Consider the following 72,089-nt stretch of genomic DNA (forward strand, 5'->3'; position numbering starts at 1 on the left):
CACAACCTTCACCGTGACTAAAATTTATGGTATGAGGATTCAAGGATCTCCAATAGTCGCAAACATACATCTTCAAATAATAAAGCAAAGACTGTAAAGAAACTTCAAGAGGAATTCCATGTGCTTTGTAGTACATAACTAAAAAACAACTTGAGAGAGGCCTACTTAACCTGGAAAAAAAAATGAAGGTTCACAAAAGCAAATGAACTAAAAACAAACAGTTCATTCTATCATATGAACATCATGTTCTTAGGAAAAAAGAGTTCATTCTAACATATGCACACCTAGTTATTTACAAAAAACAAGAAGATCATTTTAACATATGAACACCTAATTCTTAACAAAAAAGACTTCGTCCTAATAGATGAACACCTTATTTTTTAACAAACGTAACTTCATTCTTTCAGATGAACACCAAATCTTAGAAAAATTAATAACTCTATTCTTTCTAGATGAACACAAGTTCTTAATAAAACAGTTCACTTTTTCAAATGAACACATTATTCTTAAAAAAAAAAAAGTAATCAAAATCAAAACTAATCAAAATAGCATAGATTGCAAAAAGTTGATCTAAAAATGAAAAATCTGAACAAGATTCATAGCACATAGATCTAATCATAAAACGTTAAACAACTATTTACAAGAATTCAAAAGCCGATTGAAGTAGAAAACATGATGAGAGAACCAGATATCATAGAGAAATACTATGAAAACTCACCAAAAACAAGAAGAATTCCAAAAAAATCTTCCAATTAAACTCTGTAAACCGAATCAATCTTCGTAATCAAAATCAAATCTCGCTACATGCTCTTAGTCTCTGTAAAATCAAATCAATCTCCGAAAATATCAAATCTCTGCAACTCGAATCAATCTTCATAATCAAACTGAATCTTCATAGGATCTAAATCAATCTTCGACTCATCAAATCTTCGTAACCAAAAATCAAATCAATCTCTGAAAATTAGAATTAATCTTCGAATTCAAAATAAATAAATTAGTCTTTATAAATTGAGAATCAATCTTCGTAATCCCAGCAGCTAAGCAGAGAAAATTCGACGGCGGAAGCAGCACAGATAGAACATAGAAAATAAATATGAAACCGATCTCCTTCTCTCTTTAAGAATCAGTATATATATCGTCCTAAAAGAGTATTTTAGTAATCAAAAAAGCAGATTCCGTGTGGGTATCGTCCACCTTAGGACCAAACAACAATATTTAAGACCAAACAGCAATATATATCTACTAAAAGAACCAACCAGACATTTGACCAAAGTCAACAGGACTAAACTCGCTTTATTACTATATATTAGTTTTTACAATTTCAATTTCATCCTATTTTAGGTGGTCCAGTTAATTTTCCTCGTTTAACTGGGGCCCAAAAGACAATTAGGGGCCTCACACTACAGGACAAAAAGGGTCATGAAATAGCAATCGGTGGTTATCCCTTGTCCCTTTTTTTAAATCCCTAACTACCCCTAAATCATTAGTGTTAATTAAATTGTTAATTAGTTTAGTTAGATTGAGATCAGATTTTGGGATAAATTTTTGACAAAAGTAAAATTGTGTTTTTGTGTTGTGGAGAAGGTAAAGTTGAGTTTTTGAGGGAAAACTTGGGGTTATTTGAAATGAGTGATTTTAGTGGAGGAAATGATATTGGTGAAGCTTCAAATAACAAACATGATTGTGTTGATAGTGAGATTATCTTGCATTCCCATTTGGATTGGATGTATGATGAGGAGATGTTGATATAGGAAGCCATGAATAATGGTGCAAATGAAGATCCCATTGCTCAAAATGAAGGAACCAACCCTCAAAATGAGGAACCTGAAGCTCAAAACAATCAGGTAAACATCTTATATCCTTCAATTTGTCTATTTGTTGATCCAAGTGGTCGAGTCATCCCCACTATGGAACAACTCAGTGTAAGAGTCGTTATTGTCGGGGATGTATACCCAAAGACTTTATAGAGTCGTTATTTTATTAAAACCACCAATGACGACGCAAATCTGCAACTTTTCCAGGTTATGAAAAATCGTCAGGGTGGTGTGATAAACAATGACGACTCCGGATATCTAGGTCACACAGAGTCGTTCATTTGGTTAGTTTATACCCGAACGACTCTAAGACCAAAAACTGTCTGTAAATATAACTCTTAGGGTCGTCATTTGTGTATTTATATTCAATGAAGACCCTAACCAACCATTTTAAATATACCTTAGAGTTATCATATATGTAGTCATCCTCAATGACGACCCTATCACATTTTTTTTTTTATAATTTTTCATTTCATAAAATCGTAAAAGGTATACATCTTGCATAGTGTTGCACTGAAGGAAATGAAAAACAATAGATAATAACGGTGCACTTAAACACTTAACCATATATGTTGTAATTAAAGGTAGTGCCTTCCAATATACAGTAGCATTCGTCGAACTCAAACTGAAAACGCAAACATAAATAAGTTAGTAAGTTAGTATCATTCAAAACTTGGGATTAGTTTACCTCTTGTTCAAATACTTACTCTTATAGCACCCAACATATTGGGCATGGATTCCCTTACGACTTTCAACTCTTTTTTGAAAGCTTCACATTCTATGAATATCTCCTCGAACCGTTCCTTGACGAGTTTCAAAGACCTAGAGTTACAATTTCCGTCTAACGCCACAAAAAAGATGAATACACGGTTCTACCAAGCATCGGATGTTTGATCAATGTCTTTTCCTAGATCTTCAAAATGGTTTGTGACTGTCAACCAAGATCTCACAATGGCGCAATTCTCTTCTTCCGTGTTGGGAGTAGCCATGGTGTTTCCTTTTCTTTTTGCTCTTGGATGATAAATCAATGAGAATGAATGTGAAGGTTGAGAATTATGGTTTGGGTGAAGAAAGGGTGAGATATGGGTCTCTATTTATAGAAATTAATGACACCACATTCATTTTTTTGAATTTTTAATCGTTGCTCGACTCAACCACATTGAGTGAATTCAAAATTCACATTAACTGCTAAGTGGGTCGTTATCGGACATATTAACAAAGTGACGACTCTTGCAGATCAAATGAGTCATCATGTGTTATGTTTATTGGCTGACGACTCTACTTTCAAAAAGTCTCTGTGCTAAGTAACGCTTAAAGTCGTTAATATGGCTTTCTCCAAAAGTGACGACTCATACCAAATATTTTAAATAATCTCACTTGTATATTTACAAACCCTGACGACATGTTTCGGGAATGTTTAGTGAATAAATATTTGAACTCATTTTATTGAATCCGAAAAAACATACATGTACTATGAAATGAAATAGAAGGAAAAGACAAAATAGTTCAATACATTGCGCTTGAAAACCTAAACGAGTTTAATCATATCCGACGAATTGCCATTCACTTTCCCCCAAGAGACGATAGCAGTCCTCGTGCAAAAACTCCTTGCCGTACTTTAATTCGTATTGGCTGCGACCCAAAGAGTACTGGAAAAACAATTTTTTTTATAAGTTAGCGTTGTTGAATAAAAATACCAAATAAATATTTTTTTTACGAACGAACTATTGATTCACAAACTTACTCTATCCATTCGAGGTTCGTTGGGAAGAGCGTCAGCCCGAGCTTTCAATTCGTCTCTCAGCACTACACATTCATTGTATAAATAATTGTATCTTTCCCTTATCTGCTGGAGCGTCCTTCTATAACAATTTCCGTTTAGTTCTTTAAAAATTGTAAATACACGTTTCCACCAAGCATTGGATGTTTGATCCATGTTAAGGTACGAATCTCTTGTTTGGTCATGGTTACTGGCGACCCAGTGCGTTCTTTCAAATTCGTGCTTCGTGAATGTGGTGTGTGCTCTAAAAATATCAACATCTTCTTGATTATTGAACGAAGTTTGAGCCATTTTAGTGTTTGAAAGTGATGGGTGACTGATTTGGGAAGATTGAAAGTGATGAGTGAATAACTTTGAAAGGGATAGGTCTCCTTTTATAGGAAAAAAAAACCCAACGGCTAGTTTATTTTGAAAAAAAAAACAATAACTGCTCCTAGGAATCAAACGTAAATTTGATTTTCAAATTCTGCAATAACTGCATGTAGAGTCGTCATTTTGATATATATGACCTAACGACCCTTTAAGAAAACTGAACAGAATGGTGTGTGTTTGTATATAAAGAGTCGTTAGCAATCTTTTAGGGTCGTCATTATTTACCAAAAAAAGTCGTTCGCCTGCTATAATACCCATGACGACCTTATCTCTGGTATACGGAAAATAGTAATTATTTGTTCGTCAATCTGCTAAAATAGTAATTGACGACCCTAGTAAAGGTAAGAATGACCAGAATTTCTAGGCTATTGAGTCGTCAATCTGCAAGTTCCATGGGTGATGACTCTATCCTTGGCAAGGTTAATTAACAGAACAGTCGTCATTTTTATATTTTAAATGGTGACAACCCTCTAATGGAGGTTTTGTGTTATGTTGTAGTTGGTGGTGCAACCAAGCTATCAACCATAACCAGTCTCTACGATAGGCCCGGATACCTCCCAGCACTATATGACTGATTTGGTATGTTTCCCTTAACCATTTAGTTATATTTAATTTTAAATTATTTTATTAGTGATCTCATGGATGTGTAATTTCTTTACTGAATGTGGACATGGAAAAGCAAGGTTGAGGCCAAGGAATGGCTTATCTCAAAGACAAAAGAGAAAATGTGCGTGGTTGTTCAAAGCAGACACGTCGATTCTAAGAAGATGGATATGGTATGCGAGAGAGCGGGGAAAAAGGGAGAAAGTCACAAAGGTAAGAATTACAAATATGAGAAGAAGACGACTAGGGTCTAAAAAACTGCGTCGAAGAAGTGTGAATGCCCGTTGAGGATTGTTTTCAAAAGGCATCACGAAACTGATCTATTCCGATTGTATAGTATTTTGGACGGTCGTCACAACCATCCTCTACCTAAAAGTTTATATGGACACCCTGCATATGCCCGGTTGAAACCGCATCAAACGGAGAAGGTTAGGCAGATGAAGGGATGTAGGCCTCTTAAGATCCTAAATTCAATAAAGGCGGAAGATAAGGATAACTTGTGTACCATTTTCACAATCTACGCTGCCAAAGCAACAATCAAGAAAACCGAATGGATGGTAGATTAATTATGCAACAATCTGAGTGGTTAGCAGAAAAACTTAACTACGCCATGCAAACAAAAGTTGATCAGGGAGAGAAAGTGACTCATATTTTTCTTGCGCACCCAAAGATGGTGGATTTGGCTTAGTGTTTTTACCAGGTTCTGTTCATAGATTACACCTACAAGACAAACAGGTATAACATGCCGATGTTGAACGTGGTCAGTCATACTTTGGATAAACAACCATTCTAGGTGTGAGCTAGCACTAAAGAAAATAAGAATTGTAATGTCACATGTCAACATGAACCATTACATAGGCTTGAAGATAACTGAGGAATGTCCTTTGCCACGGATGGGCTATGGTGATTGGGGAGAGTTCACTACGTAGTTGAAAAACCAGTACGAGTACGACATGAACTTGTGGAATGCTTTGGACCCAATGTCGGATTACGTTGACATGGGTGATGAAATGAAAGAATAAAGGAGTGTTTCATGGTTTGAACATGTTTATTTTGAGCTTTGTATTTTGAAACATACTCTTGGAAGATGGTTGTATCTAGAACATGGATATTTTTATTTTGAAGAATTCTTAGTGAATACCATGTGTTTTATCTTTCCGCACAAATGTTTTTTACTGTTATTTTTATCTATTTTGAACAACTGTCGTTAATGTTTAACAGCTAATGCTTAACGACCCAAACCTGCCATTATTTTCTCACTTAGATACCCATATACCTGTATGACTCTAACCAACCATATTAGTTGAGTTCCTGGATGTTTTTGTCATATGGTGTCGTCAACTTTATATTCACACAAACAACGACCCAAACCACCAATTATTTTCTTACTTAGGGTCGTTAATGTCGAGACCCATATACCTGTACGACTCTAATTATCCATAGTTTTTGATCTCCTTGATGTTTTTGTCGCTTAGAGTCATTATTGGCATAAAATATAGTTAACGACTCTACTATGTCCTTAAGAGTCGTCAGTTGGGGTACTCTAATACCTACCTACTCATCTATAACAAAAATTGTTGATCTCCTGGATGTTTTTCCCGTTTAGAGTCGTTATTGGTAGAAAATAACGATTAACGACTCTTTGATTGTTTTGTCTTCAACGGCTATTTCTGAATACACTTATCCCCAAAAAATGAGCCGTTGTGATATTTCCTATATAAAGATTCCATCATCAACTAGCAAATACAACCAATAACAATCAAAGTAAATATTTTTTTTCAATGTCAAGTCCATCATCAAATAACAATTCAATTGAAAACATACTTAGAAGATGCAAGCGACCAACCAAATCAATATTGGAAATGGAAGAAGAAATATGCAAAAGAAGCATGTGACCTACTAAAAAACCATTCACTATATCATCATATCCTACAAAGGAAGAAGAAGAGATGCGCGAGGCCAAAAAACGAGGCGAAGAACAATCCCATCTCCGGGAAGTATTCAAGCAAGTCGAGGAAGATACCGAATGGGTTAAAAATTATTACACCGTTAAAGATCTTCCCGAAGAACATAAACATGAGAGTATATTGGAGTCAAGTTGGTTGGAGTCCTTTCGTTAATTACAACAAGAAACTACGCTATGATTATGAACCGTCCCACATTCGTGATAGGACGATTCACGTTATGAAATTGTGCACCAAGTACAACGAGTTTCTCGCGAGGCATAAATGGGATAGGCGTGCGGCTTAGGCTGCATATACCAAATGGAGAGGAGATTTGTTTTATCACATCGAAGCCGCAGTGGTAATTCAATCTCGCACCAGGAAAATGAATAACATGTAATTTGTAGTTTCAACTAAATGGAGTTTATATTTATTCTGAATAAATGGAGTTTCTTTTTATTCTGAATAAGGGCCGTTATCCACCTAGAAGAAGAAAATTGATGACTCCACAGTCGTCAATATGTTTATTTCTAAAATAACGACCCTTGTTATGGATTTCAAAAAATCTGACCGTTGGGGTTTCCTTCTATAAAATACAACCACTCCTCTTGAGAAAATGACCCAAAACATTCCATTTTCTAACAAAATACTTAAACTTTTAGTGGCAATGGCGGAATGGGAACCGTATGAAGATTTATGTCTCATTAAATCGTTTGCTAATACGTTTCGTGAACGTCCGAATGAAATATATTCCATATTTTGGAAGAGAGTTACAGCGTTCTTTAATGGGCGAACCGGGAATCCAAATAACCGCAAGTGGAGAGACTTGTCTTTTCGATTCAACTACATAATAAGTTCAATGCGAGAGTATGTTAAAGTTAGAATATGTTGTACGAAAATCATCCACAAGCTCCTCTTAGGAAAAAAGAAATTAATCCGATAATATTCATCGTTAAAAGTTCGCATACTAAAGTTTAAGAATTCATTGAATTTCAGCTGGAACGTTTCAATGGGCTATGAAGAATTCGTAATGGGGAAACTAAGTTCATTCACCACAAAGAATATACCACGTTGTACCGACGTGCTAAGAGGTTCATCGATGAACATTTGATGTGTCAGATTCTAGAATACCCATATTAACTCTTATGTAATACAAGATTGATGTAATGTTATTTTCTTAATGAAATCAAAGTCCATTCTCGTTCCAATTTAAAGTTTTAAAACTGGGTCGTCCACTTATAGAATATACATAATAACGACTCTATCATAACTTTCATTATAGCCCTTATTTTCTAAAGGGTCGTTAATCCACCAGATTAACGAATGACGATTATCCCTTAAAGGGTCGTCATTTGGACAAGAAAAATATTGACGAATCTAAGAGGGCATTTTCTTGTTGATCTCCTGGATGTTTTGGTTCCAAATAGTCGTTAGTTTAAAATTTTAACCCAATCACGACTGTTTCTATACACTTAGAGTCGTTAATCTTCAAAATATTACATTGGCGACTCTATATATCCACCAAGTTATATCAATTTGTAAGTATTAGGGTTTTATACTGAGGACGAGTCCAACACATTGATAATGATTAACAACTTTTCAATGTGAAGCTCGTCATCATTTCTACAATCATTTAAAAACAAAAACTTCTAAATATCCTTCTAAATACTTAAGAAAGCAAATGTGTTTTAACAAACCGTACAAACCAAACACATAGTACATACCACAAAAAATATTTGTATCTAAGAAACACGAGTTCAAGTCGACACTCCTAAAAGAAAAAAAAAACGAAGTTCATCCATTAATACTATAAAACATCTCATTACACACGACTACCACCTCGATCTTTGCCTCGACCTCCACCTCGACCTCTCTGACTTTCCTGATTTGATGATGACTTGCTTATATTAGAAGAACCCTGTGTTGTGCTTCCCCTTGGAGAACCACCTTTTTCTCCCATAACTTGTTCATCATCATCTTCGCTTCCTTCACCCCGTTCAACACGTTCTTTTATTAGCTGGCTAGCTGTTTTCCTGGTCCTCTTACTTTGATTAGCCAGATCAGCAAACATTTTCTTTGCTTGTGGATTTTCAATGTGTTTGCAGTAATCAACGTACTTACGATGTCACTCAGGTTCTATCATTTCTCATTTGTCGGTCGAGCAACAAAATGCCTAGATAAGAATCTTCATTCGTTCCTTCTATTTGCATTCAAATTCCAATTCATATTAACAAGCTTATATTTGAGGGTATATGAATAACAAAATCACAAAGCAAAATACTTACCACAAGCTTAAGATTGGTAGAATCATCTCTACTGTCGGATGTATATACCGAGGAGGATACTTTGTTGCTCCTCTTACCGGTAGTAGTATCCATCTTTATCACCCGGGGGTGAGAGAAGCCTTCGTACCATGGCATGTAATCTTCACTTACCTCGTGAACTTCAGTCACATGCTCCAAAAAAGATATGTCTACCCTTCTCTTACCCTTATGACTATTATTCCAATGCTTGGCCTCAGGCTTAGGTTCATAAACTACATTCATCGTTTTTCCGTCCGCCTTTCATTTGTCTAATCTATGTTTGAACAGTGGTACATAATCGTAATCTGGTGAATCTTGAATATACCCAAGCTGACGCATTATTCTATTTGGATTATACATTAAATATCTGTGAGGGTAAAACAAAGGGCCATGGTAATATATGAGATTTTGGATTCCTCCGTCTCTATATTCCTTATACGGATCAAAGTTTACCTCGTCGGTTGTCATGTTGTCTAATTTATGGCGCATGGATATCAAGTCTTCCTTTTGCGATTCCTCCTTATCCTGAGACCCACTAAACTTGTATCGGGTTCCTCTTGGTTTAGTATTGTCCCATGTTCCAATTCGACGTCTTCGTCGTCTTTGATCAATGAAGGGAGATGCTCGTAAATCCACACCTAAAATAACACCAAAACAATAAAAAAATAAAACAAATCTAAAAATACGGGGCAAAAAATAATACACACCAAACAATTTTAATCACTCCAATTACCTGAAATAGAGCTAAATTCCCGTTAATTTGAGAAGTTCGTTCTCGGGATGCCTTTGCTAGCTGTGCATTCAAATGTGCCACTATGGCAGTGCCCCACGGGTACCTACTCACCTAGTCCAATGGATCCAAAAGCTGAAGAAGGTTGACACTGACTCTGTTTCCTTTGCTATCGGGAAATATAACAGGACCAAGGACGTACAACAAATATGCGGCCGTCGTAGCACGAACTTCCAAATCAGAGAGGAGATTATTGTCTCCGTCTTTCTTAAGTGAACCAACATACATCTTTCTAAGGGACTTAAGCTTGAATTCTTTCTTTGGGTACTTCTTTCCCGGGACGAAATGCGCTTTCGTCGTCGCTTCATCCCAACCAAACAACTTCAAGGTGAGTGCATAAATTTCATTCCAATGTAGGTTTTTCTTGAACTTGTCACGGGTGGATTTTCCTTCAACTTGCAACCCTAAAATATGTTCTGCATCCTCTGGAGTCACTGCCATCTCGCCAAAAGGTAATAGGAATGTATCGCTTTCACCATAAAACCTCTCACAAAAACAGGATACTGCGACCTTTTCATACGTAATGACAGAGTTCTCAACCGCAACATACAAACCCGACTTTTCAACAATCTCTCTCGCTCTTGCACATTCACCTTCTAGTGGCCATTTTGACATTTTAACATATGAATATTGGCGTCTAAAAATACGTGTGACATTCTTATGATCCTACAAAAGAGAAATGAATAAAAATCATAAATAAGAAACTTAATATCAACAAATCATATGAAAATAAAAGTTTCGATTGTTACGATTGTCTCGTAGATGGTACGATCCCAGGTGCTCTTATATCCAAATAGAACTTTGCAGCCATCTTTAGGTTCTCCTCTAGCTTTCCCACCACGAAACATTCCAGCTGCAAATGTTGGGAGGGAATGTGTCTCCAACTGGGTGCTTTTGGACCTACTTCTTCTTCTTAGCCTGTACAGCCGGCTGCTGCTGCAGCTTCTCCTCCTCCTCCTCCTCATCATCATCACTGCCACCATCACCTTTACCATCATTACCATCATCCTCATCATCACCACCACCATCACCTTTACCATCATTACCATCATCACCATAATCATCCTTCTCCTCACCACTACCACCACCATTTCCATCATCCTCCTCATCACCATCCTCCTCCTTCTCATCATCATCATCATTACCTTCATCCTCCTCCTCCTCAATCTCCAAATCCTCTTTACCATCACCATGACCAGAACCACAGTTACCATCATTAACATCATCATCATCAACGACATATTCACCTCTCATAAGAATTTCTTCTTATTCTTCTTCCTCATCGCTTCCAGAAGCAGACATAACAGGAGAGGATGAAGTCGACGAATCCGAAGACTCATTACCTTTATCTCTGGGTTCACGGATAGATAAGGCTACCTCACTCGGCCGTTTTCCGTGTAATGGACCGGCATTTAAGTATTTATCATGGCGGGGAGGTCTGGAAGAAGGAGTTACCATGAGATTCTTATCTTTCGTCTTACTACAATAGTCAAAGGACAAAAAAAAGGTACCAATGAGACATCATTTTTATTGTCTAAAAACTAGAGTCTTCAATAAAAAATGATAAACATAAACGACCCTTCTACAGAATTGACGAGTCCAAATTAGACCAAGACGTTTCTCAAATATATAATGACGACTCTACTATTTCACAATGACGACCCTTCTAATTTTTTGGACAAAATAGTAGTTATTCATCATACAGAGTCATTAGGGTTTATAAGAGGGTCATCACAAAAGAATCGTTATTGGTTTGGAGGTTGTAATCGACGACTATTGGAACCCCCTATAATTTTTGGTATGGGTATAAATTTGGTGAGGCCCCTAATTAAACGAGGTTAATTTGGTCCACCAACAAAAGGGGAGTTTAGTTTGGTCCTTATTTATTTAAATTAAAAATACGAAGATATCTAAAGTACCATTTTGTCTCTCTTATTTTCTCTAACTTCATGTGATATATAGTTGTACTACCCACTTCTTTATTATTTCTTTTTACTAATTTATTTTCCATTCCAATATAAACAAAACAAAAAGAAAACTTAAAATTGAGCATTTCTCAAAATATAAGTAGAAAAGAGTCGTGTTGTAACAACGTCACCCTTGTGATAGCTCTTATAAGGTCTCACTTTATAACTATTGGATATAACATCTTAGATATGCACAAACCCCTAACCAAAAATTACATATATTTACTCTTGTCTTTATAAGTTTTTATATCCTTATATTTAGTTTTATTTGTTATCAGATCCCACTAAATAACTAAACTAATTCTCTTCGACCCGTGAGAAGCCACAAAATTAGATGATATTAATCTCAATTTTCTCGTTAAAGCTTTACCAATTCTTATTAAGAAGAATTGGTTGTAAATTCAATTTTGTTAAAGTGATTTTTTATGCAAGATCGACAAATCTTCGGTCTTTCAATCCGGATTGATTAATTTGATGTAGTAAAGGGGAGGTGATTGGTGTATTTATTAGAACCGTGTCTGATGATAAGGTATATGAAATAGAATTAATAAAAGAAAAATAGCATTTTAAATATGTTTGTTGGGTAAGTTTTGATTAGTGTGAGATAGAAAAAGATACTTGACTGTCTTTCGATCGAAAAACTAGCAATGTATTGGCGTACAGTAAAGACCCATAAGTGATCGAACCTGTCCTAATAGCTTTTTCCCCTAAGATTTATTACAAAATAGGAAATGTAATATTTAAGGTGAACCTTATTCTCTATCCCTACTAGTTCTATTTTTTTTTCATTATCCAGTTTTATGCATACTGTTAACAATCGATTTAACCAATTCTTTTCTGCTTAGAATTTCTCTTCACAGGGAAAGGTTCTGATTTTGTAGCATATGGGACTTTATCGGGGGTAATCAAAACATGGGTTTTTAACATCTAATAGTAACATTGATGTGCGCTTCTTCCACATGATCAATAACTTCAAAGCTACAAGATCAAAATGACCGATCTCCTTCCACATTTTAAAACCAAAAAACCCACGGCTGTATTCTAGGTTTTTAGGCAACATGAAAAGGAAAAAAAAAAAGCTTCATCTCACGGTCTAATAACTAAATCTGCGATTTGGTAGAGGGACTAAAAAACAAATAAAATAAAATATAAATATATAAAAGCAAGGGAAAATAATAGTAAATTTATTTTAATTATCTAGTTTTTGCCAAGGGATATGTGCATATCTAAGATGTCTTATCCAATGGTGAAGGTGAGCCCTTATAGGAGATATCACGAGAGTGACCCCGTCACAGCAGGACTCAAGTAGAAATTTTATACATTCAGGTAGGCCTAGACGAGATCCACACAATGAGTACCCATTGTACTATGTTTCGATTTTCTTTTTTTGGTATAATGGTAGTTCATATCCAAGAATGAACACTATTCAAGAGGATGGTAGTTCATTCCATTTCTAACAGTTCATTTTGTAGAATGGACTCATATATGAATGGTGTTCATATTTGTAGGAATGGTAATTTATTTCGTAAAATGAACTCGTAATGATAGTTAATTACGGTAGTTCATACTGTAGAATGAACTCGTAATATGTGTTAGTTATGGTAGTTCATATTGTAAAATGTGCTTGTAAATGGTAGTCCATGTTGTAGAATGAACTCGTGATAGGTGTTCATATTGTAGAATGAACTCATAATGGTATTTTATATGGTAGAATGAACTCGTAATAGTAGTTCATTGCGTTAGTTTATCCTCGGAGTTCATTTTGTAGATGAACTACTATGATCGTTTAGAGCTTTTATTTCTGGCAGCGGGTTTTAGAATTATGTCATAGAAGATTAGAAGATTAGGGGATGATGCTAAAGTTACTACTGTTAAAAATTCTATTCGAGAGAACAATATTTATATTTGCTAAATTCTGGATTTAAGGAGATTGATTCTCTTGTTAGAGCTATGTGTGGAAATAATGGTTGTGACCATATTTATTTGCCTTCTGAAGGAGCTTCGGGTGGAAATGTTGTTATGTAGGATATTCATGTGGTGGAGTTAAAGGATCACTTTTTTGAAAGAAAAAACAAAATCATGGAGATTTTCGGTCCTTGAAAAGGTGACAAAGAAATTATCAAAGTTTCATGGTGAATATATATAATTTTGTACTTCATAATTATTTGGTTTGATCTTAAAGATGTACATCCATTCTGGGTATTTTTTGTGTTTTCCATAGATGGAGTTTGGAGGTACAGAGATTACCTCATTTCTCTAGCACATGAAAGAAAAAGTTCTAAATATAATGATTTAGGGATAGAGAAAGATCCCTCACTTCTCCATGCAAGTGGGTCTTTATACCTTTAGTCAGTTACGAAATAATAATTAAATTACAATTATGCCATTGACATTCTATTTCAGACTTCAGCTTCCTCGTTCGGGTTCCAGGTCTTGAAATAAGTTCCTCGCTTGGTTCACCTGACTCAGGTTCTCACTTGGTCACCTGAACTCAGGTTCTGAGTTGTCAGTTGGTAGATGCCATATTTTGTTATCTACACATTAGCTCGCAAATTTGTATAAACTATTGTAGACTTTTTATATGAAATTTCTTTGAGTTTTACCCTTTTCGGGATTTATTATTGGTAGATGCATATTTTTTCATCTGCACATGGGCATATGCGCTACAACATCCCAATTACAAATTAAAGTTGATAAACATGAACCAGAAAACACTCCAATATTCAAACCCCAATTATAAAGTTAACACTTCACCATTATAATGATTTGTTTAGTGCTTCTCAAAATATTATTGTGTAGCTTTACATTTCTCTCCATCCATAAATTCCACCGAATAGAAAATGACAAGAGTGGCCAAAATATAGAGAATCAATTGTTGGGGGCATTTTTTGTTTCATTAAATTTTTGAAACTTAAATGATAATTTTACTTGGATATTTATGTCAATTTACGGTGCTTCAAACTAAAATGTGTATGCTCAATTCTGGTAGGAATTAAAGGATATTAGATTGGTATCTGAGGATCCTTGGTTAATAGGAGGTGATTGGAATGCAACCTTGGATCGAAGTGAAATTAGTTTCGGTGGTAGGTGTGCTGCTAATAGATTTTTTTTTAATAGATTCTTAAAAATTTTCAACTTGATGAATTTTCAAATGTCAGGTGTAAAAATTCCCATAACCTTCCAATTTTGAGTAAATTATACAAGTTTTTGTTTGCTCGGCTGAATGGGAAGAGAAGTTTCAGAAACTGGTGCAGTTTAGAATAAAGAGACTTATACCGGTCCATGTTCCAATCATGCTAAGAAGTAACACTGGATCCTTTTCTAAACCTCCTTTCTGGTTCGACTATATATTAGGCCATCCTCAATTGCTTGATAACTTAAAAATTTGGTGGTCTAATCTCACTTTTGTTGGGAAACCAAAGAACGAAACTACAAAGCTTAAATTATTTATTAAAAAAGTGGGGCAGAGAGGTTTATGGGTCCTTACAGGCTAAAGTAGATAGACTTGAGAATCTAATTTATGTCTTTGATTGCCTTGAAGAGATTTTTTCCTTATGCGAGGATGATTTTGTTGAGATTAGAGAGGTTACAAAAAATATTCATAGGGGTGCTTCTTTTAAATTAGCTAGGAAGTGACATGCTAGAGCAAAAGGTTAATGGCTAGTTGATGGCGAGATAAATTCCAAATTCTTTCATAGGAATGCTTCTTATAATCAGGGATTGATAGTATCAATTCTCTTGTTAATAGTGGTGAAATGTATCATGATGGAAAAATTATTAATGTTGAAGCAATGTCATTTTATTATAATCTGGCTTTCGAGCATATGCCTAACAGATGCAAGTTTGGCATTTTGGAGATGCCTACTCTCAGTAAACATTAATGCAGTATGCTATTAGAAAGACCTTTTCAAGAAGAGGAAGTGGAGAAGTCATTTGGGGTTTTGGAAATAATAAATCCCCTGATCCCAATGAATTCATCATGGAGTTTTTCAAAGGGGCATGAGAAATTATCAAACCCGAGCTCTTGGTTGTCATAAAAGAATTTGAATTATACGGTAATTTAGACCGGAGGTTGAACTGCACGAACATTATTTTAATACTAATGTGTGATGGAGATTTTGGCATCAACAACTTTAGACCCACTATCCTTATTGGTGGTATCTATAAGATTATTTCAAAGTTAATAACTGAGAGATTGAAAACGGTTTTTCCCTATATTATATCCAAGTTTCAAGGCGCATTTAGGATGAAAGGCAGATTACATATGGAATTCTCACAACTTCTGAATTAATAGATTCAAGAGAAATATCAAATGTTCCTGGCTTAGTGGTGAAATTCAACTTAGAAAGGTCGAAAATATCAATTAGAACTGTTTGGATTTATATAATGGATAAATTTGGTTTCGAAAATGTTTGGAGAAACTGGATTAGATGGTGTCTGCTGTGAAGTTTTCGATGGCTATCAATGAACGTGCTTATAAGTTATTTAAAAGTGGTAAAGGGGTTGGCATGGGGATACAACTTCTCCTTTTATGTGTATCATGGTGGTTGAGGTTCTATTAATCGTCTGCAATTTGCAGATGATCTGATAACTTTCATTTGTTACTGCATTGAGCAGATTGTTAATTTTAAAAATATTTTTCTCGCGTTTAAACTTGTTTACGGACTTAAAGTTAACTTCAAGAAGAGTGCGATGGTAGTAGTGGGTTATCCTAAAATACAGTGGATTGTGCTGATATATTTGGTTCTGAAATGACGATGGTACCAAGTACACCACAACATTTTCGATATCAACCTATAAGTCATATACCTTGCATGATCTAATATAGACAGAGACTGTCAAGAAGATTGCAAACCACAAGGTATACACTTGGTATATAATGTAGGTTCGAAACTGCACCACTATAGGGATCAACCCAAGTGTTGGATTAACATACAATGTGTTTACTTTAAATTATAATAAAATAATAATTATCATAATTGCGTAAAGTAAAAGTAAAGACACGACAAGATTTTGTTAACGAGGAAACCGCAATTGCAGAAAAACCCTGGGACCTAGTCCGGTTTTGAATACTCTCATAATTAAGTTGACCAACTTGGTATAGTTGAGACCAAATAAACTACTCCTAGTTACCTAGTTTCCTCAATATTCCTGTGACTACAACCAATCTGACTAACACACCTGAATCTAAGATAGAGTCCACTATCTTAAGTTGCTTCAGCCTCTCTGAAAACTTTAAGAACTCAACCCTTTAGATCGTCTTCCAAACAGTAAATGACTAATATGTTTGGTAACCACTATTCTAATCTCAAGAAGTTAATAAGAGATATAAAGTTGAGTTTGACAAAGGATTTTCTGTTTAAATAAATTAAACTCCTTTGTCGGGTTAGAACTTCCAAGATTTTGATTAACAGGTTAATCAGATCAAGTCAAACATCACAATCAGATTCAGATACTGAAAAGTACCACCAAATGATAGCTTGTTGATCTAAATACGATTAAAAATAACAAGTCTATCAAAAGATAAACCAGATCTAATTGGATCTGTTAGAGTATTGCTCGGTTGAACCCACCAAGCGTTGGTATGTCAAGTTTGGTTGTCATAAGTGAATCAAAACTCATGTTAAGAGTCACTTGATTATGTACTAGAGTCAACTTCGTATAGGTTAGCTTGAAAGTATTAGAATATGAGACATTACAAGTATTGCGAAGTCTTGAAGATGTGAAGAATCAAGGAGCTACAACGACGACAATCATCCTTCTAATTGAGATTAGTGATATTTGACTTGAACTGTTTCATTCCGTAACGTATCTTTCAAGTCGTGCATATTGAAAACATAACTACGAAGCATATTTGAACTCTATATAGACATAGTATTAAGGAATACAATACGAGGTTTATTGCTTAACCATTAAACTTTGTAGATAAGACATCGCCATAATCATTTGAATGTTATTGTGATTATGTATGGGTATGAGGTGAGGATTTCATCCCAGGGAACAATGTTTACATGTGTTCTAAGGAAGTAAGTTCATAAACTTGTTTGTGGACCGAAAAGGAAATTGCCAGGTGTTATTGGTTTTGTTATTCATTGCATATCTTATGAATAACCAATATGTGTGATAAAGTATAACCGCTCACAACTTGTTGTGTTCTTGGTAGAACTATTTGATGTGTTTTATAGATAGTGGTAAAAAGTGTTTCGATTCTCGAACTTGTGAAGGATAACTTTAGACTTAAATTCAAAACTAAATAGAAAACTCACTAATAATTATAACAAACACTGATAAAGTTGGTATCAATATTAAAAGAACACTGAGGCTAAGATTCCACTATTTTCCAAGTTTAAGGTGATTTAATCCAATCTTTGTATTCATGCAATTGTCTTGTTCAATTGGATTCTTACTATTGCAACAAGTAGATTTTCAAAAGCAATAATTGTAAATACCAAGCATGAAACATCAAGAGTCTATAAACTAAGCATACTCCATCAAAATAGATCACAATCACTCAAATAAAAATCATATTCAGTAATAGTTCAACGCAGCTAATCATAATAATAATTGCAATAAATTAAATAAAATAGATTGTACCGCTTTTTGTTGGAAAAATAGCTTCCTCTATCGCCTCAGCAACGGGGTTTAGCTCCTCATATCAAAAACAGGTTCAAAATAATAAATCATGGCTCAAAAGGTGTTTTTATTGAAGAGAATACATAAAACAGCAGATCTGCAACGGTGTATAGATGTTACAGAAGTCACAGTTGCAATTGGTGTTGCAATACTGAAGATATACGTTACTAATCAACTGTTACAGGATCAGAAATTTAAGACCCTAGAATACGACTGTTCTGCACAACTTAATGTTCTTCAGCTTAGGGTTCTTGAGAACGACACTTTCTATATGCCGTCTGCAACTCTTCTTCTTCCTATTCTCTGCCTCTAAACCTACCCCAAACTCTCTACACCTATTCTATATAACCCAAGACATCTATTTATATCAAAAATACCGATTAAATCTCTCCCAAATCTTCCAAAATCTCTTTCCTTCTCTTCACGGCCAAGTTGCGACCATTTCTTGTTTTAGAATTTCTACGCGTTTCTGAGCTTTCCTTTTTATTCTAAACTTTTCCTTAGATAGATACAAATCTTTGGGAAGGTTTACAGCACTTTAATCTCTCTAAAATTCCCTAAAACAGGTCACGCACGTGACTTTTCATATTTTCTGTTGTGAGAAAAATCCGTCGATTGAGCCCAGTCTAATCGATTTAAACCCCCATATCAGATTCCTATACCCATAAGGAGTCTATCCTATGAAAATCAGAGGTTTAATCGACCTCAAACTCCTCCAAATCACGATTTCCAAAACTGTTCTTCACTGCACCTATTTTCCAGCCAAAAACCTGGTTTTTGAATGTTGAAGATGGTTGCCCCTTATCCAGAGTAGGGGTGCGATTAACAACTGCCTGGAAATGGGATGTCCCTTAGTAATTAGGTTACCTCTTATCCAAAGTGAGAGTCCGAATAGCAAATGTCCTCCGGGTGCTTTCCGACAACTTTTCGAGACAATTTTTTTCCAAAAATGTTTATTGGCCAAAAATACCTACAAATAAATAAAACACCATAATAAGTACAAAAATGAGCCCTAACAATATATAGAATCGAGACAAATCGGACACAAAAATGTGTCTATCAAATACCCACAAACCTATTATTTGCTAGTCCTCGAGCAAAAATAAAATAGAAATAAAATCCTAACTTTCGCAGGCATCGTCGATTGCATTTAGCGTATGCAATAAGCTTTTAAACCCCTAGGTGTCCCTAGTGGCGGAGTGTTGTCTCCGGAGGGCTTACCAGAGGTATACCCACAAAACCTTTATACTCCAGACCCTAGCTATCTACACAGAACCTTGGAAGGCACTAAAGAATCTCCTTGGTTGGCATACTTATTGACTACAGTAGGAAGAACCCTGATATGAAATTCCAATTGTTGTACACGAGTTTGCACTCAAGCATACTAAAATTCATATGAAGTGACAGAGCTCTACTCAGATAGTCGCACTATGGACATCAATATCCGGAGTCAAAACTAATCACATGGGTAGATCAAGAAGATGGATATAGAAAAACATAGATGGTTTTCATGTTTACTAGGTGAACGGTGTTTCTCATATCTGTCTGAAGGCCTCCGCCAAAATGAACCTATCCTAATGGAATGAGATACCGGTCTGACTAATATCAGCACACTGGCATATACAAGGGTACCAGTGGTCGATAATCCTAACTCTAGGTCAACAAAACTGGCATATACAAGGGTTCAAGTGGTCGACTTTATTAAATTTATTCCAGTTGGTCTGATGGTCTGGTCTCTTTTTCTTTTTCTTTTTTTTTGTATCTCAATCACTCTAATTCACCCTAGCATTGGTAACAACTTGAATCGTGAGCCCCACCTAATCACTTAGAGAAACATAGTTTAAAAACCAAAAAACAAAATAAAAACAGAGAAAAGGACTCAACGAGATATGGTGAAACTATCATGTTATTTCTAACACCTGAGCTTTGTGTTTTTATGAATAGACTCTTTAGATGTTGCCATCTAGTCAGATTGGTTCCTCAACTCCTACAACCAAAATGCTTCCATCCACTTAGATTGGTTAGTGCCATCCTTAATAGGGATAAATTTCTAGGCTCTGGAGTTTATTTATTGCAACGAAAAGGTAACAAAAAGTTCTACCCCACCCCCAAACTTAAATCTAACATTGTCTTCAATGTTTCTAATCAAAGAACAGTACCAAAAATATAAGTAACATGAGTAAATAGTAAAGAGAGAAGTCGGAAAGATAGTACCTGGGTGAAGTGTAACCAAAATCCTACAAAAATATTATACAACATACAAAATCGCCTCGATGGTCAATCAAGGTAAACAGGGTCCTCCAGAGGGACCTCCTCAATATCACCTGTAGGAAAAGGCTCTAAAAAGGGCTTCAATCACTGACCGTTAACCTTCGAAGAACTACTACCATCTGATGTCTCAATGTCAACAGCGCCATGAGGAAAAACAGTACGGACCACAAAAGGACCCGTCTACCGAGAGCGCAACTTCCCGGGGAATAGATGCAAACGAGTGTCATACAGAAGAACTTTTTGACCTGGAGAAAATGACTTTCGTAAAATAATCCTATCATGCACAAGTTTCATTTTGTTCTTATACTCCTTAGCACTATCGTATGCATCTCTACGAATCTCGTCCAACTCATTGAGCTGGAGCTTTCTTAGAGCTCCTGCCTTGTCAATTGAAAAGTTTAAGTTCTTAATAGCCCAATAGGCTCGATGCTCTAACTCAATAGGCAGGTGACATGCCTTGCCAAACACTAAATGATAATGTGGCATTCCAATGGTTGTCTTAAACGCAGTACGGTAAGCCCATAAGGCATCAGTAAGCCTCGACGACCAGTCTTTCCTATTTGGATTAACTGTTTTCTCTAGAATACGTTTAATTTCCTTATTGGAAACCTCTACCTGACCACTAGTCTGAGGGTCATATGGGATTGCTACTTTATGGGTAATACCGTATTGTTTCATTAAAAGAGCAAACGGTCTATTACAAAAGTGTGAACCTCCATCACTAATTATAGCTCGCGGCGTACCGAAACGTGTAAGTATATTCTCTTTCAAAAACTGGACTACGACCCTGTGGTCATTCGTTTTACACGGAACCGCCTCAACCCACTTAGACACATAGTCTACAGCGACAAGTATGTAAAGATAACCAAGCGAAATAGGAAATGGACCCATAAAATCAATGCCCCACACATCAAAGGCCTCAATCACTAAAATAGGATTCAAAGGAATCATATTTCTATGGGAAATGGTTCCTAACTTCTGGCAACGCTCACAAGAAACACAATGACTATGGGAATCTTTAAACAACAAAGGCCAGTAAAATCCACACTGCAAAATCTTAGCAACAGTCTTCTTATCACTAAAATGACCCCCACATGCATGTTCATGACAAAAGGAGATAATACTAGACTGGTCACTCTCAGATACACATCTCCTAATAATCTGGTCCGGACAATACTTAAACAGATAAGGATCGTCCCAAAAGAAATGCTTAACCTCGGCTAAAAACCTAGAACGATCTTGCTTACCCCAATGTTGAGGGGTTTGACCAGTAACAAGATAATTCACTATATTTGCATACCAAGGTGATTGGGAAACAGAGAACAATTGTTCATCAGGAAAGCTATCCCTTATAGGAAGGGAATCACTAGGGGAACTAACAACTAGCCTAGACAAGTGGTCTGCTACTACATTTTCTGCACCCTTTTTGTCTCTAATGTTTGGGGAAAATTCTTGTAACAATAGGATCCATCTAATCAATCTAGGTTTGGTATCCTTCTTAGATAAAAGGTATTTCAAAGCAGCATGATATGTATAGATTATGATCTTAGAACCTAATAGGTATGACCTAAACTTATCCAAGGCAAACACGATGGCTAAAAGTTCCTTCTCGGTAGTTGTGTAGTTCATTTGGGCATCATTCATAGTTTTTCTAGCATAATAAATCACATGAATTAATTTGTTTTCTCGTTGTCCTAAAACGACGCCTATAGCATAATCTGAAGAATCACACATAATCTCAAAGGGTAGGTTCCAGTTAGGTGCCTGGACTATCGGGGCAGTAGTGAGTAAAGTTTTAAGCTTCTCAAAAGCCTCTAAACAAGCATCATCAAAGACAAACTTAACATCTTTTGCAAGCAAATTGCAAAGAGGTCTAGAAATCAAGCTAAAATCCTTAATGAATCGACGGTAAAAACCTGCATGCCCTAGGAATGACCTAATATCTTTTACGGTTTTTGGGACCTGTAAAGTCTTAATAAGGTCAACTTTGGCTTTGTCTACCTCTATACCCTTTGAAGAGACGATGTGCCCTACAATTCCTGATTTAACCATGAAATGGCATTTTTCCCAATTAAGCACTAAATTTTTTTCCTTACACCTAGTCAACACTAATGTCAAATGATGCAAGCACTCATCGAAAGATGAACCAAACACTGAAAAATCATCCATAAAGACCTCTAAGAACCGTTCTACCATATCAGAAAATATGCTCATCATACAACGCTGAAAAGTTGCAGGGGCATTACATAGCCCGAAAGGCATGCGTCTATACGCAAAGGTACCAAAGGGACAGGTAAAAGTGGTTTTCTCTTGGTCTTCTGGGGCAATAACGATCTGATTATAACCGGAGTAGCCATCTAAGAAGCAATAGTGACTATGTCCAGCTAATCGCTCTAGCATTTGGTCGATAAAAGGAAGGGGAAAGTGATCCTTCCTTGTGACCTTGTTCAATTTCCTATAGTCAATACACACACGCCATCCCGTGGTCACTCGGGTTGGGATTAATTCATTATTATCATTCTGGACTACAGTGATACCTGATTTCTTGGGGACAACCTGAACAGGGCTGACCCACTTACTGTCTGAAATTGGGTAAATAATACCCGCATCTAACAACTTAAGCACCTCTTTTCGAACTACCTCTTTCATGTTAGGGTTCAGTCGACGTTGCATCTCCCTAGAAGGTTTGGAGTCTTCCTCTAAATGAATCTGATGCATACACACAGTAGGACTTATACCCTTAATGTCTGCTATAGTCCACCCTAAAGCTTCCTTATTGTCTTGAAGTACATTTACTAGCCTACTTTCCTGATCACTATCCAAATTGGAAGCTACAATCACAGGTAAAGTCTCAGATGGGCCTAAAAACACATACTTTAGAGTATCGGGTAGTGGTTTAAGGTCCAACTTTGGGGGCTCTTCTAAAGAAGGAATTAGGGTAGTCTCAGAAACTGGTAACGGTTCGAACCTAGCTTTCCATCTATCAGTGTCTAACACAGGGGTAGAATCTAATAGAGCATTCACCTGTTCAATAGTGCTATCGTCGTCAAAATCTAAACCAAAATGGGATAGACAACTTTCTAATGGGTCTTCAGACAAGATGTTTGGTAATGACTCCTGAACTAAGGCTTCTATCATGTTCACCTCCTCAACACATGTGTCATCTAGCTCATGAGGTTGCTTACTGACATTAAAAATGTTCATCTCCATAGTCATATTACCAAAAGATAAACTCATCACACCATTTCGACAGTTAATGATCGCATTAGACGTAGCTAAAAATGGGCGACCTAAAATCACAGGTATCTGGTTCTCTGGGTCAGGGACAGGTTGGGTATCTAGGACCACGAAATCCACTGGATAAATAAACTTGTCGACCTCAATAAGAACATCCTCGATAACACCTCGAGGGATTTTAACAGACCTATCAGCTAACTGCAGTGTCATCTGAGTAGGTTTCATTTCACCAAGTCCTAGCTGTAAGTATACATGGAATGGCAGTAAGTTCACACTGGCTTCTAAGTCAAGTAAAGCTTTTTCTACCCGGAAGTTACCTATTGTGCAAGCAATGGTAGGAGAACCTGGGTATTTGTACTTTGGAGTTGTGGTGTTCTGAATGGTTGAACTTACGTGACTAGCTAAAAAGGCTTTCTTATGGACGCTAAGTTTTCGCGTACACATATCCTTAAGGAACTTGGCATAAGAAGGAATTTTCCTAATTGCATCTAATAAGGGAAGGTTTATGGTAACTTGCTTAAAAACCTCCACTATGTCATTAAAGTTCGATTCTTCTTTGTTGGTACTAATAGCTGAGGAAATGGGGCTCTAGGCCTAAAATCAGACCTTTCAGGAACCGAATTCACATCATCAGAAACTTTATCAGTCTCTTCAGCTACTGGTCCTGAGAGGTGAGATCCTGAGGGGTGAACTACAGTATGTTCACTATCGGGCATGGTTACCTTATTGTCTACAACTCTACCACTTCTAAGGGTTCTAACAGCATTCAATTGATTCGATGGTTTTGCACCTAATTCATGAACTCCTCTAGGGTTGGGTTGTGTTTGACTAGGAAACTTACCTTTTTCTCTCAAAGAATCACTTATCAGACCAACCTGGGTTTTTAACTCGGAAATAGCCTGACTATTTTCTTGTCCTATCCTGTTACTAGCTTGTAGACTCTGTTCTACGGATAACTGGAATTTTGCAGTTTGCTGAGTTAACAAGGCGAGAGATTCCTCTAAACTTAGGATTTTCTTATCTGACTGATTCTGAAACTGAGCTAGTCCTGAAGGATTCTTAGTATAGCCAAAACCTGGGGGAGCATTAGAATTACTAAACTGACCTTGACTTTGGCCCTTAGACCACGAAAGGTTCGGATGGTTTCTCCAACCAGGATTATAGGTTTCTGAATATGGGTCAATCTTTTGACGGTTATCAAATCTAGTGTTATTATAAAGAGCATTGGCCTGCTCTTCAATATTCTGGCCTTCCCAAAAAGGCTCCACTCTACCACTAGTCTGGCCCACTTCTAAGGCTTCTAACCTTTTTGCTATAGCAGCAATTTTGGCATCTGATTCATAGCCTCCTTCTACCCTATTAACGTTTCCTCTACTTAAAAGAATTGTTTTCTGGGGTGCCCTTATTTTCCCATTGCTGGGTTTTTTCGGCGATTTCATTAAAAAATTCCATCGCCGCATCAACAGTTTGGTTTTCAAATCCACCAGTGCATAGAGACTCAACCATGGTCGTTGTGGAATAATCTAAACCCTCATAAAGGATCTGAACTAGCCTAACCTTTTCTAAACCATGATGAGGACACTGGGATAATAAATCATTGAACCTTTCCAAATACCTATATAAAGATTCTCCCTCTTGTTGTGAAAATGTGCATATTTGCGTCCTAATAGACGATGTTTTGTGCCTAGGGAAAAACTTATTGAAAAAGGCAGATGTAAGTTGTTCATATGTCTCAATTGACTCGGAGTCCAAACTATACAGCCACGACTTGGCCTTATCTTTCAGGGAAAATGGGAATAACCTAAGTTTCAAAGCATCATCATCTAAGCCTCTAATTCTTAGAGTACTACAAATTTCCTCAAAATCCCTAACATGGTAATAAGGGTTTTCATTTTCTTTCCCTAAAAAGATTGGGAGCATCTGTAAGGTCCCAGGTTTCAGTTCATAGGGTGCCTCCGTTTCAGCTAACTTAATACACGAAGGAGGTAGTCCTAGTTGGATTCAACAAAGCTTTCAAAGTTGCCATTTCTGGCGCTATCGGAGCAACATGGATTCTCTCCTCAGTCAAAACGTTCAAAAACAGACTCTTCAAAAGCCGGACTTTCTAGATTAAGGTAATCGAGACGCTTCGAACTACTAGGTTTCTCTTTAACAAATCTACCTAGTGCGTCTCTTTTACGTTCAGGCATACAATAAATTTTCTAAATTGGAAGGGTAAGCAAACACAGATCAAGGCCGACTCAACCAAATCAAACCTATTGATTTCTAGCAAACAAAAAGCATGATGGCTCCACTTAGATTGTTTCTAGACCAGCTTCTAATCCTTCGAACGGGAATTCGTTACAATTTAAGCAAACCCCTCTGGAATCAATCCGAGTTAACGTAAGTTGAATAGAGGCGAGGGAAGCTCGGTGGAGCTTTGATACCCAAGGCCTCACCGGTATTACAAGGCGGCGCAGTCACGCATTCAACTTACAGAAACCGTCAAGAACTTCGAAGTATGCTTAAAAGAGTAACCAATATTTTTCGAATGACTTTCCTGTTAAGCTCGTTACCCTATCGGTCTCATTCTAGTCAAAATTTTAGGCTTAGGTTCGCGTAGGTTACGTGTTCCTAAAGGGGGCAAGAAGAGAACGGTGATGAAATCCGAACCCTTATCTTGTATGGCCAGACCTTGCCCTTTACTAGAAAAATAAATGTCTGTATTCAGTCCTCAAAATATATGCATACGAAGGAGTCCAGTAACTCGCTGACAGGGGATTCGCGAGTGTTTAGAATCTTACCTCCCGTTCCAGACGGGGGATGAATCGGTTGTAGTCGACTCGGGTCACTGACTCCGATGTCTAGTGTACGAACCCAAGGTGCGGAGACAATATCGTAATTGTCCTCCTTCTTTGCAAACAGTTTATATTTAAAGTACCCTTCCGTAAGGTAATAAAAAAAATAATGTCCCAAAGTCCAAAAAAAAATAAAAATAAAATTACAAAAATAATAAACCCTAATACAATTTTTTTTAAATAAAATAAAATAAACAAACCCTAAACTAAAATTGTCTAAAATAAAATTGTCTTCTTTTCTGTTCTTTTTGCTTTAATCTTTAGCTCCAAGTCTTTATGAAATCACCAAACTCCTTGGCTCAATTTTCTTTATGATCCAGAACTGTAGACACAAGATAAATACCCAAAAACATAAAAAAGGAAAAAATAAAAAATAAATAAAATAATAAAATAAATAAATCTAAAACCCTAAAAACAAGTCCGCGTCGGCGGCGCCAAAAATTGATGTGATTTGTAGATAGTGGTAAAAGTGGTTCGATTCTCAGACTTGTGAAGGATAATTAGACTTAAATTCAATATTAAAATAGAAAACTCACTAAAATTATAGCAAACTCAAAGTTGATATCAATATTAAAAGAACACTGAGGCTAAGATTCCACTATTTTCCAAGTTCAAAGTGATTAATCCAATCTTTATTATGCAATTGTCTTGTTCAATTTGATTCTTACTATTGCAACAAGTAGATTTTCAAAAGAAATAATTGTAAATACCAAGCATGAAGCATCAAGAGTCTATAAACTAAGCATACTTCATCAAAATAGATCACAATCACTCAAATAAAAATCATATTCAATAATAGTTCAAGGCAAATAATCATAATAATAATTGCAATAAATTAAATAAAATAGATTGTACCGCTTTTTGTTGGAAAAATAGCTTCCTCTATCGCCTCAGCAATGGGGTTTAGCTCTTCATATCAAAAACAAGTTCAAAATAATAAATCATGGCTCAAAAGGTGTTTTTATTGAAGAGAATATATAAGACAACAGATCTGCAACGGTGTATAGATGTTATAGAAGTATCCGTTACAGTTGGTGTTGCAATACTGAAGATATACGTTACTAATCAACTGTTACAGGATCAGAAATTTAAGACCCTAGAATATGAATGTCCTACAGCTTAATGTTCTTCAGCTTAGGGTTCTTGAGAACGACACTTTTTATATGCCGTCTGCAACTCTTCTTCTTCCTATTCTCTGCCTCTAAACCTACCCCAAACTCTCTACACCTCTTCTGTATGACCCAAGACATCTATTTATATCAAAAATACCGAGTAAATCTCTCCCAAATCTTCCAAAATCTCTTTCCTTCTCTTCACGGCCAAGTTGCGGCAATTTCTTGTTTTATTTCTACGCGTTTTTGAGCTTTCCTTTTTATTCTAAACTCTTTCTTAGATAGATACAAATCTTTGGGAAGGTTTACAGCGCTTTAATCTCTTTAAAATTCCCTAAAACAGGTCACACACGTGACTTTCCATATTTTATGTTGTGAGAAAAATCCGTCGATTGAGCCCAGTCTAACCGATTTAAACACCCATATCAGAATCCTAGAACCATAAGGAGTCTATCCTATGAAAATCAGAGGTTTAATCGACCTCAAACTCCTCCAAATCACGATTTCCAAAACTGTTCTTCACTGCACCTATTTTCCCGCCAAAAACCTGGTTTTTAAAATGTTGAAGATGGTTGCCCCTTATCCAGAGTAGGGGTGTGATTAGAAACTGCCTGTAAATGGGATGCTCCTTAGTAATTAGGTTACCCCTTATCCAAAGTGAGAGTCCGAATAACAAATGTCCTCCGGGTGCTTTCCGACAACTTTTCCAGCCAATTTTTTTCCAAAAATGTTTATTAGCCAAAAATACCTACAAATAAATAAAACACCATAATAAGTACAAAAATGAGCCCTAATAATATATAGAATCGAGACAAATCGGACACAAAAATGTGTCTATCACTATTCACAAAGGCCTGACTTATGTATTGGTATAACTTTTATTAGTAAAACCGATCTTAAGTAATCACATGTGGTATGATCGGATTTGGTATGTCTGACCAATTAAAAGTAAAGGGGAACCGATCCTTGTAAGGGCTGCAGTACATCAAAGGGAACCAATCCTTGTATGGGGTGCAGCAAGGTTTATAGCAGAAAAGGGAACCGATCCTATGGACATGTGCAACATGTTTTTAAGCAAAGGGGAACCGATCCTATGGACATGTGCAACACATATAAGTTAGATAACATATATATGTGGGGAACCGATCCTAGTACCTAGTCAACCGAATTTTTGGAAAGCTAGTGTGACTATGCACAGTACTCACATGGAGGTAGAATCGAAACTTGTTTTGGTAGAACCGTAAACCCATGATTGTGATTGAATGTTTTTTTGATCGATCACATAGTTCTTGAGAGTCAGATGAACCAATTCTAAACTTGTTTGGAAGTGTGGCAAATCGGTTTCAAGATTGTAAGTGTGAAAGAGAACTTAGAAAATTTAGATGTCGACAAACTTTGAACACGTGCTGTGAATGTTTATTTCTTTAATTGTTCAAAGATATTCCTTAACGGCTAAGGGAATAGAATCCCAGGATCGAAACATAAGTAAGTTAAGAATATTTTAATTAAGATTATTAAGTTCATTTTGTAGGGAAGTCATAAAATTAGTAATGTGCATTTACTAATTAGATTTTCCGAGAGATTTCGATCGTTATTTTTGGACAGAGCATTTTCAGGAATTATGAAAACCGAATATGTGCTTTAATGAGTATCTTGAGAGTATTTTCGGTTTTGGGAATTCTTTGGTGTCCAAACTTCCTTGTCTCTAAATACTCGAAGTTTGCCTTTCTAGCAAACTAATCCTTCGTAACAACAAATTTACTCTTTTGTTGTTGTTACTGGTGTAGCCGCCTATTCGGAGAGGAGAGTAACCTAATTAGGCGAAATATCTTACGTCCGCTCAGTTTAAAGTCTTCTTTGGGATTGAGAAGCTCTAGCGCGACCCGTTGGTGGGAAACTAGATATTTGCGGTTTATCTTTTGTTTTCGATTAATTTGATTGACTAATGGTGGTTGAAATCTGATTGCACCTAGTTTGTTTATTCTTGAGAATCTTCTTTTCTGATATAAGATTCACTCAAACTAGTTCAGAGTTTCGACAGGGATCTTTATACTGTTGTTAGTTCTAAAGACGATCTTCTGATAATCCATTGTTAACAGACTCCGTTTTGTGCGTGATTGATCACAAGAGATTCAAGTGATTGTGTGCAGGTTTTTATTGAAGATTTAAGAAGATTTGAAGACAAAGAAGATATTGAAGATCTGACTTGGGTTTTATAATCTTTGGTGTGCACAATACTTGTTTCGGTAAAAGAGGATCCAATTAATAATCGGTTTATCCTTATGGTAGATTGGATTGATTAATTGAGTAGATCGACATCAACACAATTATTCGGATTAAAGGTGTTGTTGGCTTAATCTTAATCGATTACCTTTGGGTGATTGAATATAAGGTAGATCTAAGGACCCGACGAAGGAGTTTATGTTGAGATAAACAGAAGAGCCTTTGTCCGACACATATCACTTGGTTGAATAGAGTTGATACCAAACAGATTTGTTGTTCCTTTACTGTTTGGAATACGAACCAAAGGAATTGTTCCAAGTACGTGACTTATTTATAAGTTGGAGGCGTGGGAATACAGAAGGAACTAGGTGAACTATAGGGTTAGTTACTTGGTCTCAACTATACGAAGTTAGTGTAATTTTGTGTAGCGGCTTAATCCCGAGAGTATTCAATTCTGGACTAGGTCCCGAGGTTTTTCTGCATTTGCGGTTTCCTCGTTAACAAAATCTTGCTGTGTCATTTACTTTTATATTCCGCATTATAATTGTTTTATTATAATTAAAGTAAATTAAACAAACGTTAATTCCTATTTACTTGATAAGCAATCATATTGTGTTTGGTTAAGTCCGAAACTTTGTATCAAGTAAACATACTTCGTTGTTGTATTGTTTCAATCTTGTATCCATAGACGATCACACGAAGTGTGAACCGATTAGTTGTATTGTCTCGACCCAGTCTATAGACAATCACTTTCGGAGAAAGGACTTATAAGTAGGAAAAGTTTTAGCTTGAGGTATATTTGGGTACCCTCGCCTTTTCAGGATCTTAGCCGATCAAGTTTGTGCATGAATCTAATCACAAAGATCCGAAACCAATAAGAAAACCTTCTTGTCTTCAATTCTTCAATAGTCTTCCGTACCTGCAAAATAATAAACTTGATCCCAACTTATGATCAATTAGGCACAGAACAGAGACTGTTAACAATGGATAATCACAAGTCAACGTCAGATCTAAAGGAATATCCGCTAATCTGTTGATCTAGTTTGAGTAACCTTATGTCAGAAGAGAAGGCTCTCCATAATAATCAAACTAAGTGCAATCAAAATTCAACAATCGTTAGTCAATCAAATTAATAATCAAAAACTAAAATAACAATGCAATTCTAGTTTCCTACCAACGGTATTATCTAGATGCTTCTTAATCCAAAAAAAGTCTTTAAACTAGCGGACGTAAAAGATTTCACCTAATTAGGTTACTCTCCCCTCCAAGATAGTATTTCAAGTAATACTATTAGTTGGCTACATCACTGACTATGAAACGAAGTGCCTTCCTCATGATAAGTTTGTATGAAAAACAAACTTCACTATATATAGGCCAAGGTAGTTTGGATACCAAGAAACTTCCATAATCGAAAATATTCTCAAGATACGCAATAAGCATCTAGCGTCGGTTTTGTCTAACCCAATCAATATCCAAATGTACAACTGATATCCCTCTTGGAATACAATTCAATATTATCTAGCATACTAGATACTCAACTAATATATCTTTCCAGAGATATGTTTTGCTTGCTGGTAAAACAAAAAATATACATTCGAAAATCTCAAAAAGATTCTCAAATGTTTTGCTTTGGGATCTCACATTCAGTTTCAAGAAATATCTTTGAACAATAAAACATAAGATTTTTGCAGATATTCAAATTACTCATCATGTCATCATCTTGAACTTTCCTATTTTGCAAACCCAATTTCCAAAATCAGACAAACCCTAAAGTGTACGTGACTAAAGAAATCGGTTTTTCATATTGGGTCCGGTTTTACCATGACTCCTAATGTTGGTAGGGATTGGTTCTACTTTGGCTCCTAATAATGGTAAGGATCAAATCTACCTTGACTTCCAACCTAAGCCAGGATCAGTTCTACCTTGATTCCCTATTGTTGATGGTGGTTTTTAGCTGAGAGTTAAAATTGTAAAACCTTACATATGATGTGACGTCACTCTGTAAGGAAACGGTGTCGTGAGTGCTAACCTCTCCAACGGCATATTTATTGAGCCGTTCAATATACTTACACGAAATTTATCCAGACTGGCGAATGTAGCAACCATCCCAGATGTTCTGTAAATTTCGGCGCCTCGCCTATATTCAATTAATATAAGTTCCTTTGAATGCCTTCTATGCTATGTTCTCCGGCTGAACCCTTATTGTTATTATGGCATGACGATTTGTTTTCACTCGCAGCAGAGTAGCACGAATTTCCAAGTATCAAGGATAAGGTATTTGCATAAGGTATTCAATCAGAAAAAGAATGCTGCTCTCTGGCAATGAACTTAAAAGAACTCTATGTCAACACATAGAATTCAATCAATTGACCTGACTAACTTGCAGAAGTTAGGGTTTTGCGCCTCACGCAGCATATCAGACCTTGCTTGTCGAAATTAAACCTAGGTAAACTAGGTAATTAATCCGCCATGGATTAGCAGGTGCAAAACCTTGCTCAGAATCAGAAAACAGGGAGCCGCAACAGCAAAGGGAGGCGTGGCCATGCCTTAGGTAAACTGGCGCCACTTTCCATTGGACACGCCCCTTCCTAAACCAGCCCTATTTATCTTGACCAATCGTGTTGCCTCAAATTATCCACGCGCACATAAGTTGTGGATGGGCCCATACTTGCCGGCCCCACTTGCCATCGACCAATCAGGATGCTCTAAAGCCACCACACTCTCACCAGAAGTGTAGCCACGCCCATGCTTAGCCGGCCCTCTTTTAATCGACTAATCAGGTCGCTCTAAAGCCGCTACACTCTCACCAGAAGTGTAGCCGCGCCTTATGTTTGGCCACCCCTTTTTCTTGGCCAATCAAGTCGCTCTAAACTTAACACCATACATTAAAGGACAAACGCACCCTGCCGCGCCACCATACTAACTGGCAAGCCAACATGCCACTCTGTCGCGGTAGCATGCCACTTTAGCCTTGGCCACATCGCCAAGCCCTAATTCTTACCATGGCGCCAAAACCTAGCCTTGGCCACGCCGCCAAGCCCTAATTATTACCACGGCGCTAAATCCTAGACTTGGTCACGCCTCCAAGCCCTAATTATTACCACGGCGCCAAATCCTATCCTTGGCCACGCCTCCAAGCCCTAATTCTTAACATGGCGCCAAAACCTATCCTTGGTCACGCCGCCAAGCCCTAATTTCTACTACGGCGCAAAATCCTAGCCTTGGCCATGCCGCCAAGCCCTAATTTTGGCCACGGAGCCAAACCTTAGCTTTGGCCATGCTACAACGCCACAGGCGTGTCCATGTGCACAACGCCACTGACATGGCGTCATGCCACGAGTACTAGTATGCCGCTATGCCACACCTACTAGCATGCCGTTATGCCACGGCTACTAGCATGCCGCTATGCCACGACTACTAGCATTCCGTTATGCCACGGCTACTAGCATACCGCTATGCCGTGGCTATGCCATTAGCATGTCGCTATGCCATGGCTCCACCAGGCGCTACTATTCCAATGGCGCCACTTCGCTATACAACAAGATGCGGCCATAATCAATGGCCACTCTTCCTCATGAGATGCAATCTCAACCATCCAAGTTCGCCACTGAACTGATGGACTTGCGCCAAGTCCTATGCAACCCGCTACGCCAGGCGCCACTATGCTAATGGCCCCACTTTGTTACACAACAAAGATGTGGCCATAATCAACGTATACCCTTCCTCATGAGATGTAATCTCAGCCATACAAGTTCGCCACCAAACTGACGGACTTATGGAAAGTTTTAGGCGGCCGACCAAGGCAAGCCTAATAACATCACATGCTGTTTTTCTATGGAAAAGTCTCTTGACTTTGACTTGCCACACATAGCAACCTGCTACACGTTTTCCGCGAAAACACTCGAGACATCAAACATGTCACAAACTGAGGGATACTCATTAGTGTATAGGTCTGGCGGTTTACAGCGTGCGGCGTGCAATACGCCTGTTACAAGAAAGTCTCATGAAGTAGGACAATTAGTGGTGGTGAAAAGTAACGGTGTAAACAATTCATTTCCTTCATCATGGAAGCTTAATGACTGACGGTTACACGAATTCACTTCCCTCATCATGGAAGCATAACGTCTGACGGTTACACGTTACTCTATTCTTCCACCACTCAATCCTTTCCACTTCCTACGAGACCAAGGTACGTTCCAATATGACTTGTGTAAATAGGATTCGCCTATTTTCACCAAACGACAAGGTTTTGGTCTGCAACAATACATTATCTAGAAATCACCTGGTAGCTTTCCATTCTGCTAGCCAGTTCTACTTTCAAATACGAGTCATGAACAACCACACCTTCAGAATCAACTATTATGGTCTCAACACTCTCTTCGCTTCCCTCCCTAAGACCAACCCTCTCCTTCACTTTGTGACCGAAGCAAGCCTGGAACGGCCATTTCTTGGTTTAGGCCATGATTGTACAGATTCATCTCTCGAATCAAAAGTACTCCCGTGCAGTGCATTGTTTAGGGTTTAGATTCGTTTCTCATCCACACACCCAAAATTACCAAAATTAGCAGAAACGGTTTTGACCCACAAACACCTGTATAAGTTAGGATCGGCCCATCCTTAGATCTTCAATGAAAACCGGATCTTCAATCCTATTGATTTCTTTCAACAACGAAAAAAGTTTGTAGGTCTACTTTCGTAAACTCATCTAATTAAACACAATTTCAGTCATGAAATCAACCTTAGGTTCACTGTACAATCTAGTAACGAGTTACAAAGATTATGTTGATGTCGTAATTGCAAAGTTCACAAGATAACGTTACACTTCGTTATATAATATACCAATATAAAGCATCTACAAGTATTAATATATTCTTCCTTGACACTTTGATTATAATAAGATGATCAAGTCTCTAATAGTGTGTACAACTTCACATGTTACGTTTTCAATCAGAATCAAAACTTGAAAGCAACAATATAAAAATGGAAACGAGTAAAGTCATGTATTACTAACCTCAAGTGGAAGGATAATGTCTTCGTTGATATCGATAGGTCTTCGGATTCTTCAGGTTTTCAAAGTAATACTAGTGTGTCTCAACATATCTAGACTTCCTAGTCTAACCTAACGAAGTTGACTCTAGTAATCTAATCAAGCGACTTATGAGTTTTGTTAGTAAAATATGACAACCAACCTTGACATGCCAACGCTTGGAGGGTTCAACTGAGAAGTGCTCTAACATGTTCTATGTTACCAAGAGGCTCCAACTTAAGATACTTTTAAACTATTATATTGGTTAATGGTCGCATAATATGCAAGAGGGATGCCGAATCCAACTCTCATTCTTCATATGCTTGATTCCAAGTTTCAACAACATAATAACATGCACATATTTAAAAATAAATGTTGGTGACTTATTTGAATAACAAAAGCTTTACTCCCCCTAAAGGAAAGCTAGGTATATAATCAATATGAACCTATTTGTTACTCCTCTTTTGTAGTATGAAATACTACACAACAAGATGATATGTTTCTCTCCTTTAGTCTATGCTTTACTCTTTCGTTAGATATATACTATTCAGCACATATATCCTTTTTTCGGTGATTGTCAATCATCCGTATACTCCATATATTTCTCCTCCTTCTTGTCACAAAAATGATAAAGAGATTAAAAAAAAATACAAGAGCAAACCGAAAAGATATCACAAGTTCATAGGAACTCATACGACCTATAAGAGTTAAGCACGAAGGTTTATCATACCATTTTAGATAAGCAATAATAAAACCGAAACTACCTAAGTAATTTATTTTAGTACTTTATTAAGGAAGCAATTGATGATGATTTGGTATTCTTAACAAAATTAGCCTTCTTGAGTAAAAAAAAACAACAATTGCCTGAAGCAATTATCCCTTTGATTTGATAAGTCAAGTTAAGATCAAAATTAACCTAGTTACTTATCAGGATCCAATTATTCATAAATAATTGTATCTCATTTAGACAATCAAGGAGCCGATCAGACTTGAATAATCGTACCCAATTTTGATAAGCCTAAACTAAGATCAGAATTAGCTTAGTTTTTCTTATCAGGAATCAATTGGACTAAAGCAATCGAACCGCCTATTTCGTTAACCAAAAACAGAAATCAAACTTGACTCAGTTTTTCTTAACCAGAACCAATTGAAACATAACAATTGTACCGTATTTCGTTAATCAACAAGAAGAATAGGCAATTAAATCAGCTTCTCTTAACATGAAAGTTATTAACTAACACAAATATAAATCATTACCTTACTCTTCGATATGACAAACTAAGATCCGAATTGATCAAGTTTTCATATCAGGAAATATTACCAAAATAATTCTTCCCTTGGTTTCCACAACCACTCTCCCCACAAAGATATGACGTTTAAGTACCAGTTCAATATAAAACTCTCCCCATGTAAGTTGTTATTCCCTGCAAGACAAAACTATAACAAGAAAGACAACCTTTACCATAGAAAGGTCGACAAGATCTTAGCTATTACGTGCCAATAATAAAAAGATAAAAACAAAACTCATATGTGTATTAAATACACAACTTATGAAACATTAATTTATAATAGTATAATCGTGACTTTACACATTAGTTTGATCAATATCTACTTATGATTATTTTACAAAGCAACCCAACAGGTTAGATCCGAAATCTGATAAATAAAAGAGTCACAAAACCATAAGAGATAACATATATGAGACCGAAACTTATAGATAATGAAACTGAAAGCACTCATATGTATACCAAAAATTAAGTTAATAAAACATAAACAAATATTTGAATATGTGACTTACATATGAGTTATGCTATCATAACTTTCTTATGATTTTGATATAGTAATCAGAAGGATATGATCCGAGGACCGGCTATACTCAAAATTCACTAACCATAAGAGAGTGAGCCAATAAGTGAAACTGAATGACAAATGTTTACCTCATGAACTCAAGTGCAATACACCATAAATATTCAACATAAAATCAAGTATTGCAATTACCCCAATGTTGTAAAAAATGAAAAGACAAAATCAACACAAAAAGAATGAGGTCATTCCAAGTTCAGACGAAGAAGTTATGAGCAAAACAATTTTACACTCCTGCGTATGGACTTAGGGAACTATCCCGGAACCGATCGTTAGGCAAGGTAGGGACCGATCCTAACATGGATCCACACAACAAAATTGTTTTCGGCATAACTTTTGGAAACAAAATCGAATATTCTAAAAAAAAAAAAGAAGATGGGATTGAAATATGAGATCTCTAACCTGGGATTGAAATCTGATGAAGAAACGATTGAATCCAAGAAATCGACTCAAAATCTCTCTCCATTTCTTTCTCTATCTATGAATCTCCCTTAATTCAAATCTTGAAGTCTAATAATAAAAGAACTCATTCGCATCTCTATATATCTTCTAATGAATGGTAATTCAGGTACCCATTTTTTTGAATCGGTACGAGTTTGGACTAACTCGTAGAAATCTTGGCCGAACTGTCAAGCCGTCTTATTTTTTTATTTATTTTATATTTTTTTTTTGGTGAAAATTGAATTATTGTCCCTCCTTATAATGGGCCTTCAAAAATATCCCTAAGCCTCTTTACTAATGTCCTGATGGCATAATTGAAATTTTGATTAAAAATGTCAGTTTTATAATTCCTTTTGTAACCTTCTACTTCTTCTTCACTTCTAAAAGATTTATCACTCGGGACGAAAGTCAGTTGAACCCATCACCATCACCACCATCTCCATCGCTACCCCTCCACTGTCTTCTCCATCGCTTCCACAACCAGCACCACTACCACCACCATTTTAGAGTGAGATCGAAGAAATTTTAGATTGAGAGAGATCTACATGTGAAAATAAAACAAACCCACCACCACCATCTTCATCTGACTTTCGATTGCTTACCACCATGATTTGCTTTTTATTTCAACTGATTTCATACAGATTCAGAGATCGATCTGAGTTTTTGGTTTTTGGTAATTTCGAGTTTGGATTCAACTACGAGTGGATTTTGAGTTAGAGATTTGAACTCAGTGATTTGAGGTCCAGATTTGTTGATTCTGAAACTGGTAAGGTTCGACTTTATTTTTAGGTTTAGATGGAGAAGCTGAGACTCTCCATCTGAGACTCTGAGGATGTTGGTATTGAAGAGATGAAAGAGTTGTAAACTGCAAATGTAGGGGTCCGTTAGTGGTTTTATGGGTTTGAAGGTGCGGGTGAATTAGCATGTTGCTGGTGATTTTATTCCATAGTGGTTGAAGTAATGAATCTTTGTTGGTGGTAATGAAGTTGTTTTAGATGAATGTTAGGTTTACAAGGTTGGAATTTACAGCCATGGATGAGTGGTGCTTGTTCTTGTCTTGCAAATGGAGTTCAGGATGAGATGGAATTGGACAAATGAGTAGCTGCAGTGGGTTTGTGTGTATGTATTGTGATTGTGATATTATGCAATTGAGTCTGGATTTATAGAGCAAGTGTTGATAACTGCAAGCTAAACTGAATGCAGGTAATAATATATATGAAGTTTGAATAAGTGGTGATTTTGTTGTGCTGTGGTGGTTTGGTATTGCAGGTGGAGTTGTGATTTATGTATATGATAGATGAGCAATGAACTGGTGAAGTTGCAGATGATGCAGTTCAGGTGCAGCTGAGATGAAGCATTGGTGGACCTAGACCGAGCTGATATGAGAGCTGTAATGGAGAAGCCAGAGAATGGAAGAAGTATTGCAGTTGTGCTTGAAGTTGTTTGAGGTGGTTATCTGGGTTGAAGCCGGCAGTGATATAGCAGCTGCAATACGGTGGTGCGGAGTAAGGGTTCTTTGTTAGTGTTCAGTCAGCTAGCTATGCGTTTAGATGGGTACAACTGATGGAAGGAAATGGAGTATGATAGGAGATGAGAAGATTACAGAGGGGTTGAAGTCAAATTTGTGTTTAGCTTCAGATAGAGAGCTTGGTCTTGAAGATGTTATTGTTTATGAAGCTACATGTGATGATCAGTTGTTGTTGTTTATATGTTTTTATGGGATCAATTATTGTTCTTGATCCCATTTATGGGATTAACTCCTGTTTTTGCCATAATTTTTATGGGATCAACTACGGTTGTTGACCCAATTTATGGGATCGAATCCTGTTATTGACCCAATTTTTTATGGGATCAACTACTGTTATTGATCCTTTCAACTACGGTTGTTGACAATATTTCCTTAGATAAGTATAATCATACTTGTAGTTTAAATCATGCTTGTAGTTTAAATCATGCTTGTAGTTTAAATCATGTAAATTTCTTCCAATATTGAACTTGTGGTGCAATGGTAGCATGACTGACTCCATGTCTAATGATGCGTGCTCGACTCACGCCAAGTTCACTCCATTTACATGGATCAACTTTCATGTAAATGGAGTTGATCAACAACTACCATTTAGGGGATCAACAATGGTAGTTGTTGATCCCCTAAATTGGATCAACTTCTACTGTTGATCATCTTTTTTTTATCAACTCCCATTGTTGATCCCCTAAATTAGGTCAACTTCTACTGTTGGTTCTAATTTTATTTGGATCAACTACTGTTGTTGATACAAAAATATCTGAACCAGTAGTTGTGGAGGCGATGGTGACAGTGGCGGTGGTGGCGGCGGCGACGGACTAGTGGTGGTGGAGGACTGGTGGTGGTGGAATATTAGTGGTGGTGGAATATTAGTGGTGGTGGCGGTTTTTAGGTGGTGGTTGTTGAACCGTAGTAGTGGAATAGTAGTTGAATGTTGGTGGCTGTGGTGCTAGTGGTGGTGGTGAAGTGGTAGAGGAAGAAATTTTTTCCATTTTGAAAAGAAAAAAAATATTATATGGTTGAGGGTATTAAGGTAACCTAATTTTAAATGGATAAGGTTATTAAAAAGTAGGGACACATTTATTGTTGTATAAGGATATGTTTATCGGTCCGCGAGTTATAAACCCAAAGGTGTCACTATCCATCCACAAAAAAACCCATCAAAACAAAAGTAACACAAAAACCAAAAAAACAAAAGCAACAAACATCAAAAACCCCAAATAATTTGATGAAACATCTGTTTGAGGGTGAAAACGGTTTCTGCTGATTTCGGTAATTTCGGGTGTGTGGCTGAGAAATGAGTCTAAACCCTAAACAATATACTGCAAGGGAGTACTTTAGATTCAAGATATCAATCTGTACAAATCCGGACTAAACCAAGAAATGGTCGTTCCAGACTTGCTTCGGTCACAAAGAGGGGGAGAAAGGTTGGTTTTGGGGAGGAAAGCGAAGAGAGTGTTGACACCAGATTAGTTAATCCTGGAAGAGTAGTTGTTTTCTGACTTGCATAATAAAGTGGGAAGCTAACAGATGCGAAATCTAGCAAACGTTTTCTGAGTGTTGTATGCTCCTGAATAGAACTTGTTGTTCGGTGGAAATAGGTAAGACCGATTTATACAAGTCGAAGTGAAACGTACTCCGGTCTCGTAAGAAATAGAAAACGGATGAGTAAATGGGAGGAGGTGGTAACCGGTAACTCCTGGAATTGATGTTCCATAAAAGAAAGCGTTTTACCAATACTCCCTGTATTTACTAACCGCCTCATCCTTATGACACTGTCTTGTAACGGGCGTAGTGTACGCCGCACGCTGTAAACCGCCAAACCAATACCGAATGAGCATCCCCCAGTTTGTGACATGTGTTGATGTCTCGAGTGTTTTCATGGAAAACATGTAGCATGTTGCTGTTGTTTGGCAAGTTGAGCTTGGGAGACTTTCTGGCTCGGTGGTGACCTTCGACGGTCGAGATTTTGCATCTTGAGAGAAAGGGTAGCCGTTGATTATTGCAACCCTTCGTTTGGTAGCCAGTGGCATGAAAGCATGGCTGATATGTCTTTAATATGGCCTAGTTTAGGCGTGGCCAAAACCTAGGGTTTTGGCATAGTTTAGGCGCGGCCAAAACTAGGGCTTGGCGTCGAGCCAAAAGGTTTCCCTGCTTTAGATGGTAACCTTGGATGGATAAGATATGCGTCTTAGATGGAAATGTGGTCGTCGATTATTGCAAGCCTTCGTTTTGGAATCCGTGAAGGGAAGACCGGCATGGTATGGTTTAGGCGCAGCAAGGTGGCTGGCACGACATGCCATTGGCACATGTGGCATGGTCGGCATGCCTTGGCGCGGTTTAGGCGTGGCCAAAACTAGGGTTTTGGCATTTGGTGACCTTGGACGGCTAAGATTTGCATCTAAGATGGAAGGGTGGCCGTTGACTGTCACACGTCTTCGTTTTGGCAGCCGTAAAGGGAAGGCCGGCATGGTATGGTTTAGGCGCGGCAAGGTGGCTGGCACGGCATGCCATTGGTACATGTGGCATGGTCGGCATGTCTTGGCGCGATTTAGGCGTGGCCAAAACTAGGGTTTTGGCGTTGGGCCAAAGGTTACCATGCGTTGGCTGGCGACCTTGGACAGCTAAGATTTGCATCTAAGATGGAAGGGTGGTCGTTGATTGTCGCACGCCTTCGTTTTGGCAGCCGTAAAGGGAAGGTCGGCATGGTATGGTTTAGGCGCGCCAAGGTGGCTGGCACGGCATGCCATTGGCACATTTGTCATGGTCGGCATGCCTTGGCGCGGTTTAGGCGTGGCCAAAACTAGGGTTTTGAAGTTGGGCCAAAGGTTACCATGCGTTGGCTGGCGACCTTGGACGGCTAAGATTTTCATCTAAGATGGAAGGGTGGCCGTTGATTGTCGCACGCCTTCGTTTTGGCAGTCGTAAAGGGAAGGCCGGCATGGTATGGTTTAGGCGAGGCAAGGTGGCTGGCACGGCATGTCATTGGCACATGTGGCATGGTTACATGCCTTGGTGCAGTTTAGGCGTGGCCAAAACTATGGTTTTGGCGTTTAGACAAAGGTTACCATGCGTTGGCTGGCGACCTTGGACGGCTAAGATCTGCATCTCAGATGGAAGGGTGGACGTTGATTGTTGCAACCCTTCGTTTCGGCAGCCAGCGGCATTTAGCGGGGCCGGCATGGATTTGGCATGGAATCGTGGCTGTCATGGTTTTCCATTGGCACGATGGCGCGTCTGGTATGGTTGGCATGCCTTGGCGCGGAGGTGTGGCTGGCACGACATACCATTGGCACATGTGGTGCGTCTGACATGGTTGGTATGCCTTGGTGCGGAGACGTGGCTGGCATGGTGGCGCGGCTGGCATGGTTGGCATGCTTTGGCGCGGAGACGTGGCTGGCATGGTTTTCCATTGGCACGGTGGTGCGCTGGCATGGTTGGCATGCCTTGGTGCGGAGACGTGGCTGGTATGGTTTTCCATTGGCACGGTGGCGCGGCTGGCATGGTTGGCATGCTTTGGTGGGGAGACGTGGCTGGCATGGTTTTCCATTGGCACGGTGGTGCGACTGGCATGGTTGGCATGCCTTGGCGCGGAGACGTGGATGGCATGGTTTGCGATTGGCACGGTGGTGCGGCTGGCATGGTTGACATGCTTGGCGCGGAGATGTGGCTGACACGGCTTGCCATTGGCAAGGTGGCGCGGTTGGCATGGTTGGCATGCTTTGGCGCGGAGACGTGGCTGGCATGGTTTTCCATTGGCACGGTGGTGCAGCTGGCATGGTTGGCATGACTTGGCGCGGAGGTGTGGCTGGCACGACGGCACGGCTGGCATGCTTTGGCTCGGAGACGTGGCTGGCATGGTTTGCCATTGGCACGGTGGTGTGGCTGGCATGCCTTGGTGCGGAGATGTGGCTGGCATGGCATGTCATTGGCACATGCGGTTGGCATGGTTGGCATGCCTTGGCGCGGAGACGTGACTGGCATGGTTTTCCATTGGCACGGTGGTGCGACTGCCATGGTTGGCATGCCTTTGCGAGGAGACGTGGCTGGCATGGTTTGCCATTGGCACGTTGGTGTAAGAATTTAGGGTTTGGTGTACGAAGGTGATGTCGGTCAATACTAAGGGTTCTACCGTGGAACATGACACATATATATGTAAAAAAAAAGGTACCCTGGTAATTCTTACCTAGGCTTGTTGAATGATTCAATAAATGCGCTAGTGGTCCTAGTGACGTCATGTCAGATGTAAGGTTTTACGATTTTAACCCTAAGCTAAAAACCACCATCAACATTAAGTCCCCTGCTTAGCTCGGAACATGAGCATTGTTGCGAGATAAGCATAAGATGGTAACAGGCGAGGACAAAATCAAAATGACAAGTCGTGAAAAGATGGTCAAGAAGACCCGACTAACCTTTTTCGAGAGGTAAGGAGAGTTCGTGATTCTCGTGTTGGCGGCATTGTATAGATTATATTTGTGGTGTTGCTGGATAGACCGTGAAGTGGTGAGATGTATATTGTCGGCTTGGAATGGGAGTCGCATGCGTTGGTCGGCTTGGAATGGAGGAAACTGGCTTCAGTCAGCGGAATTGTGGAAACTGTCTTCAGTCCACAGAATGGTGTAAACTGGTTTCAGAACTTCGGCTACCAAACGATGGTGATGACGCTGGAACTTCGGTTATCAAATGGTAGTGATGGCGCCTGACAACTTTGTCGAAATCAGGGTTTGGGATGCCGAAACCCTAATTAGCGCTCCTTACTAAAATCGTTTTAGAATTCTCGTACGTACTCGGATTTTGATGGTCCGCCCCTCCATGTGACCAGAAAAGAATTTCTTATTTCCTGGCGCTGGAATATTTAGGTTTTGAGCTCGTTTAGAAGGTGAAAACGGCCCGACAATGAACCTCAAGAAGAATTCAGGAGGGATGTTGTGGGCCCGGGGTAGCATAGTCGCGCCGAGTCATCTATTCCCGTTCATGGAGCAAGAAGGGAACTTTATTCTGTGCAAAACTCTAGAAAATCCGTCCGTATGAAAAGAGGTATTGACCTTCTTCTATTTTCTGTTGCTCATTGAGCTTTCGTCTGCAGTGTCTCTCCAGTGGATTCCAAAATTTATCAAACTCCATTGCATTCTTGGGAAGGATGGATGGAATATATGCTCGGCAACGATCATGTCAGGTTAATCTTGGAGATTGTGGTTGCGGTGTCGGTCCATCCTTGGCTTTAGGTTGTTCAGTCCCTGGACCTTCTGATAGACACATTTTTGTGTCTACGTTGTCCTTAATTTCATGTATTGTTGGTACTCGATTTTTGTACTTATTATGGTATTTTATGTGTTTGTAGGAATTTTGGGGAAATAAACATTATTGGAAAAATCGGCTCGAAAAGTTGTCTAAAGCACCCGGAGGACACATGTTATTCGGACTCGCACTGTTAGATAAGGGGCACCTCAACGGATAAGGGGGACCTTCCTTACTATTCACACCCCATAAGGGAAGTGCTAAAGGGACACCCGTACAGGATTAGGGGGAGGTCATCTTCTCCATTTGAATTTGGAATTTGGTGGGAAAAGCTATTATCAAAACACCAAAATTAGGGTTCGTGATTTGAAAGCGTTTTAGGGAGATTCAATGGCTGAAATCAAATGGGTTTGTTGCTAGGGACTAAACAGGGATGGTAAGGTCCTTGGAATCGATTATATTTGGCCGAAGAATCGTGTGGAAGCAAAACACGAGTGAGGGAAAACTTTGGTATTCTTACTTTCACGAGGGTTGATATTCTCTTTCCCGAGTTATTCTATGGTTGGCACGAGCCTGGAGTGTGTATGGATCATTTTATTTTCAATATTCAGCGTGTTGAATAGAGAGTTTGGGAGAGTTACAGAGCATCACAGAGCCGAAAAATCGAGTTGCAGAGAACACCATTTCTGCTGCTGCAGAACTGAAGAACACGAAGACAGTCGTTTATCAACAGTGATAACGACACAGAGGCGGGGGTCGTAGAAGCTGAACAACGACAGTTGGCTTTTATCGTTTTATATAACAGTGTTTTGCAACAATTAAAAACATTGCAAACACCCACTTTTTAATAGTTTTTCTCCAATTCATCATTTGTAAACACTTTGAGCAATGAAATCAACTTTTAAGCGCGTTTCCACAATGATGAGCTAAATCCAATCCTTGGGGCGACGGAGGATGTTATCTTTCCAATGAAAAAGTGGTAATTCTTAATTATTTAATTTGTGTAATTTTTATTTATGATTATTTGCCTAGATTGAAAATAGATTTTATGGTTTTTGTTAAATAATTGTATTTTCTTTTGATGGAACATGCTTAGCCTAGGGTTTTGATGTCTCATGCTTTGGATTAACATTTGTTGTTTCTAAAAATCTACTTTTGCAATAGTTGAGAATCAATTTGAATGTGTGAAATTGCATGATTATAATTAGTATCACTTTGGAATTGGTAAATAACGGAATCCTAGCCCCAGTCTCTCTATAATTCTCACAACACTTTTTATTCGAGTTTGTTATATTTTTTTTATTTATAAAAATTAAGTCTAAAAAAATCTTCCTTCACAAGTCTCAACGAACTTTTTTACTACAACAACTTTGAAACCCCATCAAATTTTTGGCGCCGCCGACGCGGACTTGTCTTTAGGCTAGAGTTTTTAGATTTTTTTTTCAGGTTTTTATTTTATTTGTTCTTCTTTACGTTTTTGGGTTTTTGTCTTTTTCTTACAGAACTCGGAATTTGGAGCGAAAGAAAATTTTGCCAAAGCTTTTGGTGAATACTTAAAGACTTCGAGTGAAAGGCAAAGCGAAAGGAGCTAAAGAAGAAGATCTTTTTTTTATTTTTTTTATAAAAAAGAGAGAAAAAAAAGAGAGACATTTTTATTTTTGTAGATTTTTATTTTTTTTAGACTTTCTTTTTCTTTTGCACTTTATATTTTTTTTTGGACTTTGGACTTTAAATTTTGGGACATTATTTTTTTAACCCTACGGAAAGGTAGTTTAAATATAAACTGTTTGCAGAGAAGGACGGTGATTACAATATCACCTCGGCCCCTCGGGTTCGTACATGACATAGGAGTCGTGGCCCGAGTCGACTACAAAGATTCATCCCCCGTCTCGTACGGGAGGTAAGTTTGTCGAAACACTCACGAATCCCCTGTCAGCGAGTTACTGTCTCCCTTCGTATGCATATATGTTGAGGACTTGAAAACGACTGCTTTAATTTCCTAGTAAAGGGAAAGGACTGGCGATACAAGATAAAGGTCCGGATTTCATCACCGTTCTCTTCTTGCCCGCCTTAGGAAAACGACACCAAACGCGAACCTAAGCCTAAAATTTTGACTAGAATGAGACTGATAGGGTAACGAGCTTAACAGGAAAGTCATTCAAAAAATATTGGTTACTATTTTAAGCATACTTCGAAGTTCTTGACGGTTTATGTAAGTTGAATGCGTGACTGCGCCGCCTTGTAATCCCGGTGAGGCCTTGGGTATCAAAGCTCCACCGAGCTTCCCTCGCCTCTATTCAACTTACTTTAACTCGGATTGATTCCAGAGGGGTTTGCTTAAATTGTAACGAATTCCCGTTCGAAGGATTAGAAGCTGGTCTAGAAACAATCTAAGTGGAGCCATCATGCTTTTTGTTTGCTAGAAATCAGTAGGTTTGTTGTGGTGGAGTCAGCCTTGTTTGTGTTTGCGTAGAACATCCCTTCCTTTTTAGGAATTTTATTTTTGATTTCTTTTTTCTAGTGTATGCCCGAAGTTTTTAAACGGGCTTGGAAAAGAAACACTCTAGGTCGTTTGATTAGTGAAAAAACTAGTAGTTCTTCTTGTGAAGGCGGGGAGCTCGAAGACTCTTCTTTTGAGAGCCCTGTTTTTGGAAACTTCAGTTTTGAGAATCTGTCTCTTCGTGAGGAAAGTACCCCTAGTACTCCTAGTCCTTTGGTAGTGCCATAAATGGCAACTTTGAAAGCTTTGCTAAACCCAACTAGGACCTCTCGTCCGTCTTGTATCAAGTTAGTTGAAAACGAAGCAAATTATGAACTGAAACCTAGGACTTTACAGATGCTCCCAATGTTTTTAGGGAAGGAGAATGAGATCCCTTATTTTCATGTTAGGGAATTTGAGGAAGTTTGTAGTACTCTGAAAATTAAAAACCTAAGTGATGATGCGTTGAAACTTAGGTTATTCCCCTTTTCCTTAAAAGATAAAGCCAAATCTTGGCTGTATAGTTTGGACTCTGAGTCAATTGAAACCTATGACCAACTTACTTCTGCCTTTATACATAAGTTTTTCCCAAGGAATAAAACATCGTCTATTAGGATACAAATATGTACTTTTGCCCAAAAAGAGGGAGAATCTTTATATAGGTACTTAAAAAAGTTCAATGACTTGATATCTCAATGTCCTCATCATGGATTGGAGAAGGTTAGGTTAGTTCAGATCCTCTACGAGGGTTTAGATTATTCAACAACAACCATGGTTGAGTCCTTATGCACAGGTGGGTTTGAGAATAAAACTGTTGATGAAGCGATGACATTTTTGAATGAAATCTCCGATAAGACCCAACAATGGGAAAATAGTAGGGAACCCCAGAAAACAATTCTTCTAAGTAGAGGAAATGTTAATAGGGTAGAAGGATCTTATGAGTCAGATGCCAAAATAGCAACTATAGCCAAAAGGTTAGAAGCCTTAGAATTAGGTCATTCTAGTGGTAATAGTGGAAGAAATGAGCCTTTTTGGGAAGGCCATGTTGTTGAAGAGAAAGACAATGCTCTTTATAACAATACTAGGTTTGATAACCGACAGAAGTTTGACCCATATTCAGAAACTTATAACCCTAGCTGGAGAAAACATCCAAACCTTTCTTGGTCCAAGGGCCAGAATCAAGGTCAGTCTAGTAATGCCCAGGTTTTCCCAGGTTTTGGATATACTAAGAATCCTTCAGCTCCGACACAGTTTCAGATCCCTTCAGATAAGAAAATCATGAGTTTAGAAGAGTCTCTTGCCTTGTTAACTCGGAACACTTTAGAATTTCAGCAATCGGTTGCACAAGGATTAGATGAAAATAAAAATATGGTACAAGCTAACTCTCAGGCTATTTCCGAGTTCAAAACCCAAGTTAGTCAGATAAATGAGACATTGAGAGAAAAATGAAAGTTTCCTAGTTAACCACAACCCAACCCTAGGGGAGTCCATCAAATATATTTAGCTGGTGACAAATCATCAAACCATGTGAACTCGATAACAACCCTTAGAAGTGGTAAAACGGTAGACAATAAGGTAGCCATGCCTAGTGGACATACTGTAGTTACACCTTCTACTTCCCAAGAGGAGCCCGTAGACGAGGAAACTGAAACAGTCTCTAAGGATTCCCGAGAAATTCCTGATAGGTCTACCTTTGTGCCTAGAGCCCCATATCCACATTTGTTAGACCCAACAAAGAAGGAGTCGACTTTCAATGAGATAATGGAAACATTTAAGCAGGTGAACATCAACATTCCGCTATTAGAAGCAATTAGGCAGATGCCTTCTTATGCCAAGTTCCTTAAAGATCTTTTTACACGAAAGCGTAAGCTTAATGTCCATAAGAAAGCTTTTTTAGCTGGTCAGGTAAGTTCCATTATTCTGAACCAAACACCCCCTAAGTATAAGGATCCTGGATGCCCCACCATATGTTGTGCGATTGGTAATCGCATGGTCGATAAAGCTTTACTTGACTTAGGAGCTAGTGTTAACTTACTCCCGTATCATGTATACACCCAGCTAGGTCTTGGTAAGTTGAAACCGACTAAAATGACACTACAATTAACTGATAGGTCTGTCAAAGTCCCTCGTGGTGTCATAGAGGATGTTCTGATTGAGGTTGATAAGTTTATTTATCTTGTGGATTTCGTTGTTATAGACACCCAGTCTGTTCAGGACCCAAGTCGTCAAATCCCGGTGATTTTAGGTCGCCCATTTTTAGCCACAGCTAACGCTGTCATCAACTGTAGAACTGGGCTTATGAAAATATCCTTTGGTAATATGACCACTGAACTAAATGTCTTTAATGTTACTAGACAACCTTCTGATAACGATGATTTAGAAGAAGTGAATATGATTAGCACTTTAGTTCAGGATTTGGTTCAGGATAATTGGCTTGATACTTTACTGGTAGATTTTTTAGATGATTTTGAGGAAACCATTCTCTTAGACCAGATATGTGATCAATATTTAGAAGAATCTCTTGAGTATTTTAAGGACTCTGAAGATCCGGAAATTCAAGAAATAGTTAGAGGTTTGTCTGTGAACCCTAAGTTCGGGGGTAGTGATGGTTCTTGTGATTGTATCGTATCCCTAATTAGAGTCCCTAACTTGGGAATCGAGCCTTGTACATCTGAGATATTACTTGAGTCTTTTCAGACTCCGCAACCCGATCCTCCTGATACTGTCCAGGAGGTAACCCAGGTATTAGAGACCTGTTTTTCGGATGAATCAATTTATTGAGACACACATATGAAGTTCAATTACGCGCCGTAGATAAACCCCGTTGTCTTGATAGAAACCTTAGATGAGGACGTGCTCCTTCTTTTCATTTTTCTGAATCAGTGCAGTTGTCTCATACTGGTGTCAGCTCTATTTGGTCTTATGGACCCACAATTGTTTCGACTGTTGATATATGACTTTGGAAGGTGAAAATCCTTTTTGAGGTATTTGATATCTAGCTAAAGACTTTAAATTTAGCATTTCCTGGGAGGTACTCATGCTTACGGTAATATCCTTCCTTATTTCTTCCATCCATCAAGTGGTAACAGTTTCTTATTGTTCATGCTTTTAATTTCATCTTTAGAACATTGAGGACAATGTTAGATTTAAGTTTGGGGGGTAGGGGAGAAACTTTTTGTTTGCGCTTAGCTGCAACAAATAAACTCCAGAGCCTAGAAATTTATGCTTATTAAGGTTGGCACTAACCAATCTAAGTGGATGAGAACATCTTGGTTGTAGGAGTTGAGGAACCAATCTGATTAGATGGAAACATCTAAAGAGTCTATTCATAAAAGCACAGAGCTCAGGTGTTAGAATTAAAAAAAAAACATGGTAGTTTTGCCATATCTCGTTGAATCCTAATCCTTCTATTTTTATTTTTTTAAGTGATTTGGTGGGGCACACGATTCAAGTTGTTACCTTTGTTAGGGTGGAATAGAGTGATTGAGATACAAAAAAAAAATTAAAAAAAATGAGACCAGACCATTAGACCAACCGGAATAAATTCAATAAAGTCGACCACTGGTGCCCTTGTATATGCCAGTTGTGTTGACCTAGGGTTAGGTTTATCGACCACTGGTCCCCTTGTATATGCCAGTTGTGTTGATATTAGTCAGACCGGTATCTCAGTCCATTATGATAGGTTCACCTTGGCAGAGGCCTTCAGAAAGATATGGGAAACACCGTTCACTTTTAACCATCTCTTTATCTATCTTCTTAATCTTTCCATGTGATTGGTTGACTCCGATTATGATGTCTAGAAACTATCTGAGTAGATCTCTGTCACTTATATATGAATTATAGTATGCTGAATGCAAACTCGTGTACAACAATTGGAAATTCGCATCAGGGTACTTCCTCCTAAGTCAATGATTGTATGCCAACCAAGGAGATTCTTTAGTTCCTTCCAAGGTTCTGCGTAGATAGCTAGGGTCTGGAGTAATGGTTTTGTGGGTACACCTCTGGTAAACCCTCCGGAGACAACACTCCGCCGTTAGGGCCACCTAGCGGTTTAACGGCTTGCTGCACGTTTTAAGTGTAGTCATTTTATTTTTCTAGATTAGATTTGCTCGAGGACTAGCAAATAATAAGTTTGGGGGTATTTGATAGACACATTTGTGTGTCTACGTTGTCCTTAATTTCATGTATTGTTGGTACTCGATTTTTGTACTTATTATGGTATTTTATGTGTTTGTAGGCATTTTTGGGAAATAAACATTATTGGAAAAATCGGCTCGAAAAGTTGTCTAGAGCACCCGGAGGACACATGTTATTCGGACTCGCACTGTTAGATAAGGGGCACCTCAACGGATAAGGGGCACCTTCCTTACTATTCACACCCCATAAGGGAAGTGCTAAAGGGACACCCGTACAGGATTAGGGGGAGGTCATCTTCTCCATTTGAATTTGGAATTTGGCGGGAAAAGCTATTATCAAAACACCAAAATCAGGGTTCGTGATTTGAAGGCGTTTTAGGGAGATTCAATGGCTGAAATCAAATGGTTTTGTTACTAGGGACTAAACAGGGCTGGTAAGGTCCTGGAGTCGATTAGATTTGGCCGAAGAATCGTGTGGAAGCAAAACACGAGTGAGGGAAAACTTTGGTATTCTTACTTTCACGAGGGTTGATATTCTCTTTCCCGAGTTATTCTATGGTTGGCACGAGCCTGGAGTGTGTATGGATCATTTTATTTTCAGTATTCAGCGTGTTGAATAGAGAGTTTGGGAGAGTTACAGAGCATCACAGAGCCGAAAAATCGAGTTGCAGAGAACACCATTTATGCTGCTGCAGAACTGAAGAACACGAAGAACAGACTCACGAAGACAGTCGTTTATCAACAGTGATAACGACACAGAGGCGGAGGTCGTAGAAGCTGAACAACGATAGTTGGCTTTTATCATTTTATGTAACAGTGTTTTGCAACAATTAAAAACGTTGCAAACACCCGATTTTTAATAGTTTTTCTCCAATTCATCATTTGTAAACACTTTGAGCAATGAAATCAACTTTTGAGCGCGTTTCCACAATGATGAGCTAAACCCAATCCTTGGGGCGACGGAGGATGTTATCTTTCCAATGAAAAAGTGGTAATTTTTAATTATTTAATTTGTGCAATTTTTATTTATGATTATTTGCCTAGATTGAAAATAGATTTTATGGTTTTTGTTAAACAATTGTATTTTCTTTTGATGGAACATGCTTAGCCTAGGGTTTTGATGTCTCATGCTTTGGATTAACATTTGTTGTTTCTAAAAATCTATTTTTGCTATAGTTGAGAATCAATTTGAACGTGTGAAATTGCATGATTATAAGTAGTATCACTTTGGAATTGGTAAATAGCGGAATCCTAACCCCAGTCTCTCCATAATTCTCACAATACTTTTTATTCGAGTTTGTTATATTTTTTTTATTTATAAAAATTAAGTCTAAAAAAATCTTCCTTCACAAGTCTCAACGAACCTTTTTACTACAACAACTTTGAAACCCCATCACCTTTTGATCGTGATGATGATGTGTTGTGAATGCTTGTATGGTCGAAAAATTCTGGCACCCCCGGATGAAATAGGGAGACGTTCCATTGCCGATGTGCTACTCTCAAGTCTTCCAGGACTTTGTTCCAAGTGACATCCTTCGAACCATCTTTTGAATCTTAGACTATCGTATGGAATGAGATGTGGTAATAAGTTTTATTACTTCTAAAATTTAAATAATGACACAGAAATAGGAAAAAACAGCTAGCTAGGAGTACCTGTAAGTTTTATCCAAAGAGAAGCTGCCATTGAATAGAAAAAATAGAATCTGTTGAGGAAGCTTTGAAACAAAATAGTGAAGATCTTAAGGAACTACAAGCTCAACTAGATAAGCAAATGATGAACTTGTCATGATGCAGAAAAATGACCAATCCTCTCTTGACAGACAGTTAACTAGTTTGTCTGAAGAAAAAGAGTTCATGAGAAAAACTCAATGTGAACTTGGTATGACTTTGGATATAATAAAGGTTTTAGAGAAAAAGATTGATTAGAAGAATGCAACAAATCTAAAATCTGGTAAGGTACTATATTCTGGTTCATCCATGCCATATGTAAATGTTGATCATTGTTCGAATTGTTCCAAGGACAAAGTATCCAAAAGAATCTATGAAAAGGAAACAATATTCTGGTTCATCCATGCCATATACTCGATCCGTTTCTAAAAAATAGGTTTGTTTTGTTTTCACAAAAATTAAGAAAACTAATCATTGGAGCCACTTTTCCATGTTTTTTCTTAATCTATTCTTTGGTCCCCGCTCATTTGTTATTAGAGAAAGAGGAGAGAGAAGTGGTCCTCTTTTTGTATTAAGAGAGAAAATAGAGAGATAGAAGTGATTCATCTATGAGTATAGTAGTAAAATCATAACATTTGACTTTCCACAAATAGAAACAAGCCTATTTTTTGACATACCCAAAAAAAGAAACCTGCTTATTTTTTAGAAACGGAGGGAGTAAAAATTTAGATACTTGTTCGAATTGTTCCAAGGATAAAGTATCCAAAAGAATCTATGAAAAGGAAACAATTAAAAGAGTCCACTTATTTTGAAGAAATTGGTTAGTCTTCTGTAATACCAATTGATTCTCTGAGATCTCAAAAACGCTGTTACAATTATTCCTCAAAGAAACATTTGCAAGAAAAATGTCCCTATCCCAGACGAGACAAAAAGTTGATCAGATTTCAGAATATCTTGCTCTAAGAGAAGTATCATATCTAAGAAATTTGGGTAATACTAATATGTGTACAAACTGGTACTTTTCTTCTTATAAATACACTAGGGCTTAACCCGTGCCGTATACAGTTTATTAGAAAAATTAGGTGTGGATTTTATATATACCCCTTTTATCTTCATTTATTTTGGGGATATCTGGAGATTTGTTATGTCCCTTTAGCCCAGTAAGGATGCACTGGGCTGTTTCACTTCTCAACATGTTTTCTTCATAGGTGGACAAACATACAGGATAATGCAGAATTTTTTTAATGTTTGTTACAGATAAAAATACTACTCCAACACAAATCTTACAAAAAAATAAATAATGGAAATGTGACATTAAACTTGTGTGGAGGTCATTCTATGCGGAAATTTGACATTAGGCACTTAAAATCTAAAGTTTAGATTTATAGGGAGGCTCGTTACATTACTTCAATTCTTTCAAACTTATCCAGTTGTCAACAACCCTATCAGCCGACGACAGCCCTTACCTCTGTTGCCATCTATCTTCATCGCCCAAAAAAACGAACGGAATAAATATAAAACTCAAAAAAATTTGATACAACAAATCTTCACAAATTTATAGGTTTTATATTCCAATTGTGAGTTAATACTACTATATGTACATATATCGTAACTCCGAAAGATGGCAAAAGAGATCAATGCAAAGACATCTTTACATGGTAGCAAAAAGTTTTAAAGAGTGTAAAATTTAGAAAGATAAACCTAAACTTCATAACTTAAATAAGTTTTCGATCCTTCGTATAAGGCGTATCCTCAATCCAATTCTTTCATTGATTCGTCAACTCTCTTAATGAGTATCCCAGTTTCCATCTGTAGATTATCATGATGTTGTTACAATTGCTACGGTCTAAGTTTCATCTTCGTGGTATTTTTACAGTTACAACCTCAAGCATAGGGTCTTGACCCTGTCCAACAGTTCCCCATATTGCTCTTATACCTGTAGAGGGTTTGGATTTTCTTAACTTCATCTTCCAGCTATACATTGCAAAACATATTAGTAATATGTGGGTATAATTGAATGTCTTCAATCAATTATTTCACATATATTCGTTGTAAAATGGTTGACACCAATATTGATTCTCCATTTCTGAGTTCCACTCATTATAAGTATCAGGTTTTTCTCACCCTCTTTTGGCTGAAATACGCATCTATAATACAATCTGGCGCATTAGAATCCCATAGATGATCTCAAAAATATGTTTCATTTTTTTCATGCGATGTATATTTTGCACTATATGTAAGATTGATGAATCGACATACCCAGTAGTAAGCTGCTTCCAATTACTCTCTTGTTGGGATAAGCAAACAGGTAATTTTTTTCTTGAAACTGCTTTCGTTCCTCCATATCGTCTTTCTTGATGCCTGCATATTTGGAAGACAATTCAAGATAGTTTAGCCTAAAGAAGGCCCATGTTGAGAATCTACCAAGTGAAAATGAGGGATCATTCACCAACGGAATTGTAGTGATTTCGGATTACTTTTGTTCGAATTCCCTGTGATTCCTTGATTTTCATATGCTCGAGATTGGTTGTGGGAAGGATCATATATATAATATACTGACGTGGTCAGTAATCATTAAATGTTTTAAATGCAAGAATGGCATCAACACAAAAGGGAGATGTTTCTTAAAAGAGAAAAACAATCAAAAATAAAATTTCCAAAATTCCCTAATACCTTTTAATTAGTCACCCTACAAAGCCATCAAAAATGTTAATATCTTCTTCACCAAAAATCATTACTTGCTACATATTCCTCATCTGTCAAACTCCGTTAAATTCTACAACAAATCCTAATTACTGCTGAAATATTATAATGGTTCAAGTTAATCAAGAACAAAAACTTTTTCTACGTATTTCTAGATGGCAATAAGAGCATGGATAATCTCAAGTACACCCCAAGATCATTTGTGACCATAAAACCCATTATCTAACGTTATATATGCAATTCTAAAATTTAGCTCAATCTGTTGAATTCATATTAAAAACGGTTAGCAACACACAACACTTATGCCTTAATTAAGTAGCATTTTCTATAGCTTTGCAAAGACTTGATGACATTCATTGTCCACCTGCTGCTGGACCTGAATGAAATTATAAACACAGTTCCTAGATGACAATAATAGTTTTGGGCATTATGGTGCTCCTGAACTCTCGAGCAGATGCGATCTAAAACAGCTAAAGCAATTTACAAAATGTTCTTAAAAAGTGCAAAGCAAACACAAAGTTTCCTGAGTATTACCGTTTCTATACTCTCTCCTTGACGCTCTTGCAACCATGCAAAATGTTGATTATCTGCAAAACACCCATAAATGCAATGAATGGCTCATGAACAGTCAGCATCGCAGAAGCAATGACATAAAGAATTAGTACCTAGATTGATTACTTTCATGATTTGTTGCTAATCCTACTCAACCAAAAAGGATAGAACAGAGGAAGAAAATTACTGATGATAAGAAGCAACCCAATGTGGAAGTCTTTGTATGAATCACAATGTATACTGCATAAGTACGTGCACAAAAAGAATTCCCTCGATCAGGTTCTCATATATTAGCAACCAATTCTTACAAACACCAATTTATATTGAAAAATACAAACCCATATACTTGATGGAAGGAGTCACCACTATCTTGGAATGTTTTCCTAACCCATGTATTTGAACAACGAAAAAATCCTAACATGACAATTAAAACCAACAAATAAACTACACCAAACTTACACTTTATCATTTAAAGCTCTAGGGTAGGACTTCAACCGTTCGCCACAAATACCTAATAGTTCTGGGGTTTGACTTCGTTATGAATCCAAAATGATCACATACAAACTTGTATATTTTATTATTCATAGAATAGGAGAACATAAAACCCTCAAGATTCGAAACACCGTGATGAATTCCATATGCAAAATTAGAAACATTGCCTAAAAATATTGGAGATTGTCTTTTAAAAAGAGGGAAAGGAAATAATTTCCGTCACACTCTCTAACTGTTTTAAGCACTTATAATCACAATTGCGATTCCAGTAAAAATAACATAGTTCTTACGGTATCAGTGCACTAACACAGGTCTTTGAAATGAACATTCGAAAATAAACGTATCCAAGTCATCCTTTGTTTTCTTCTATGATTAGATCAAAAACTGAGACCAATGTTGATAATTCATTAGTCTACTGGGATAGTAACAATCACCTGAATTGGAGCAAGCGCATTGCAAAATTAGTTTTATGCTCCTGGAGTAAGTTTTGGAGGTGAAGTCTTGGAGTTCGCTTTATTTTGACACATTCACATGCCCCCTCAGGTTTCTCATCCTTAGTCCAATTTAGCAACTCTGTTACATTCAGATACCAACAAAATCAAAACCAAATAAATCAAAGTTCAGAATTTTCGAAAAACTAACCCGAAAAAAGAATCCAAGTGAAGAAATAATTATTTGAACAACTTAATTCGAACCATCACTATTTCATGAAAACTCACATAAGTCACGATACCCACCAAAAAAAATACAAATCATCCTAATCAATTCAATCATGTTGAACTTCAAAGCTAGACAACATAAAGGAGAATAATTATCTCTCAATTGATTCCTTTGCAATTGCAAATTTTAATATTAGAACAGGAAAGAGGGGACTTGATTTGGTTTACTAAATTCAGAAATTTTATACACAATGAACATCACTAATTCATAAAAACTCACAACACCAAACAAACAAAACCCGTTCATTCTAATTTATTCAATGAACTTAAAATTCAAAGCAAAACAACATAAAAGGGTGAATAATTATCTCCTTTGTTTGCTAGGGTTTGAGCCCCATTTTCTTCAAAGAAAAGAATTTGCCCATCAAAGAAATGAGATTACGGTTTTATTATTCTTACCATGGATGCTGCGCCGGCTTGGAGAAGATAGAAGAATACATCTTCTTTCTGGTTTGCTTAATCTAACATTGTATTTGGGTTCGGAATACTGAAAATTCAAAACCATCATCTTCATTTAAGGTAGAGATAATGAGATTGTATTTCATGGGATCAACCACAGCCGTTGATTTATGTATTGTGAGAACAAATCTTAACCATCACTTACATAAGCTAAGTTGTCCAAACTGTACTATGTATTTTTATACTTCTGGGACAAACCTTTATATGAGGCACTACGAAGATTGTGCACATCTGAATCCGTGCACCCACACAAAAATGTAGCAAAGACATTACACAAAAGTCATGTAAATGAACAAATTATTATATTCACTCCGTACCTATTATATAGGCGAAATATTGTATTTTCCTTGTATCATTAGATAGACGGAGTGATAATTTTAAGATAGATTTTAATCATTTTACCCCTATTCAATCCCACAGTCAAACCCACCGATGATGTGGTGCTGACGGGGGTTGACTATTTCTCAGTTTATTCGAGTCAACCCACGTCAGCACCACATCATCGATGGGTTTGACTGTGGGATTGACTTGGTGGGCAGAATAGAATTATTGTTGTTTATCACGTTAATTAGTTTGTTATTAGTCCATAAATTCCTAAAAAATCTCTCAAGAAATAAACTTTTAAATTTTTGTTTATCACGCCTTCTATTTGTCTCTTCCAACTTATTTTAAGTAATTTTCACTCAAAATTAATTACGTTTTGTCAAAAACAGAATTATCAATTGCTCACTTAAAATACTACTTTTCTAATTTGATGATAATTACAATTTTCCAACACTTGATTTTACAATTTATTGATAAACGTATTTTATTGATGATCGTATTTTCATCTGCCGGAATAAATTGTGCGTAGCAAAAACCGGAATTATCACCTGCTCACCCAAGAAGAGATTCTCATTAGAACTAGTATATTGTGAAATTTTCAATTTTCAATGTTTCCAAAACCCTAGCAACTAATTGATCATACAGAACAAAGAAAACCCAATAACTCGAAATCAAAAAGGAAATCGAAATCTAAAACTACTATACCTTTTAATGTGAAAAAACTCATCACGAAAGAAAATCATATTGAGCCAAATCTAAGAAAGAGGAAATATGGATGTCACTATGACGGAGAAGAAGAATAACGCCATGAATGGAATAATGGTTACAAATAGATATACCATAAATTTGGTGGAAATATATGAGAATATTTCCCAAAAACAACGCCCACAAGAAAAAAAAAAGTAGAAACTGCCTCCCTTAAATAACGCCCATTTCTAATGACCAAATTAATGGAATTATATTCAAAAGATTTTTGTTAATAAAACCGCCTCCCCTTAAATAACGCCCATTACAAATTAATGGAATTGTATTCAAAATATTTTTGTTAATAATCTATAATTGATAAAGGTTAATTTAATCCACCAAAAAAATATGAAAATGAAAAATTAAAAATCTGAACCGTTGATTTTATATTTTGGGCTATAAATATATATCACTTTAATGATGGATTTATAGAAGAGAGAGGAACCAAACTTGGGTTCCTCAGATATTTCCACTACACGGAATCATCAAATATCTTGGATTAAAAAAATATCTATATTTTATAAATTTCTAGTCTGTTTCCTATTTTACTTTTAATGTATTCCCAATAGACTCGTTAAACTAACTTTGAAGATACTCGTTCAAAAATCTATATTAGAGTCGTATTTCCGCTTATCTAACTGAACAAACCAAATCCTAAATTCCACCTACTGTACATAACTTGGACGGAAGAAGTAGCTTCTTTGAATACAAATTTCATATATAAGTTTTGATTAGTACACCCCACATAAATGAATCTGGATATGGAATAAAAGAAAATATTAAATACAACTTGGGAAGATTCAAGATTCCCCGTTTTAGCGTAAGTTTCCATGAGTTTAGTTGAAACAAGTGGATTCGTTTAGAACCCAGATAGTACTAGATACCAACGAAGTTGTGAGAATCTTCCTTTGCTTCTACAAAGTTCGGATGGGTAAAGTATCTGATCGCCACGTGTAAACATCACAAGAGATGATCGCAAGATAAGAACGTGATAAAGATACACCGCATAGGGACCCAAAAGGTGATTACACCAGAATCAAGATATCTATCGCTTCGCCTCAAGAAGGACGCATATAAAGTGTAGTTAAGTCATACTGACGGTCAAGACCAGAAGAAAGACTGCGCATTTAATGAGGAAATAGAAGAAAAGCGATACAATTGTAGACGAAGCTACATCGTGTCAGAGACACGGATGAAGGGCGATCAAAGGTACCACCCGATGAAGGAGCAATACGATGCATCTCGAAGTGGAGTGACAAAGAACCTGTCCGAAGCCGATGTACCATATTGTTATAAGTTAGGAAAAACCATATCATATCTTAGGAAGTCTGTTTTGTCTATAAATGTCAGTCCATTTAAGAGTAGATGGGAATGTTCACGAGAGTTGGGAATACAATATAAATCTTGAGAAAGAGAAAGAGTTAAATAAGGAAAAATACTTGTAACCTTGAGAAAGAAGGGGTAAGATCTTGAGAAATATTACTAAAACTGATACTTTCACATCGTGGATTTAAATCTTCATGGCCGAACCACGTTACACAGTTGTGTTTTTATTTACTTTCATAATCTTTATATCTTGTGTTTATATTATAGATTGTTTGATTATGCTTTGTTAGTCGTTAACATGCTATCACAAATACAATGAAAAATGACGTATAAAGTTCCATTTCCGTATACTTAAGTTTGAAAAGTGGCTTATAAAGTTCCATTACGTACTATTTGGTATTGACCGGATTGGATATTTTTACTTCAGGATGTAATGATATCTCGTTACAAATTTTCACTTTTTTTTTTGATTTCCGGTGTGTATAGAATTAATTTTACCAAAAAATAAAGATATAAAAAAATTCTCATGCTTTTGTATAAGTTTTTACCTAAAATAAAGAAATTCTAGTGCCAGGTATATTAGGATCTATGAATTGCCGGACCCATTTCATGCCCCACCGTATAGCACCAATAGTGTCCCTATTTGACCATTTACGTGCACCAGGTATAGGGTTTTAACTTAAAAGGTCTCGAAGTTGTATAAGGAGAGAGTCTAGCTTATTAATCACCATTTGGAATCCCATTTTCTCCATGTGGGAGTGGGACTATCTTTAGCTAATCCCATGTGTGGTTTTCATCGAGTCACACACTCCAAAAATCTCCAACTTGACGAGATTAAACCACCTCACCAATTCAATCACACTCTACTGAAAAATCGTCATCCTTATAATGTTATCCATCGAACATGGTTATCGTCACTACGCTCCCTGGAACCCTACTAAGCCCTGAGCATTGCCTTGCCCACTTTGAGCCATGCTCCACCTGAGCCTTTGGTCACATTGGGCCTTGCCTGCTTCAGGTTGAGCCTTTGGTCACATTGGGCCTTGCCTGCTTCACCGTAAGTCCGGTACCACCTACTCCCTAAACTGGGTGACGTCCATAACCACTCTCCCCTCGATCTCCTATAGACCCACTTGGACTCTGATAACAACGTTATATATCGAAGTGTCACTATACACTCTAGAACCCTACTCCACCTTGAGCATTTTCTTCCCCACTTTAAGTACTGCTCCACCTGAGTTAATGAGAAGGGTAACACTAACTCTACCACGAGGTTCATTTTTGGCCTTGCCTGCTCCACATGCGCCTTCAAATGGGTGACGTGTCCATGTCCACTCTTTGATCAAACTCTTATAGCCCCACCTGGCCTATGTGCATCAGGTGTGTGGAATTAACTTAAAAGGTCTCAAATGCCATATAAAGAGAGAGCCTATCTTATTAATCACCATATGGAATCCCGCTTGCTCCATGTGGGACTATCGTATCCTTAGCTAATATAATATGTGATTTTTATCGAGCCATTCACTCTAAAAAGGATACTTCTGATTTAAAATGAAACCAACCGTAATTCGCGCTGTAAGATATATTTCTGTTCGGCCCAAATCATTCTCAACCAAAACCTTGAGATGTGAGCAGCACACATGCCAATCTTAAGGTTACAATCAAAATTAAAACATCTGGTTGTCTACATTTCTCATATTTATTTGTTTACATATTATTTCATTTTACTTTTTGATACATGACATGTGTTTGCCTCCTGGAAGATCTGAAGTTAATGAGCCTTCCCCCTAGAACAGACCCATCCCAATCCCTATAAATTTTAATTTTTACATGAAGGAGTTTTTACGAGATCTCCAGACTCTAATGTAAAGACGCGAATGACCTCAAGTGACAAGTATGAGAGTCAGGTTTCTGGCCAAGTGGGCTAATCCCTATTAGTTAGTTTGTCCATGTGTCTCATTTACTGTGAGTATTGGGAGGTCATCAATAAAGGTGTAAACTGGGTCGTGCACAACTACAACCCAGCACAACATGTTAAAATTCGAGCCCAATACATGATTTAGCCCAGCACCGCGCAACATATATGGTAGTTTCGTGAGTTGTACTGTCTAGACTAACTGTCCATATATAGTGGTGTTTTACATCATGCGGCACGGATAAGCATGTGTCACAACACAATATGTTAAGAAAACACGTCATAACATATATAAAACACTACACACTATAGTACAACACATCATATTTTGTGCATATTCACAAAAAAAATCTTTATTCTAGCCAAGTTTTGACCTATTATCTTCGTTAGGGCAACTCCTATGAGAAGTAAAACCATCCGTAAGTCTTGGATAATCCACTAGATATGGACCAAAAAATGCTATTATGGTGTTTTCAAGAGTCCAAAAAGCCATCAAGTCCATTAGAAACTCCACAGATTTGAGGGGGTTGATGTAGAGTGTCCATCCGATCACTGGATGATCGGATAAGTGTCTGGATGTATTTTTTTTAATTATTTTTCCTCCAATCAACAAACATCGTTTTTTTTATCAGGCCACTCAATGACCGGTTGAGATTTTATTATTTTGAATGATATAAATAACAACTGAAATATGTGTTCCTAGAACATAGCAACAGTTTCTGTGTCATTTTGAAACATTTATTTTACTGTTGCAAATTTCAAATTCAGAGATCCCACTAAAATTCAACTGGATGAGCTTTTTTATTTTTTTGAATATGGACTAAGAGTAGCCGGATGGACTAACATTTCATTTGTGTTTCCACGATGGGTTTTGTCTCTACTAAATACTGAGAATCCGTATATATATGGATACTCTTTAACTTGTGGATGTTTTTAGATCCATACCATGGGAGTTGTCCTTATGTTGACTTATTTCTATAACATCACGTATAATACCTAAACATTTGGATATGCTTTTTGGAATACATAAAATAAATGTATCCAACACAGCACAAGATAGTGCATCACATTTATATTTATAGCATAGCACTAACACGTTGTCTAACATGGCATATGACGGTACGCCAGAATCCCGACACAACACAACACAACACGCATCCTGCTAAACATATGAATTTGTGGTCTGGGCTGTCTTGTGGAGGCCCGACACGTTTTACACCTATAGTCATCAAGATTTACCGTTGGCTTTGGAATTCAATGTCCTAACGGTTTCTGGAAACTCAATATTACTTGGATTATAATTCCTAGCCGAAAAGAAATTCTCATGTTTTATAAATCCCTCTACATATAAACATACCACCCTTGTTATGGACCCTATAATGGAGAAAAAAATTTGATGGGACAAAACCCGAAGGGGGCGTGGGGACCAATAAGAAACCTACATTTGTTCTTCTTATTGGTCCCCCATGACCCCTTCGGTTAAAAAAATATTAATTGGTTCTTGTTCTTGGCCTTTGTTTCCCTTTTAGTTGTTATACAAGTTCTTCGTAGAGGAAAATTTAGAGAATCTAGAAGTAGCGATGGAGAACAGAAGTGTATATCATCGTCCACGTGTTCCTATGGCAGCCCCATGGCTTGTGTTTACTCACAAAGAAGGTATAACAGAACATCTTTTCTATAATTTATGTGGACGACCAAACACTAAAACACACAGGAGAAGCATACCAGAGATGAGTTCGTCATATAGATATCTTCAGTCACAATCTCATCAAGGATGGTTGGTTGTCTATATTATTCTTCACGAGTATCCAGAATCATGGAGGTCGAACTATGGGGATTGCTTTTTATGGAATCCTGTATCATTGAAGAAAATATTGTTACCTTCTCTACTTAGTATTACCCAGTCTTATAAGGGATGTATTTATGTGGAAAGTGGTTTGTTGTCCGCACCTCCAACAATTAAGCCTATAGTCGACAATGGTTCCGTGGTTTTCTTTCTCCTTTCCATACGTGATGTGTATTCACTTGAGTACAATACATCATCGTGTTTTGCCTCCCTGGAGACAAGCATTGGAGAATTCAGATGCTATCCGACAAAGTAATTCCCAAATCCATAGCTTGGTTCAGAGGAAAATTGTATGTTCTGTGCGACGAGAATATGAAACTTGTCATTGAAAAACAGCTTGGGTCTGATGACGAAATGTCTCTCTCAATAATGGAATTTCCAGTAGCACAACACACATTAGCATTTGATATTAACAAAAAAATAAATCTTTTAGAATCGCGTGATGAACTATTTGCAGTTGCTATAGATTATCATGTATACGTTGGACGTTACGAGGAAATCACTAGTTTTCAAGTGTTCAGGATAAATTTTCTTTGAAGGTTCGGGAAAAAGTTAAAAGTTTGGGTGATCATGTTCTATTTCTTGGAGGACGGACTGTACCTTATGTTGGATATTTTCAACAAAACCTTGAATTGTAGGCATTTAGGTTGTTCCCGGTATTCGACATAGGGTTTCTATTGTCAGTTAGAAAACTGAACAGAAATCTCGTTTCACCAATGGACGCATTGAAGGAAGAGACGCGCATGTTCACTCTGAAAAGATTCCTATAGAGATGAAGAGTCATCTTCAAAGGGTGTGATTTCCTCTTTAAATAGGAGACTTGTTTTCATTCACAAACACATCTCAACTCTCTCTATTTTCTTTCTTACAAGCATCATCAGAAACAAAACCAGTGTGTTCTTGGTTGTATCAAGGTCGTACAAGCTTTGAATCTAACACTGTTGTGGGGTTTCAAGTATCCTGAAGACGATATTCATTGACCTGTTTGTACTCGCCAATTCAATGGGAAAGGGTCGAATAATTGTCAAAAAAGAATCTTTCATTAGAAACAAATGAATAAGGAAGCAAATATGGTCGATGATTCTAAACTTGTCATTGTTGTGCAAGAGGCCAATACTGTTGCAGATCATGGAAGTGGATGGTGGTACGATACTGGCGGAACCATTCATATCTGTAAAGACCGAAATCTTTAAAAGACATATGAGCCTGTTGTCGGAGAATATGTGATTTCCGTAAATCGTCTTCCTAGTAATGTACATGGCAAAGGCACTGTTGAACTCAAGTTTACTTCTGGAAAGATTGTTACCATTACCAATGTATTACATGTCCCAGACATATGTAAAAACCTTGTTTCTGGATTCCTTGTTAACAAGGCAGGTTTCGAGGTTAAGTTTGGATCTGATAAGTTTGTACTGTCCGAAAACGGAAAGTTTGTTGGAGAAGGATACCCTTGTAACAGAATGGTTAAACTTAATTTAATGAATAATGGTTCTGCTTATATTGTTGACTCTATTGATTTATGGCATGCTAGATTAGGACATGTGAATTATGGTTCTCTTAGAAACATGAACAAATTAGGATTAATTTCCAATTTTGATAATGTTTCTAAGTGTGAAATATGTGTGCAAGCAAAGATAACTAGGATATCCTTTAAGTCTGTTGTAAGAAATTCTTCCGTACTTGAATTAGTGCATAATGATGCTGGTGATTTGAAAAGTCATGTTACTCGTGGTGGACACAAATATTATGTCACTTTTAATGAGGATAGTACTAGATGTGCCTATACTTACTTGATTAAATCTAAGGATGAAGTCTTTGATAAATTCAGAATTTACAAAGCCGAAGTAGAAACACAATTAGAACAGAAAATTAAAGTATTACGTTCTGATCGTGGTGGTGAATATTATCCTACTGAATTTGCTGTATTTTTTCAAGAGCATGGATTAATACATGAATTTACTGCACCTTATACACCTCAACAAAATGGTATTGCTGAAAGAAAGAATAGGACTTTGATTGACATGGTTAATGCTATGCTTATTAGTTCTGGTTTGTCTAATTCTTTGTGGGGTGAAGCCATGTTGTCTGCATGTTATATTTTGAATAGGGTACCTTTGAAAAAGAAAAATATTTCCCCTTATTAATTATGGTTTAAGAGAAAACCTAATTTGTAAAGACTAAAAGCATGGGGTTGTCTAGCGTATGTTAAAAAACCTGAACCTAAAAGACCAAAGCTAGGAAATAGGGCATATAAATGTGCTTTTGTTGGATACTCTCTTAATAGTATTACCTACAAATGTTTAATCCTTGACACTTTTGAGATTATAGAATCTGTAGATGTGGAATTTTTTGAAAGCATGACAAGGACAAGTTCTTAGACACTACCCACTGAAAACCCATTGTCACCAAGTCTAGAACCAATGGAGACTGATAACAATGTGAACCTTCCTACTCTACACAAAACAATGATATTTCAGTTCCTACTGAAGATATTGAACCTAGAAAAAGTAAGAGAGGAAGAATAGAGAAAAAGCCTGACCCAGAATTTAAATATTATCTTGTAGAGGGTGATAAGAATGAAATTCTTAGCACTACCATGTATAATATGCATGATGAAGGTGATCCTAAAACCTATGCTGAGGCAAAAAGCTCCAGAGATGGTAATTTCTGGAAAGAAGCTATCAATGATGAAAATCATTCCCATTTGACAAATGGAACTTGGATATACTGTGATTTACCTCCTGGTACTAAGGAAATAGGATGTAAATGGATATTCAAGAGAAAGTTGAATGTTGATGGTACCACTGATAAATTTAAGGACATATTAGTTGCTTAGAGTTACAAAAAACAACATGGTATTGATTACTTTGATATATATATGCACCTGTTGCACGAATCACATCTATTCGTTTCTTGATTGCACTAGCTTCTATGCATAAGCTAGTTGTACATCAAATGGATGTCAAAACCGCTTTTCTAAATGGTGATTTAGAAGAAGAGATATATATGGAACAACCTGAAGGTTTCATATTGCCAGGACAAAAGAAGAAAGTGTGTAAACTAGTGAAATCTCTTTATGGCTTGAAGCAAGCTCCCATGCAATGGCATGATAATTTCGACAAAGTAGCTTTGTTATATGGTTTTGACTTGCTTATTTTTGTATGAGCTGATAAATGTACCTACAATAAACAAGATAAATATGAGTGCGTGATTCTCTGTTTGTATGTTGATGACTTGCTTATTTTTGGGTCTGACTTTTCTATTGTGGAACAAACTAAGAAATTCCTTAGTTCAAACTTTGACATGAAAGATCTAGGGGAGGCTGATGTGATATTAGGAATTAAAATCCTAAGAAATGGAGATGATTTGCTCTTATCCCAATCTCATTACATTGAGAAATTTCTCAAGAAATATGGTCATTTTGATGACAAACCAGCAGCTAGCCCTCAAAATCCTAGTGTGAAGTTAATGAAGAACACCGATAGAGCTCATAAACAACTTGAGTATTCCAGTGTTGTTGGCAGTCTTATGTATGTTATGCATTGCACAAGACCGGACATAGCCCAGGCAGTGGGAGTGCTATGTCGTTTCTCAAGTAACCCTGGAATTGAACATTGGAAAGCAATTTCAAGAGTGTTGGCTTACTTGAAGGGAACTATAAATTATGGTTTACACTTCCAGAGATATCCCGCTGTATTAGAAGGATACAGTGATGTGAACTGGAACAGTGTAGAATCCAAATCCAAATCTACTAGTGGATGGATATTTTCATTGGGAGGTGCTGCTGTGTCTTGGAGTTCCAAGAAGCAGACCTGCATTTCTGATTCAACAATGTTGTCAGAATTGATTGCGCTTACATATGCATGTAAGGAGGCAGAATGGCTTAAAAATTTACTAGTAGAAATCCCATTATGGATGAAGACAACTCCTTCTGTTATGATTAACTGTGACAATCAGGCTACGATCTATAAGGTCTCAAACAAGACTTATAATGGAAAGTCAAGACATGCTAGTCTTAGACATCAGATTGTCAGACAATTACTCAAAAGGGGAGTAGTTGCAGTAAACTATATTGAATCGAAAAAGAACTTGGCATATCCTTTCACAAAGTGTCTACCAAAGGATGTGCATTCAATAAAGTGTAAGGAGATGGGACTCAGGTCTGTGAAATAAGTTTGATCACCAATAACGGAAAGCCAACTTATGTTATATTTTGAAAAAGATAAACTAAGTTCAATGTGGTACGAACAAGTTATTGCAGTGGTTATGGTACACTAAAACTAAAATTTCCCATTGTCCTTCCAGTGTAGTGATTCTGCATGATCTTATGGATGGATGAAAATCCTTAATAAGTCTAACTTTTATCACAAGGTGTCTCGCAGAAACACCTTCGAGATTTACCTATATGAGTATTTTGAAATCAGGCTGTTTCCTATGAGAATAAGACCGTTCTCAGAAAAGGACTCATGAATCCATGAGAAAGCATAGGGACATTAATGTGCGAGCTACGGAACACACTACTTCCTGAAATCAATATGTGTGGAGGTTCCGGCTTTATCACAAGGAGTACTTGGTTCAAGATTAAATTCACCATAGGACCTCGATAAAGCTTTGAATATCTTACACTAAGTGGAGGTTCAAACCCAAAAGGTACCTATCATTTATGTATTGGTTTCCGCGATGATGCTTTGTCTCAACTTAGCTTGAACTACGTTGTCTTGATCCCACTCGGGTACGTAGCCAGTCACTTAGGTGATGCAGCCACTCCAGTTTTAAAACTTTTTATTCCTTATTTTGGTTTTTTGAAAATAAGGGGAGAATGTTGGATATTTTCAACAAACCCTTGAATTGTAAGCATTTAGAATGTTGGAAATTTTCTGTTCTAGGGTTTCTATTGTCAGTTAGAAAACTGAACAGAAATCTCGTTTCACCAATGGACGCATTGAAGGAAGAGATGCGCCTGTTCACTTTGAAAAGATGCCCGTAGAGATGAAGAGTAATCTCCAAAGGGTGGGATTTCCTCTTTAAATAGGAGACTTGTTTTCATTCAAAAACACATCTCAACTCTCTCTCTTTTATTTCTTACAAGCATCATCAGAAACAAAACTAGTGTGTTCTTGGTTGGATCAAGGTCGTACAAGCTTTGAATCTAACACTGTTGTGGGGCTTCAAGTATCCTGACAGCGATGTTCATTGACCTGTTTGTACTCGCCAATTCAATTTGCAAAGGGTCGAATAATTGTCGAAAAGAATCTTTCATTAGAGCCTTGAACCCTATTACAACATTCTTTTCTTCACCCTGTTTTACTGTCAATTTTCTAACAGATTTCGACAATTACTATCGACATGGAGGGTGAATCTTCAGTGGCTGCTGCGCAATCACTGCAAGTCATGAATCATACTTTTAATAGGTTAGAACGATTTGAAGGAGAGGGTTTTACTCGCTGGCAGGAAACTCTCAAATTCAAACTTATGTTTCTGAAACTTTGGTACATTCTGGAAGATGGGTTAAAGGCAATTCCTGCTGCTACTGACAATGAAGATGAGGAATTAAAGAAAAGGAAAAAGAAGTGTGAAGAAGATGATTTCATGTGCCGAGGTCATATTCTGAATGCTTTGGGGTTGAACGTTTACAGTGCTCATCGTACTTATGGAACTGCGAAGGAACTATGGAATGCACTGGAGAACAAATACAAGATTTCTGAGGCCAGTAACAAGAAGTTCCTGATTTGCAACTTTATGGATTGGAAAATGGTTGACAGTAAGTCTATCATTGCCCAGGTCAGTAATCTTTTGCTTATTGTTAATAATCTTAAAGATGTTGGTATTGATCTTGTAAGTTCATTCATTGTTGGGGTTACTATTTCTCGTCTCCCTCCTTCATGGAATAGTTACAAGAAGAAACTTAAGCATGCTGTAACTGACTATGACTTAGAAGGCTTGCAACGTCATCTTCGCATTGAAGAGGATGCTCGTAAGCGTGAGATTAAGGATAGTCAGCAAACTGAAAATCATTCTAAGATTATTAATGTGCAAGAATCAAAAACTTCGAATTCTTTGAAAGTTCAGAATGATTCTCAGTTTAAGAAGCAAGATCCAAACAAGAACGTTAAGAAAAAGGGCCCTTGTTACTTTTGTAAGAAACCCGACCATATTGCTCGTGACTGTCGTCAAAAGAAGAAACAAATGAATAAGGAAGCAAATATGGTCGATGATTCTAAACTTTTCATTGTTGTGCAAGAGGCCAATACTGTTGTTGATCATGGAAGTGGATGGTGGTACGATACTGGTGCAACCATTCATATCTGTAAAGACCGAAATCTTTACAAGACATATGAGCCTGTTGTCGGAGAAGATGTGATTTCTGCAAATCGTCTTCCTAGTAAAGTACATGGCAAAGGAACTGTTGAACTCAGGTTTACTTCTGGAAAGATTGTTACCCTTACCAATGTATTACATGTCCCAGACATATGTAAAAACCTTGTTTCTGGATTCCTTGTTAACAAGGCAGGTTTCGAGGTTAAGTTTGGATTTGATAAGTTTGTACTGTACAAAAACGGAAAGTTTGTTGGACAAGGATACCCTTGTAACGGAATGGTTAAACTTAATTTAATGGTTCTGCTTATATTGTTGACTCTATTGATTTATGGCATGCTAGATTAGGACATGTGAATTATGGTTCTCTTAGAAACATGAACAAATTAGGATTAGTTTCCAATTTTGATAATGTTTCTAAGTGTGAAATATGTGTGCAAGCAAAGATAACTAGGATATCCTTTAAGTCTGTTGTAAGAAATTCTTCCTTACTTGAATTAGTGCATAGTGATGTTGGTGATTTGAAAATTCATGTTACTCGTGGTGGACATAAATATTATGTCACTTTTATTGAGGATAGTACTAGATATGCTTATACTTACTTGATGAAATCTAAGGATGAAGTCTTTGATAAATTTATAATTTACAAAGCCGAAGTAGAAACACAATTAGAACAAAAAAATTAAGGTGTTATGTTCTGATCGTGGTGGTGAATATTATCCTACTGAATTTTCTGTATTTTGTCAAAAGCATGGTTTAATACATGAATTTACTGCACCTTATACACCTCAACAAAATGATATTGCTGAAAGAAAGAATATGACTTTGATTGACATGGTTAATGCTATGCTTATTAGTTCTGGTTTGCCTAATTCTTTGTGGGGTAAAACCATGTTGTCTGCATGCTATATTTTGAATAGGGTACCTTTGAAAAAGAAAAATATTTCCCCTTATGAATTATGGTTTAAGAGAAAACCTAATTTGAAAAGTCTAAAAGCATGGGGTTGTCTAGCGTATGTTAGAAAACCTGAACCTAAAAGACCAAAGCTAGGAAATAAGGCCTATAAATGTGCTTTTGTTGGATACTCTCTTAATAGTATTACCTACAGATGTTTAATCCTTGACACTTTTGAGATTATAGAATCTGTAGATGTGGAATTTTTTGAAAGCATGACAAGGACAAGTTCTTAGACACTACCCACTGAAAACCCATTGTCACCAAGTCTAGAACCAATGGAGACTGATAACAATGTGAACCTTCCTACTCTACACAAAACAATGATATTTCAGTTCCTACTGAAGATATTGAACCTAGAAAAAGTAAGAGAGGAAGAATAGAGAAAAATCCTGACCCAGAATTCAAATATTATCTTGTAGAGGGTGATAAGAATGAAATTCTTAGCACTACCATGTATAATATGCATGATGAAGGTGATCCTAAAACCTATGCTGAGGCAAAAAGCTCCAGAGATGGTAATTTCTGGAAAGAATCTATCAATGATGAAAAGCATTCCCATTTGACAAATGGAACTTGGATATACTGTGATTTACCTCCTGGTGCTAAGGAAATAGGATGTAAATGGATATTCAAGAGAAAGTTGAATGTTGATGGTACCATTGATAAATTTAAGGCCAGATTAGTTGCTAAGGGTTACAAACAACAACATGGTATTGATTACTTTGATACATATGCACTTGTTGCATGAATCACATCTATTTGTTTCTTGATTGCACTAGCTTCTATTCCTAAGCTAGTTGTACATCAAATGGATGTCAAAACCGCTTTTCTAAATGGTGATTTAGAAGAAGAGATATATATGGAACAACCTGAAGGTTTCATATTGCCAGGCCAAGAGAAGAAAGTGTGTAAACTAGTGAAATCTCTTTATGTCTTGAAGCAAGCTCACATGCAATGGCATGAGAAGTTCGACAAAGTAGCTTTGTCATATGGTTTTGTTGTGAATGATGCTGATAAATGTATCTACAGTAAACAAGATAAATTTGAGTGCGTGATTCTCTGTTTGTATGTTGATGACTTGCTTATTTTTGGGTCTGGCTTGTCTATTGTGGAACAAACTAAGAAATTCCTTAGTTCAAACTTTGACATGAAAGATCTAGGGGAGGCTGATGTGATATTAGGAATTAAAATCCTAAGAAATGGAGATGAGTTGGTCTTAACCCAATCTCATTACATTGAGAAATTTCTCAAGAAATATGGTCATTTTGATGACAAACCAGCACCTAGCCCTCTAGATCCTAGTGTGAAGTTAATGAAGAACACTGATAGAGCTCATAAACAACTTGAGTATTCCAGTGTTGTTGGCAGTCTTATGTATGTTATGCATTGCACAAGACCGGAAATAGCCCAAGTAGTGGGAGTGCTATGTCGTTTCTCAAGTAACCCTGGAATTGAACATTGGAAAGCAATTTCAAGAG

The 72,089-nt window shown here is 37.2% G+C and overlaps 1 protein-coding gene and 1 pseudogene across 3 annotated transcripts; one reads left to right on the forward strand and one right to left on the reverse strand.

Annotated features, from left to right (window-relative positions):
* The first annotated feature begins 25,277 nt into the window (after window positions 1–25,277).
* LOC113292106 lies at window positions 25,278–25,377 on the forward strand (annotated as a pseudogene).
* Window positions 25,378–53,771: 28,394 nt separating this feature from the next.
* Window positions 53,772–57,422, reverse strand: LOC113287651. 3 transcript variants are annotated; one of them, XM_026536458.1, is made up of 6 exons: window positions 57,124–57,422; window positions 56,440–56,578; window positions 55,701–55,753; window positions 55,496–55,548; window positions 54,518–54,619; window positions 53,772–54,194 (listed from the first exon to the last, which is right to left on the reverse strand). In XM_026536458.1, the coding sequence occupies exons 1-5, from the start codon at window positions 57,236–57,238 to the stop codon at window positions 54,539–54,541; spliced, it is 441 nt and encodes a 146-aa protein (XP_026392243.1). In that variant the 5' UTR covers window positions 57,239–57,422; the 3' UTR covers window positions 53,772–54,194; window positions 54,518–54,538. The 3 variants fall into 3 exon arrangements, with proteins under 3 accessions (XP_026392243.1, XP_026392242.1, XP_026392241.1); XM_026536457.1 differs by having other exon boundaries at window positions 53,772–54,405; XM_026536456.1 differs by having other exon boundaries at window positions 53,772–54,619; window positions 57,124–57,420.
* Between the last annotated feature and the right edge of the window lie 14,667 nt (window positions 57,423–72,089).

Source organism: Papaver somniferum, chromosome 6 (genome assembly GCF_003573695.1).
Source record: "Papaver somniferum cultivar HN1 chromosome 6, ASM357369v1, whole genome shotgun sequence".
In the NCBI taxonomy this organism is placed as follows: domain Eukaryota; kingdom Viridiplantae; phylum Streptophyta; class Magnoliopsida; order Ranunculales; family Papaveraceae; genus Papaver; species Papaver somniferum.

What these genes read in the sequence shown, in the direction of transcription:
- LOC113287651 (XM_026536458.1), bottom strand. Translation starts at nt 57,238, where the DNA reads ATGAAGATGATGGTTTTGAATTTTCAGTATTCCGAACCCAAATACAAT. An exon ending in ATGCGCTTGCTCCAATTCAG is followed by an intron (nt 55,754 to 56,439) that starts GTGATTGTTACT and finishes GTACTTATGCAG; the next exon opens with TATACATTGTGATTCATACA. An exon ending in AAGGAGAGAGTATAGAAACG is followed by an intron (nt 54,620 to 55,495) that starts GTAATACTCAGG and finishes CCAAATATGCAG; the next exon opens with GCATCAAGAAAGACGATATG.